This window comes from Paralichthys olivaceus, chromosome 13, assembly GCF_024713975.1.
Source record: "Paralichthys olivaceus isolate ysfri-2021 chromosome 13, ASM2471397v2, whole genome shotgun sequence".
In the NCBI taxonomy this organism is placed as follows: domain Eukaryota; kingdom Metazoa; phylum Chordata; class Actinopteri; order Pleuronectiformes; family Paralichthyidae; genus Paralichthys; species Paralichthys olivaceus.
In genome coordinates this window covers 15251300-15323388 of record NC_091105.1, presented here as the reverse complement: position 1 = coordinate 15323388, position 72089 = coordinate 15251300, and the positions used below count along the sequence as shown (strand labels likewise).

The 72089-nt window shown below is 39.2% G+C and overlaps 3 protein-coding genes and 1 long non-coding RNA gene across 4 annotated transcripts; 3 read left to right on the top strand and 1 right to left on the bottom strand.

Annotated features, from left to right (window-relative positions):
* The first annotated feature begins 28768 nt into the window (after nucleotides 1-28768).
* On the top strand, nucleotides 28769-50209 carry LOC109632043 (lysophosphatidylcholine acyltransferase 1). The gene is made up of 14 exons (XM_069537418.1): nucleotides 28769-29268; nucleotides 35756-35895; nucleotides 37170-37384; nucleotides 40198-40310; nucleotides 40766-40826; nucleotides 41077-41135; nucleotides 41558-41592; nucleotides 42401-42455; nucleotides 42766-42848; nucleotides 43997-44122; nucleotides 44599-44752; nucleotides 45114-45212; nucleotides 45634-45775; nucleotides 46000-50209. Exons 1-14 carry the CDS (start codon nucleotides 29146-29148, stop codon nucleotides 46221-46223), a joined length of 1629 nt encoding a protein of 542 aa, XP_069393519.1. The 5' UTR covers nucleotides 28769-29145; the 3' UTR covers nucleotides 46224-50209.
* Nucleotides 50210-50428: 219 nt separating this feature from the next.
* LOC109632044 (transcription factor 7-like) lies at nucleotides 50429-53637 on the bottom strand. Its single transcript, XM_020091138.2, has 6 exons — nucleotides 53300-53637; nucleotides 52193-52260; nucleotides 52001-52084; nucleotides 51697-51856; nucleotides 51467-51574; nucleotides 50429-51352 (listed from the first exon to the last, which is right to left on the bottom strand). The coding sequence occupies exons 1-6, from the start codon at nucleotides 53624-53626 to the stop codon at nucleotides 51305-51307; spliced, it is 795 nt and encodes a 264-aa protein (XP_019946697.2). The 5' UTR covers nucleotides 53627-53637; the 3' UTR covers nucleotides 50429-51304.
* A 254-nt stretch (nucleotides 53638-53891) lies between these two features.
* Nucleotides 53892-54490, top strand: LOC138413524 (uncharacterized). The gene is made up of 3 exons (XR_011245880.1): nucleotides 53892-54005; nucleotides 54163-54235; nucleotides 54366-54490. It is a non-coding gene; the product is annotated as an uncharacterized lncRNA (long non-coding RNA).
* Nucleotides 54491-56476: 1986 nt separating this feature from the next.
* On the top strand, nucleotides 56477-70866 carry slc6a3 (solute carrier family 6 member 3). Its single transcript, XM_020091194.2, has 16 exons — nucleotides 56477-56830; nucleotides 57681-57834; nucleotides 58070-58280; nucleotides 59193-59324; nucleotides 61007-61223; nucleotides 62787-62925; nucleotides 63152-63286; nucleotides 64003-64106; nucleotides 65168-65292; nucleotides 65833-65945; nucleotides 66212-66340; nucleotides 66545-66644; nucleotides 68093-68193; nucleotides 68803-68970; nucleotides 69117-69188; nucleotides 69336-70866. The coding sequence occupies exons 2-16, from the start codon at nucleotides 57748-57750 to the stop codon at nucleotides 69357-69359; spliced, it is 1857 nt and encodes a 618-aa protein (XP_019946753.1). The 5' UTR covers nucleotides 56477-56830; nucleotides 57681-57747; the 3' UTR covers nucleotides 69360-70866.
* Nucleotides 70867-72089: the final 1223 nt, after the last annotated feature.

The following is a 72089-nucleotide window of genomic DNA, read 5'->3' as shown; positions in this document are numbered from 1 at the left end:
CTGTCACTTGACTCATACTCATCTGTCACCTGATCAGTCCAGTCCCTGAGTTTACCTCCAAGAAACCCTGTACATACCACACTTCGTCTTTCATTGATGCCAGATTGTCCTCCTCCTCCGACACAACCTCTGTAGAGTGTGTTTTGAGTTCAGGACTTTTTTACCTGCACTCTCATTTTTCCACCTTTCCCTTTTGGATTCATTTTCTTGGTCATTGCCTGCAGTATCTCCATGTAAGTCGTCTCCCTGTTGTTTCATCTGCATGTGGGTCCATCCCTTGAATTCAATGTAAGGCGAAACAGTTAACAAACAACACAAGATTCCTCCTCATTCACTAAATGAAAATAAAATCGAATGTTTTCAACTTCTCCAATCCAACCGGTGAAACTTTCCAAAGAGTGGCCGCGATGCACATGTTGGGTTTTAGATTTTTAAACATTGTCTTAAAAAATGTGGGGGCAGGAATATATAACCCTGGTGGTTGAAGTGAGGTCTGCACACAATGAAGCAGTTAACCTTTTCTGTTTTTAAGAGCTGTGGAAAAGAGACAGGGAAGTCTCTGTCTGTCACCTCTGGCATTCAGGAGAGAGGAGGAGAGGGTGAGTTAAAGAGGAAAAGAGAGGGGAACAGAAAGAAATAAGGGGGAGGGGATCTTATGAATATTATAATGACACTGGTTGTTGTTTTTTTCTGAAATAGAGCCAGACCTTGATATGTTCCATGATATGAGAGTGGCATGATCCTGCATATTGTATTTCTTCTGTCTTAAAGGCTCAGTGGGTAAGATTTAGGTGAAAGGGATGTATTGGCTGAAATTGAATATCAAATAATCCTAGTGATGTTTTTTTTTTTCTTTACCCTAGAATGGGCCCTTTATATTCAAATACTTTATATATACCTCTGGAGACGCTCCTCTCTACAGAGGCTGCCATGCTGTTTACAGTAGTCCAGACTGGACAAACTATATCCATTTTAGTTTTTCTAAAAACTGAAGGCTACCACAGGTTCTCCTTCGTGTTTGGAAGTGGAGGTGAGGTGAGGGGTATTCAGCTGCAACATGAAAATTTACCACTAGATATCCCCAAATTCTACACACTGAGTGAGTTGAGGACGTGTTTGACCTGTTTTTGTTGTTAAGATCAGTTATATTTAGTTGAGGGTTGTGTAGACATATAAGTATCATGTTTGAGGATCTCTTTGCCATGGTTAGCCATCAAATTTAACTATTGTCAAATGAAAAAATATACCACTAACCAGGCTCCATACTTCAATTCATTAGAAAAAAAAGAATCCATGAGTCCAAGATGTGTTAAAGCAAAATGTGACGGTCAACAGAAAATATCTGAGCCCCACTTCCATTTTTGTGTATAACCCATCAACAGATTGAACAGGTAAAAAGGAAATGAGAAACCACGCCCCTTCCCCCTTTTACCCAGAAGTTATAATAAAGCAAATATTTTCAGCTTAAATAAAAACTGGTTAAATATGAACTACAATATTCATGCACCCATGAATGTATTTTAAAATGTTTGTTGATCCCCTAACTCTTTCTGAAGTGCTACCATCAGGTTAAAATGTGTATGTATATATTTTGGTTTATAATGAAATAGCTCCAAAACCAATGACATTTGTTTGATATTTATGACATAATATATATTCAACTGAACCTTGCTTTAGTGCTAATGGGCAAATATTGGCAAAGACTGACAAGTTAAACAAAGACTGTGAACACTGTAAATATTATACCTGCTAGAACAGAATCATGTTAGCATTGTCATAGCGAGCATTTAGCATGCTGTTAGCTCAGTCAAGTGGCACAGAGGCACTGGTACAACTGTTTATCAGAAAGAGAGAATGTTTATCCCTGAACTCATATGATGAGTACAGTATCTAATTGTTTCATCCTTAGTTAATTTTTTTCTGATGCGAAGACAACCATCTCGTCTGTTTTATTGTTTTAAGTGGTTTAGTTGTTGTATAATCATATAAATAATAACTTTATTTATATAGCACCTTTCAAAATAGCCGTTTTGACAATTAAAAACAAGAACACATCAAAGCAATTTACTACAATGTCATTTAAAATCAAATACAGCAAATTACATAATATCAAATCTAAAATCAAAGACCGCAGATAAAATAATAGAACATCATTTATAAGTAATAGCAATAAACAATCAAGTAAAAGGTGTATGGGAACATATTGGAGTCATACACTGTACTTGACATAGTTGAGGTCAAGGTTTAAGGTCAATGTCTGAGCCGGAAGTGGCAATGCTAGGCTACATAATTAAAATAAATAAATGTAAAAATGAACTTGTACTCAAAGAATCACTGCTCTATTAAATGTCTGTGGGTTTTTATGAGAATTTAGTGAGATGGAGAAGCAAATACGTTTGTGTGAATCTCACCTGTGTAGTTCTTAGAGAGCACCTTTCATTGCCTTGATTGTTAAACGTCATTGATATGCTCTTGGTCGGGGAAGATCTTTTAAAATACATAAATTCAGCAGTAAAATTGAATTTATATTAATATTTTCAAAGGCAAAGAAAAAAATCCGCTGTGAAGAGCACTGAGGTGATGCCTATTAATCCCCTTCTATCCGACAGCAGCGTCAGAAAAGGTAGAATTGTGAAATGACAAGCCCCTAAAAAAAAAAAAGTGAACGAGCACACTTGAGCGATTTCGACTACAGCTCCCCTCAACCATGCCTGTGGTTTTGAAAAGGAGGCGAATATGGTGAATTCTGTCTCTCGACTGACGTAAAGCCAAGTGGACAGGCAGGTAATAGGAGGGTGAGGTGGGGAGTGAGACAGGCATGGAGCAATCATGAAAACGAATGCAAATGGAGGCAAGGGCAGCCATGGGAGGTCCAGGAGCATGAAGAAGAGTGTACTTAAAAAAGGATCTGTTCAGCGAGCACAGAGGGCCTTGCCCTTACTAAACAAATGGTTTTAAAATTATTGATAACTTGAAATAAGAATACAACCCAAGGCGACCAAGACCCAACAGTCCCCTTTGGACCCACATGTAAATTAATTTATTATCTGCATCAAATTGCATAAACCCATAAATATCAGTTGCTTCAATGTGCCCAATTTTTTTCATCCCAATCCATGAATGATTCTCTGAGAAATCAACTATGGTGTAATTTTAAAGAAAGTGAAAAGTGATTCTGGATCCGCCCACTGATCCAGATCCACATCAAAATCTTCCTCAAGTTGTGCTTCAAAAAATCTATGGAAAGATTTTAATGAAACGTGGTGGAATGGTTGGATATGGGCCAAGAAGGATCCTGTTAATGTTTTGATCAGGTCAAAGGTGGTTCACTTTCTTCAATGTTGTAAAATCAGAATTTTTTTTAATTTTTACTGATTTCCCAGGATTTTCATCACTTTCTAGGAGAAAAATCAGCCATACTAAGGAGACTGACAAATATAAGTGTCGATACAAATCCAAATAAAATTTAAATTTGAACTGTTGGGCCTTAGTGCAGGAATGCACTGTGCCATATAAAGCAAAATAGTTTTTTTCAGATTCACCCTACATCCCACATCTGGCCCACATAGCACTCGGAATGATGGCACTTGGGCGGTCTGCTTCTGTTTGCCAGATCTCGGCCACAATTAGCCATAGCCATACAACTAAAAGTGCCAAAGGTGGCCTAAATTTGTTTTTGGGCTATATTCACCATTTACCAGATGGGCTGCTTTAGATCCACATCCAGATTACACCTTGCCAAGAGCATCACATGTTTGCCAAAAGTGACCCACATTTGTTTTGGGATATTTTCACAAGAGGGCAACTTTGGGCTAACATCAATTTTGTGTGAGCCACAAGAAGGCCAGAAGAGTTGCATCATTGCCTGAAGTATGCCATGTAAACTTGATTTGAACTTACTTGCTTCTTTGTCGTTTACATAAACAGCAAGTGTTTAACTATCATGGGCCTGATCTCTCCCATAGCATAATAAAACTTGTGTTATTATTCATTTTCTTACTTCTCTCAGATTTGTTTTCATGTCTCAAACTTCCTTCCCCTCCTGCTTTGTTTCTCTATCCTCAATGCATAATTTCATCTCTACATTCCCTTCCTCCTCACCCTCTGTTTGACCTTGCACCTGGCTCCCACCTTTGCCTTGATCACCTTGCTTTCTGCGACCCCTTCACCTCCCACTCTCCAACCATACCAACTGCTTCTCCCAGTTCCCTATATCCCTGTCAGTCCCTCTCCACTTTAGCCTCCTATTTCACTTGGCTTTTCACTCCCTTCTGCACCCCTCCTCCCCAGCACTTCATTTACCATACGGTGTGGATGCAGGGATAGCAGCTTTCCTGCTCAGTCGTCCCAGACTGACAAGTACCTTTTAAGAACCCCTGCCAGTTTAAAAACATGACGTCCCGTGACCTTCCCATGGCCAATAATTGAATGCAAATATACAACAAAACTGTGAGGGAGGGAGTGTATGTATATACAGTATATATATATATATATATATATATATATATATATATATGTGTATGTATATGTGTGGTTGGGTTAAGTTCCACACATGCAAATGAAAAAGAAGTCAATAAATTAATGTATATGAATAAAACAAGAGTGACTAATACATTTTTATGATCAAAAACTTGAATGGAAGAAGAAATAACCTTTCCAACCTGCTCATGAAAATAGGAACACAGACAATTAGCAGTTGACTAGTTCTTAGAGTTTGGTGACTTTCCAGATAACTTTGAATCAGTGACTGTAGGAGCTCATGATAAAGTGTTGGCAAACATGCATACATAATTCCTCTGTCTCTCGTACGTATCTGCCCTCTTTCCCCGCACCACAGGTTCTGGTCTTCCTGCAGCTTTGAACATCTCAGCTTGTGGTTGCAGATTAATAAAACAGGAAATTAATGAATTTTGGATGAAATCTCCCCAGTTGGGGGCAGCTTGCGCCTCATTAAGGCCTGTATTATTGATCAGATTGAAAACCTCCACTACCTCTGGAACCAAACCGTTAGAACCAGGCGCCTGCGTCCCCCTCGTCCATGAAGAATTCTAATTGCAAGGAGGTAAAGGATTAATAGCTAATTGAGCATATTTTCAGACAAATCATCGTCATGGCTTGACACTAAAATGAACGTCTTTAATATGCATGCGGCGTGTCACACACAGTTAGCATGGTAATGTTGTGGAGAAGATTAAGGAAGGTCTTGCAAAATCAAGAGAGCTGTACTGTTCTGAACTTGAGGGAAATGACTGCATGAGGTAAAGACAGTAATTGCTACGTTTTAAAATTGCAGACCATCAAATATGAACCTTCTAATGTTCTTTAGAAGAATTTAAAAGGTAGTTCTCTATTATTGGTTTGCATTCTCATTTGTAGCATCACTTATAATGTCCGGCTTCTTCGATAAGCATTCAGTACTTCAGTAGGAAAATATGACTTTGACACTTTACCGGAGATTTAACTTTTTGCGAGTAAATCTCAACTGCTAAATTTTAAACTCTGTCCTGTACATTAATGTAGATTTTTTTTTTTCCTGCTCTTCTCTGCTTTGTTTAAATCTCACAGTAATCTTAGAGCTTGTGCTCTTCTTTCCAATATACATCCCCCCCCCCCAACAGTGTGACAACTATACGCAGTTGCATCTTCCATGGCTCCATTTTGTTGTTTTTCTCTTTGGTGACCATATTTTTTTTTCTTCCACAGCAGCTTGCCATGAAAAATTAAATGGATGCTAAGTGACTAATGCATTTTCTCAGTCATATGTTGAGACAATAAAAAATTAACAATAGAAATAATTAATTTTGATTGGTGCCACAGTACCAGAAAACTTGTGCACTTATAACTTATTCATATCTCATGCAAATTCTCCTCTTCTCTTACATGCAAAATAATGTTGCATCCATGTTATATAAATTCTGAAAGACTTTTAACTTATGTTCCGGCATGTTGTGATTTCAACATGCCCCCGTGCACTTTGGTGGGGCACTCAAATTTTATTTGCTTTTATTTTGAAGTTCCACCCAGTCATTTAATATGCATTTAACCAGAGGTAAACATGCATCCCGAGCAAGATTTCACTTTGTAACTATTAATTCTTACCTTTCTCCCTGGCATGGCTCATTGTCGCACTATTGTAAACATCTCTCCTTTGTTTTGCTGTCTGTTGTTTGCCGTATCACTACCAGCCCTGCACGCCTTGGATTTAACTGTCATTTAGCCTAATGCGGCATCCAGTTCTCCTTGTTTACATGATGTTAGCCTGACTAGTACCACTGCTGTAACGTTAGTTTGTCTGTTTCCTAAAGCGATTTAACAAATAGGTCCAATGTTACCGGGATACCTACAGCACAAGTGTGAGTCACCATCTCCACAAGAAGAACAGAGCTTCTACTTAACTCTTGTGAATCTGATTGTAAGAGTCATTGTTTGACATGTGGGCAACAATTAATAGATGTATTCTTTCACATTTGATTACAACAGTATAAGTTGGAAGGATTTTCTTATTTATTTGATTTGGGTTTAACACACTTGCAAAGTGAATGGAGCAATAGCTGCATGAGAACGTCAAGTACTTTATGCACTGTGGTATTGTAGGGATTGCAGATGTTTCACCTGTATGTTGTGATCTAGATAGTCTGAACATTAGTCACAGAAGTTCAGCTGCCAACATTGAATCTATCTATTAACCCTTTTTATACAGGAATAACAATGCAGTACAATGAAAATGAAGCCGATTCACGATCCGTTTTTGAGACAATAGTTTTTTAGTATTATTTTCTTATATTGCAAGATACTGAAGGATGTCTCTGTAATCTAATGTACTGCATGCTCTGTAGTTGAAGTGAACAAAGGTAGCTTTTATGGCAGGTGACAGATGTTTCACCTGTATGTTGCGATCAGCAGCAAACATTTTATCTATTTATCAACCCTATTTGTACAGGAATAACAAATAACACACCATATAAATAACCAATATGAACGTATAAATATTATACGATCTGGTGTTTAGTTAATAAAACCTGATGGAAAGTCCAGGACAAAAGACAATACAAAGGATACAGTGAAAAATATGGTACAAAAAATATTTGAAAACATATTGTTCAAAATTGCCTTAAGCTGCAAGATTCACACTCACAAAGATGAGTAGAGTTCTCCCTATAAACACTGCCGAGCACACACACAAACACACACAAACACACACACACACACACACACTCCTCTCTGCCCCTCATGATCCCCTTGTTATCCCCGTATGGCATCTTGCTGAATGAGTGAATCCATCCTGACAACAAATGGGATATAAGACAAAGAATATGTTTCCCTTCACTCTCTCATATTACTAATAGATAGACTGTTGGGTTGCATAGCATAAATACTTTAACCACGTCGTCTCCATTTGTAACTGTGTGGCCCAAACTGATTCAAACAGGAACATATGAAATATGAATTGATATTTTATAATGGCACTTTGTGTGTGTGTGTCAGTGTGTGTGTTGCATTGTAGTGACGCTCTGCAGGGACTCTGCAGCCCTTGTAGACAAAGTAAATTGAGAAAGAAGAGAGACCAAGCTTTTCTGTGGGGATTTGAGTTGAGATGGCAGGCAGCTGTAGCAGGTCAGTGCAGGGAAGATGTATCCAGCAACATTTCTGCCCTAATTACCCCCTCAAACTTACACACAACCTCATAAGACACACACACACACACACCTAAAACCACAGTCACATGCAAAACCATGGATGTTTTTTTCAGTGAATGAAGGGGATAGATTAATAAAAATATAATAACATTACAGGCGAATATGACAGATTTGAACTATGGAACAAACACCACATTCTATTGTAATATCATAAAGTTTAATATAATGCATAAACAGGCCAGTGTTCGATTTTGTTTAGGAGTTTATTCAGAATGCATTTTGAGACCATAATAATTTTAACATATTTTTTTATTATATTTTCATTATGACCTTTATATTGCATGGTACTGTTGGATGCTGTTTTAATTTTGTGCATGCATTATACCTGTTTGTGCATGACCTTTTAAAACTGTCGGAAAGCAAAACTGAATTTAATATTAAAATCAAACTAAAACATGAAAAAAACGTAAAAGCAAGGGTCAAATAAAAGACTTGAGGGAGGAGGGATGCTGGAGGAGTGAAAGCTGCCCAGGGGTGGAAAACGGTGGTTGCTTACCACAAGAGGGAACCTAGTTAGCTGAGCAAATGCACAGAGCATGTAGACCAGAAGCAACATGGTTTCTCGGAGCTTGTACTACACTCCTGTTGGACATCATGTCAACCCAGGGCTGATCCATCACACTCAGCAACACCATACACTCTAGTTGTGCATCTCCGACCGCAGATCTGTCATTGTAAAGGCTGTAGAACATCTTGTCTGTCTAACACACACACACTGAGCTAAACTGCTGTACTACATCTTAAATCACGGGTCCATCATTGCGCTGGGTGAAGAACATCTAGTCTGTCTTGTTGCGAATTTAGGACTGCGGATTGGAGCAATTACGGCTTCATGGGTTTTTACACATACAGCACACGCACACATACATACCAAGAATATTTGGCTTTAGCTTGATTATGTCTGTGTAATACATTTCACACATCATTACACACTGAGTTAATTAACAGAATATTAATAACACAAATAAATACATGCATAAATGAGCTGTGTGGCCCTAAAGCACCTCAAAGAAATAGAAATACATAAAGACAAGCATACGCCTTGATCACACATTAAGATATGGATAAACATGAATTTGGGAGCATTTAAGCACACAGGCTGCAAGTTTTTCTCTAGATAAAGTTGACCATTTGCTGTCAAATACAGTCCTGTGGGCAAGTAGAAATATAATGCCTCTGCAAATAATTTACAACCCAGCATACATTCAACTACTAGAGCTTCAAGTTAACTCTAAATGTTTCATTATATTGTCATTAAAGTCAAATAAAGGGCTTTTTGGTCATAGGTGAGACAATTTAGATTGTGTCTGAAATCCCTGATTCTTTCACTCCTCCCTACTCACTGTAGCCAGTTGAATGTAGAGGATAATGTAATAAGCTCATCCCAAAAATAAAAATGTATATAGAGTAAAGTAAACTTACTTACAGAGTGACCATCACATCTCAAGAGGTTACTGAATCATTCAGTGTGAAAGTATTAATGTGAACATTCAAAATCTAAACTAGATTCAATTTCAGGAAAAATTATGCAATGACTAAATATTAAAAGACTCAAACACTCTGAGCTGGGACACAAATGGTGCTTTCATCCATTCTGCCCACTCAGTGTTGGAAACACACATTACTCATGTCCTGCAGATTTCTCTTGTTGCCGTTTCTCCTGCAGACGTAAATTCAGTCAGTGGTTTGCTCTGCTTGTTTTGTTTCAAAGTTCTGAAATTCCTCCACTGGCTTCACACTTTCATCAGGTGATAAGTTGCTGATTCTCTCTTTAATTCCATGTGAGTTTTGAGAGACTGTAGGAGTCACAGCAGAGACACAAAGACAGAGAGGCAGAGACAGGCTGTCCATCCGGCTCAGAGAGATACCAGCTCAGATACAAACATCAACCTCTGATTTCGAGATAATCACTTAATTCTCTCCTTTGTTATAAGTGGACACTGAATCTATCAGAGTTGTGTCTTTGGAGATGGAGTGTGTCTTCCACTAATCGGAAGGTCACCAGTTCGATCCCCAGCTCCTCCAGTCTGCCTGGTGAGGAGACATTGGGCCATACACACATGCACTCATACACACGATGTCTGACCATACACAACTGCATATGCACAGAGCCCCATGCATATGCAGGAACAATGTCAGGTCACACACACTCTAAGTTTTCAGCATCAGTGGACACACACTCATCCGAGCTTCTGACAGAGCACCCCAGGGATGGATAGGATCACATTTAAACACTTAACAGAGCAACTGGCTGTCTCAATGTATCTCCGACTCTTCCTCTCAATCCTACAGCTGCTGTGAGAGATAGACAGATACTGCAGATGTTCCTGCTAATGGATCAAAAGACAAATGGGGCTTTAAAAGGGAGAGCCGCCCCACAGGAGTGGTGTGTCCCGAAGAGATAATTATGTGACATATTCTTTGTCTGGTGATTTTTATCATAAGCTCAGATGAAAATGTATTCCGCGACTGCAGCGGTGTAATGTATCATATTGTATGCTACATATATTACTATGTTCTCTCTGCACAATGATTACAGTGATGAATAGCATTGATTTTTACATTGTTACATGTGTATGCACATTATTAAATACACTAGATCCAGATTTGTATTTGGATCTGCAACAAATTGCAAAAAGCATAATATATATCAGTCCCCTCAATCCGCACGCTGGCCCGGATCTTTACCGCAATTTAATGGGTTCTTCCCTGACCCAGACCACATCCTTCCAAAAAGTTTCTTTTATCATCAAATACATTATGATGCATAGTGACTGACATTCCGGCCTGGTCTTTCAGTTTTTGTGGTCTACTCTAGAAAGAACCTAACTTTTAGCATCTCATTCATAGGACACAATCACGTACCGATAAAATCTAAAACAGAGTCAGTAAAATAATTTTATTTAAAAAGTTAGAAGCTGATAATTGGTGAAACTGACAGAGATCAACATTAAGAGAAAACAAATCACGCAAGGTCGGACAGTGGGTGTGAGGGCAGGGGGGTGAGCAGTTACATCACAAAGTTACAGAAGTTCTAACGACTGATTTTAAAGCATAGTTTCAAAGAACAAACTGGTTTATAATAAATAAATTAGGGAAATTCACAGTCTACAATATACAAACTCACTTGGGTCATACTAGATTAGCTAGCTACTGACTTAACCCTGCAGTAGCATAGAGAAATGCTCAGTTATTCTTATGAACTCACACTGAGTTTAGAGAACTGGCCTTGCATGATGAACAGACTGGAGGAAAATGTCTGTTTATTTCTTTTATTTTTGTTCTGTTTACTTTGTACGAATAGAATGATACACTAAGACACAGCCTTGACAGATCTGATAACTGAAGCGTTTTAAGTTATAGACTGTTGGATCAAAGACTTAAAGGTTCAGTGTGTAAGATTTAGGTGAAAGGGAACTATTGGCAGAAATTAAATGTAGAATAATCCTCATGATGTTTTCACTAGTTTGTTTCATCTAAACTGTGTGAATTGTAGTTTTCTTTACCCCAGAAAAGGCCCTTTATATTGAAATACTTTATATTTACATAGAGGGGACCCTCTCTATGGAGGCCGCCATGGTTTTTACATTAGTCCAGACTGGACAAACTAAACAACTTTGAGTTTTTATGACAACTGAAGCTACCACAGGTTCTTTTGTCATGTTTGGAAGGAGGGGGTGGGGTGAGGGGTGTTCAGCTGCAACATGCAACTTCAACATTAGATCACTAAATTCTACACACTGTACCTTTAGATGTAAAAATATCAATAATATTGTTTCATCTGTTTAAGAGGGACGAATGTGAAAAAGAGGTACAGAGAGAATGGCACTGAGAGAGAAAATGGGAGAGAATTAAACCGTTAGTCAAATGTTATTAATGACTCGCCCATATGCATGCGCCGGACAATTAACCATTCACAGGTGAATGTAACCGATAGGCAATGTGCTTTCTCTGTGGCAAATCAAATGAACTTCGATAACATCAATGGCATCCCTCTCTTATTCCTGCACTCATTCATTCTGCCCGTTTTTTTAATGCATTGTCGTCGGCGCGCTGGTGTCCTTTTGGTTATCAAACTATCGCCAAAATTTGCCCGCCCCATCTATCGAGGCAGAGAGAGGGAAGGAGGGCGGCGGAGGAGGAGAGAGGGAAGAGCCTAATTACTTTAGCCTGTTCCTCTGTCAGGTCATTAATAAAACCTAGTTATCTTCCCGTGACACCCAGCCAGGAGCCTCCCTCCACCATATCTTCACCTTATCTACCATAAAATATTTGGGAATTTTTTTTCTCTGAAAATAATTCAAGATTTTTGTCTGGGTTAGATATTAAGAAAGTTGCGTGCCAGAGATATTCATGGCATAATGGAAAAATCCTGCTAAGTGTGCGAGCTTGTGTCTGCTTCCATGTGCATGTCTACACACGTGTGTGTTCCAGCTGGATAAATGTGCTAGAATTACACTGGCCTCGGCTTCATAAACATTGATGGATCTGGGCAACCTGCAAATGCAGATAAGGACTGTGGAAAAATCACTGGGGCAGTTTTTTACTTCTTGGCCAATGTATATTTAAAAAGGTGTATATATAGGTTACATATGCATTACTTATTCCTTTGCCCACATACATCAATGACAAGCGGGGGGAAATGAATAGTCAATAATAGCATGGCGGGGGTTGTCCTGCGGAGTCCAGCCTTGCATATTTTACAACTGCCTCTATCAAAAAGAAATAGTAGCACGATATTGAGTTCATTTCCTGTAGTCTAACCTGTTTGGCCTGTTTGCTCGGGAGTCTGGTAGATAGAAAACAGAGTGCAGACTCTGTAAATCAGCTAGAAAACATGGGCCAGCACAGGTTTTTTTTTTTACCTGCTATCATTTGTCTAGCTGCAAGCCTGGAACCAAGTTTCCATTTTTAATCCACGACCAGCTGTATCAAATCGGACAAACTGCTGACTGGGCCTGTGAGGGCTGGATATCACCACAGTGTAGTAAAGTGATCATTCATGGATATTCTGCTAAGGTCACTTGGGTAATTTGTCTTTTGGTTTGTGTTAACGAAGTGAAATTGTACCATTTCCGCTGTGTGGCTCAGGTTGTTCAGGTATTACAATGAAACACACAACATGAGCGTGCATGTGTTAGTGTTTGATGTCCGCATAAGCCTCCAGATACAATCCATATAATACCCATCCATTTCCCTCTCATGTCCCTCGCAGCTGATGACAGATCTTTTCCAGCTGCTTTGAAACAGTAGCGCCCTCAGCTGTGTACAGGTCTCTGATCACACAAGAGCCGTATTCAGTGGGAAATGGAGTCACTCGATAACTTGGATATGGATCATAAAATATGCTGTTCGCTCAGAATGTCCCTTCCAAAGCATTCCAGAGGAACTTAACCCGACAGACGAGGGAGGAGGCGCGGAGAGCTCAAAGTGTCTGGAGAAAACATGAACAGGTGTCTCCTCGTGTTCACCGGTCAAAGACAATGAAAAACTATATTCGGCCAATTTCAGCTCATTATGTTAATATAGTATGTTGTATCTAAGAGCAGCAACATAGGCAAAATATCCTGTAATTCTCAAGAATTGAAGTTTTCTCATAGATATAACTATTGTAATATTTGTATATATGTATAATATATTGTCTTATTGTATTTGACTGAATTTTCTATTGGAAAACATTGTAAAGGAGATATTTCTTTCTTTCCTTTCGTCTAAAAATTACCATATTCTAGTTGTCTAATCCCACCCATACCCTAACCATGACCTTTACCACCATGGTTTCTATGAACAAGCAAATCAGAATTGAAAATTAAAATTAAAAAATGAAATTTGATGTTTTTTTTAAAGATACAAAATTGTTTGAACCTACACAGACACACCAATGGGACACTCTGACCTTGGTAACACAATTTTATTTTTTTTCACTGAAATCATTCTCCACGCAACCTTGATAGAATACACATTGTCTGAAAGCTCCATGTTTACTGGGTCTATCCGTGCAAAGCATTTTCAGATGTTATTGCAGCATGTTGGCATACAAGACTGACAAAGCTCCTCTTACAAAGACACACGTCAAAGTGGTAAAACCTTCACGTAATTGATACCACAACATTCCAATGAACCAAATGTTTATTTGTGTAGTCAAATAACATTTTGACATTGGGGAAGAAGTCCAAAAACCTGACCAGTCTTGTTTGTGCAACTATTGAATATTGGTGACTGACTGGGGGCCACTGAAATGACCATGAACAAAATTATTGAAGAATATCACTAACCAGTTGAGTTTAACGAGTCAGTTCTCATTGAATTACATATTTTAATTTTATCAGTCCCAACAATAACAGACCTGACAGGTCAAATTCCATAATAAAATCTAACTTTTATGTAAAATACATGTGATTTGTTGATAATAGGCTAAAACATGCATAACCACCAGTTGGATAAAGATTTGGGGATCAGATTTTTCCATAAATGTGTGTGAAATTGTAGTGTATCAAGAGAGCTAATCAGAGTTGACTATATCCTTAAAGTACCCCTGCAGGAGCACACGCTCCACACTCCCCCTGCTTTACTCTCTACCCGCACTGTCAAAACTTGGAGTGCGTGGGCACGACGAAAGAACATGTTTTATAAATAAAGATTGCATATGCTCTTTGTTTATCTTCGATGGCCCTGAAGATAAAGTCAACATCGCAGCTGGCGCACCAAGTTTGATTCAATCACACAGCTTTCATCTAATATCCCCCAACACACACACACACACACACAGAGCCCACCCCCATGATTCAGGGTCAGCCATGCCCATCTCCTCTACTCTGCATTTAGGACTCATGAATAAGTAATGACGTCTCTCATCACCTCAGAGCACTGACAGTCAGGCCAAGAGCTTTCATCTGCTCCAGCCCATGTTCAATGTTAATGTTTTTTCTTCCTTCCTGATCATGTGACAGACAAGCAGCTGACCCGAAACCACCATAAACAGCAGCAACCTGTAAGTGCATGACGGTGAGGAAATGGAAATATCTCACCAGATCATTTGATTTTCATTTAAAGTCATTACTCAGGCAGGGTCAGCCCTCAAGTTTGCAAAGTTTTGTCACACCCCAGTGCAGAAATGTATGGGTGCTAAAATGAATTTGTGAAATATACCAGAGAAAAAAAAGGAATTGAATTTGTAATGTGACCGTCTGAGTTGCTTGAAAGTGATATAGAATACAGCCCATCATCGGCCGGGAACTAGATTGAAACAATGTAAACCCCAGAAATAACAAAAAGGATGATCGAATTATGAAATATCTTTGTCAAGGAAGCAAAAATGGGCATAAAGTAAATGTTAGTGGATTTATTACCTCAAAGGATGTTATATTTTCACCTGTTGTTTGATTGTCAGCAGGATTTGCAAAAAGGTATTGAGCAGATTATTGTTTTCTTAATAGGAACCTGATTATGCTAAAAGTGTGAATAATAGTATTTTCTGATGACCTCAACATGAATAAGGCCATACTCTCAATAAGCAAGATTCAAATTAATACATTGAGTATTCCAACCTTAGTTGCATGTATACTAAATCACATTGTAAAGTCCTATTTTCACAGAATTTTTCAACATCGACATATGGCAGTTACCATATGCTTCCAAACACATCTTGGGTGTAAATAATAATAACTTTATTTATAGAGCACTTTTAAGAATCTTAGTTACAAAGTGCTTTATGAGGGCTGCAAATTAAAACAGCCTGGTCATTAAAATCTGAGCACAGAAAGACACGAACATAGAAAGGAGTGTTGGCTTTTACAAAATTAGAAAGAAAACACCCAAAATGGTGCATTGGCATCGTACATTAAACTATTTGGGGTTTGACTGGCAGAATATTATCAGACGCATTGGGGAAGTGGACACAACAATCATAATCAGACTAGGTCTTATCACTCATCACTGAGAGATCATTTTTATTCGTTTTTAAGAAATAACATACAAGAATTGATGTGAAAAATGTTTATGTTGTTAAGATTTTATGAGTTTGTACAACTTAATGAAGATTATCAAACATCCATTTATTTTTCTGTTGTAAGACCTGGACAGACGGGGAGGATTGTTAGGCCCAGGTAGAGGTATGACTCTGACCTCTACTGATTTCTACTTCTAAACATGTATCGCAGGTCACAGTATTGAAAGAATCACGTAATTCAACATGTGACCTTTTCATGATTTTGAGTCACCATGGAACCCAATAGTCAATCATGCATATTCTCAGATTTATAGACACATGCCTTCTACAGACATATCAAAGCATCATCATTAAAGTCCCTAAACAGGATTTTATTGGGTGATCAGACAGCTCTCGTCAATATAGGATTACATAATCAATACTCAAACCTTTCAGTTCAATACCAGACAAATCAAAGTCAGTGTACCACGATGTTTAATAACTGGTCTGTGTGAAGTAGCCTCATCATCCAACGTCACTGATGTATCGATCGTATCACCATCGATGCAGCTTCACATAAAATAATGTCACTAGATGATGACTCAAAGCTTTCACAAATATCTCTCTCTAACCTGCTGTCAGGTCGTTCTTACATAAATTTTCTCTTCTCTCTTCATGTGATGAGATTAGTTTCATGACGGGCCTGGAGGAATTCATAGTAGATCTGTCACTCTTTATTTGAAATCCAAACAATTATTCAAACGTGGGGGTTAAGTTGGTTTTCAAACTATAATGACAGGTTCAAATTTAAAATGTACTGTCTAGAAGCTCATCAGGCCTGTGACCAGTAAAGTGAGTCAGTAATGTTTCGTTATTGTGTTATGAAGATGAAGGACAATCATGACATTAAGGAAGTGGAAGTCTTTTGGATTCTGTTCCTGATAGCAAAGTAACAAGCAGGTGAGGCTTTTTGTCATCTTGGTACTGTGCAACTGCCTTACTCAACAAGTCTATGGGCTCACCTGTTAGCAGCAGCAGCAGGAGACGAGCGGAGCAGCATCTTGGGTTCAGTCTAACTGCGGGGGGGTTGTGGCAAATCTTGTAATGTCCAATTCATTCACACTTGGTTTTTGGAAAAAGTGACAGCCCCAATACATTAACCATAGAAATTAATGGGAATTGAGAGCCTGTCCCAGTTGATGACCAGTTCTAAATTGACCAAAACATCAGAATCATAAGCTTCCAGGCTTTGTAACATTTATACTGATGGATGCACATTCTAAAACAATTATGTCAAAGTGTCTACTCTGCTGGAGGCCATAGCAGAAAAGACAAAACTGTTCAAAATGTGGCTTCACTTCACAAAGAAGGATGTTTTAATTACAGGTAAATACAGGTGGTCCTGAATCACATAAGTTACAGGCCTACGATTAAAGATGGCTTATGGAGCTTTCTCTATAACACGGTTTCACTCACCTGTAGATGAAAGGAATAGTAGAAAAATGATTCCTCTACTTTTTAATGGTGGTTGACATTGTTCATCTACTAGTGGTCAAACTTTCCACAGAGTACCTTTACTATTTTATTCAGGTTGCAGTCCCCTCTCTTGCTTCAAGTCAGTGTTCATCTATCTGCTAATTCCAGAAACATATATATCGAGAACCAGAATCTTTTTTGGCATGTGTATCATTAAGGGCCCAAGGAAATGCGGTGTAGAATTTGGTGTAATCTGGACCCGCAAAACCTCATTAGTGTAAGTGACATTGTAGATCACAATGGGTGTGTTCAAGACAACGACAATTGTAACTTTATTATGACTATTGATTCCCCAGTTCGGGGTTTCGTGTACAGAGTCGAGCTTCACTGAACTTTGAACAAACAGGTGAACAGCTCTTTGTGCAGAAAAAAAGCTGCAATCAGCATCTCCACGGGTCAAGCAAACCGTCCATTCCAAACAGACGGGTGTAGTATGGCCCCTGCACTGGTTCAACCAAACCCACAATCTTTCACCAACGTACCCCGCAGCGTACCTGGACCTTGTTCCAGAGTTGTCCTACATGTATTCAAAGCATTGTGAGTGTTGTCCTTACAGGTCTGTTGATTCATCTTGAACAATGTTCCGAAGCTGATGTCTTCTCATTAGGTGATTTATTGATGCGTGCGACAATGAGTTGTGACCGTGATTTTGGCTCCAGCGTGTCTTATCTGTCATGTTGAAATATGGTGCAAAAACAAAACATCTGGTGATGGATTCGCCTTGAAGATGAGAGTGTATGGGGTTTTTTTTGTAGGTGGTAACTAATAATACAAACCCATCCCCATCCATTACGTTCTCTTTCTTTCCTTCTTTCTCTATCCTTTCATTTATTCGCCGTTCTCTTTTGTCACTGTTGAAGAGGTTGTCCTCCCTCCCCCGACAACACCCCTCCCACCATTGCCACTTTTGCTTCTGCATATTCATTTCATGTTAAATTGATGGATTAAGTTATCCCTGGCTCAAAATCAATCGTGGCTCGCCGTTCCGTATTCCCTTACACTGGACCACAATCCCAGAGAGGGAGAGGGAGAGGGACAGTGAGAGAGACTGGGAGAGAGAGAGAGAATGCATTGAGACACTGATAAGGCTCACTCCCATTATATGTCATTTTAAACAAAGAAGCAAAGCAGCCTGTGGAGACTCCCTATCAGCTATTAAACAGAGACGTAGCATGCAGCCTGAGATTGATGATTAGCATTTTCTCCTGGTAGAATAAAGATGCCGGCCTGGACCAGCGATAACCGCAGCGAGTGGAAAGCTCCCCCTTTTTCTCCCCCTCTTCTTCTCCTCTTTCTTCTAATATTTTATCCTTTCTCTTGCTCTTAATTCCATAAATATTCATATCTGCAAATAACTATTTCTTACTCTTTTTTTTATTTCTTACACACTCTTTTTCTCACCCTCTTAACCCCCTCTGCTCTCCCCCCTCCTCTCTTTACCAAGGCAAATAAATGCACAGGCCTTGTTGCCGTCCTTTTGTCTTCTGTCCTTGTGTAATCTGTTAGGAGTGGACAACATGGAATCCCTTATGTCACAGCCGGAGACTTGTAAGTCCTGGCCAGATACAAGGCGGAATGACACAGAATGAAAGCAGGGTAAAAGGGGGGATTTCAGCGAGAGTTTGATAGCAGCGTGTCGGCCCATTGTTTTCTTTGCTGCAAGACCAGTGTCGACCATTGTGCCGGGACAGTTTTAACAGCGTGTAAGGGCTACAAGACAGCCGGCTTTTAGATGTGAAGAAAGGATGGTGCTGCTTGATAATCTGTCTGCTGTTGAATGTCATTGTATTTAGCCACATTGGGAAAATTACATATGCTCTTCAAAACTATTGTAGAATCCTATATTTTCCCTCTGGAGTCCTGCTTTTTTAGAACTTTTTCCTTTACAGAAAAGTGTCACTTTGACCTTCACATCTTATTTTCCTCTATTTTTAAAACAACTGCCTGGGTCATGGAATTATTTTATGATGGGCATCTCTCATATGTTAATGGATGGCACATATTATTTGAGCCTTAAATCATGATGCCAATTCCTCATAAATTTCCCTTCTTCTATCAGGTTTATGAAATGAAAAAGATTTAGATTTATTTTACATGTTTTATTTTGACTTGATTTAACTTTCGAAAAACATGTACTGTATGTTGTGGTCCTTAGATCCTCGTCCGCATGTGAAAACTTTGATTTAATAATGCAGTGTAATATGACAGTTTATAAATTTTATAGGCTTATTATAGCTCATCTGTATTATTCATCTTGGCCCGTGCTTCTTCTTCTTCTTCTTTTTTCCTTGTTTTTGCTATTGTATGGTTTTGCACATTGTTTTACACCATTAGTCCTTAAAAAGCCATCTTTCAAACTATTTTTTCTTCACCTTGTCTTTTGTTCTCATTTGAAATAAACTCAAAAAAACTAAAGCCATTGATATAAAACTGCAGCTTAACTTAACCTATGGTTTCACCATATGACTTCTCAAGCAGTATACATTTCCTGTTGTTCTACATGTGACACCTTAAGTCCAAATACAAACTTGTGGTAAAGCAGTGCTGCTATGGCTCTTTGACACTTTCAGTTGCCTGTTATGATCACCATTGTTACTTACATGAGACTTTTTTTTACTTTAATCAGGAGACATGCTTGTGATTTTTTATCAACATTGTACAATCTAGTAAAAACTCTTGGTCAGGATATTTTTAGTGTGACTGGCACAACCAAGCAAATTATACACTTTGTTTTCATTTTGAATTAAAAGAGCAACATTTAACTTGTGACTAAGGCACCAGCCATTCTAGTAATTATTTGTTGCATCGCAGAACAGCATTGTTTTTATTTGATGTGCTAGAATTCACGTTATCGCCCATGCATAAACAAAATTCACATTGGGACATGCATGTATTAAACACGAGTAGGCATATACATAAAACCACACTCCCAAAACAAAATCATGTGCGCTAATGCATTTGTGCTGTAGTATCCACACATAATGTACATGCAGTAGTAGCTCGTAAACACATGCAGGGAGGAGGCTTGAACACACGTTCATGCAAATTTAGATGTTCACAGACACACAGAGATGCAACATTTGTCTTTTGGTCAACCCAGTGGCCCTCCCCAATGGGTCCAAAGAACATCACTAGAGCTCCTCCTTTTGCTCACAGCTAGTACTGCAACAAAGAAAAGAAAATCCTTTATTTCACCTTTTTGCAGTCAATAACTGTAGTATCTATTTTATATACATTTCTGTAGAAATATAGATTAACTTATTGTGTATAACATTGTGACAGGGGATTTTTTAAAACACCTGCAAGTATTAAATAGTGCATTATCCCATGTGGTACATAAGATTGATTGTCAGTCACATGATTCTTTTATACTATAAAAAAATTATTAATATAATTAATATTGGTACATATGTGATTATGGACTTTGCCATACAGATGTCCTACAAGAACTTACATATTTATTTTGTATAGGATATAATAGTCTTGTAACACAAGCCTAGATGTCATGTACGATGTTTTAAACTTTATGTTGCCTTTTTACATATGTCATACACTATGTACATTGTAGCTTAAAAAACAACCTGGTCTAAAATATGCAATGTGAATGCAAAGTATAAGCAAATGCAAAACATTTAGTCATCAAAGAAAATAACTCAAAGTTATATTTGGATTATGTATTTGATCAATTTCCACAAAAATGAACCTATTTGAAACTTTACCTGTTGTTTTTTTCTATCAAAATCTGCACACATATTTTTCCAGGTCTCAGAATTCAACTGTCTTCCCTATAATAACAAAGTTTAACTTCAAGCTTGTCACCGCTAGGGATTTTCGCTAGATGTCAGAAAATGAGGAGGTGACCGAGAGAAGGGGAAAGTCCAACAGGAAACAAGAGCGTGGAATTAAAATCCCAGTGCTTTGATACCTTTGTCATCACCATAGAAGGTTGAATTAGACAAAACAGAACAGAACAGGACACGATGACAAGAGAGTCTGAGAGAAGGGAAGGGAGAGAAAAAAGAAACATCTGTTGCAGTGTTGACAGATGTGGGGACACATAAGGACATTTCCCCCCAGAAAAAGTATCAGCCTTTCATCAATCTGACTGAAAATACATCCTCCCACTTGTTTCTATCAAAGGGGAGTAATTTTGTTTTTGTCGACATTTTTCTGCTTGTCAAGAAAATAATTAACCCTCTGTCTCTCTCTCCTTCTCTGTCCAGCCCTGTCTGCTTGATATCTGCTCTGAGTGGTGATGTGATGTTGGTGTCCGTCCTGTAATGTGTCATCTAATTGAGACAAAGCTTTCTTTTGAATGACTGGTGATGTGCTGCATGTTACTACAGATGTAGGGTACATTACTCCGAGAGAGTCCAGCGTAGACAGAGAGAGGAACTGACAACAGCCAAGAAGGAAAGCAGGAAGAGAAGGACTCAATCACTTTACAAAAGAGTCTTGGCAATCGCACATAACAAGGGCCTGTGGCCACTATGAAACAGACTATAAAGTCTATAAAGTTGACGCCACATCTCCACTTTCTCCAACTATCCAGAAATGAAGCTAATACATCCAGGATACAAAAATAGCTATTTTACACATTTTTGGCCATTTTCTGTACATTGGGCTATGGAGCCTAAGTAGCGAGGTCCCGTTTATGCACGTGTTCGACCAATCGTGAGTTAGTCTCAGCTGTCAGTCATGACCCCAACTTTTATAGCATCAAATGACTAAATGAAACCAAACTTACCAGAAAAAACACTTATCAACGTCTTCTGTCCTTGTGTAATCAACAGCTTATCTTGCTATGTTAAAGACAGTGAAAAAAACATTCCCCAGGTCTGGATCTGCACCAAACTTTCATGGGTTCTTTCCTGAACCATAATGCATCATTCCATCAAGTTTCTGGTAATCCATCCAGTTGTTTTTGTGTAATCCTGCTCGATAACCGACAAAAACCAAAGTAATATAGCCTCCTTATTAGAGGTAACCACTCCTGTAACTTTAATACCTGCTTCACTGTCAACAGTCAAATCCCTTTGTGGGCACATGCATTGCAACTTTTGTTGTCAAATGAGAGACACAGGAATTTTATATTTGGCAAACTGCAGGTCATAAATGGAACATATTAGGATTCCAAATTTCAAACTCTTATATTACGGTCTTCAAGAGTAACAACAGGGAGGTGGATGTTTGTGCCTTTTAGTGAATATCATTCAAGCCAAATCATATACATAATGGATAATCCCTACTAAATTATGAAGCATAACACCTGCCACACTGTCATGTTTTCACTGTTGTTTTATACTTCAAAAGTCAGTGTGACACAAATCTAAAGATTTGGTTCTCAACCAGAGGATCACGGCCGTCTGGTGACAGTGTCAGGTTGTTCCTCGTATGGTAGAAAACGTGATTTTGTCACTTCTGTTACAACTAGAGAAACCCTTTAGTTTTCATGTGCATTTCTCTCTCACTACACAAATACAAACACACACAACTGCACAAATACACACACACAGACCGGTCACAGATGTCCGAGCGCCTTATCAAGGTTTTAGCACTGAGGCAGATCAGTGGTTTCTGTCAGCTAACACTCGACCCTTGATGATAGCACAACAGGGTACATGTATCTCTCTTCGTGTGTGTGTGTGTGTGTGTCCACGCACACAATGGCTGAATGCAGGAGTTTATCTGTTTCCTCTTCCTGCTCTCTATCACCCAGTCACATTCCAAAGCAATGACCCCTGCCATCATCCCCAAACATGTTTGTGTCTCTACTTATTGTCCTTCTTCTTTTTATTTAACATTTCTCTTTTCTTTTCTTTCTCAAGTGAGAGTGAAGCTTTACAAGGAGAAGATTAAATCAAATATCAGTCACTCAATGCACTCGTCAAAGGCCATCTCGTGAATATTCCAGCGACATCTTTTCAGTGTCAAGTGTCAAAAGTCACATTCATTTGATCAGTACATCAGTCTCACCTCCTGAGAGGCTGACTCTTTTGAGATGGAGGGTGATGAGGGTCAAACATTAGCCTTCCGAAGAGGGCACTCAACACCAGTTACTGAGTTCTTCACAGAAGAATCCTGGCACAAACACACGTCTGTGTATAATCCATCTTTACTCGCCTCCCCCCTGTGTTGCATGCCTGTGTTTTTGCTTGTGTAAAATTACAGTTGTACAGGTGTCCAGCCGGCAAAGCAGCGCCGACAGACAGGCATGCGAGAGGACAGCCAAGCACTGCTGTTCGCCACAAAGATCTTTTCTTGTCTTACAACTGGCCATCCTGCCCAACATGTGGCTTTGGTTACAAAAACCCGCTCTTGCAGCAGGAGCCCCCTTCATCTCTGCGACGAACACAGAGGACGATGGAAGGTGCTTTCCAGGATGAAGCGGCAAAGTGGCTTCCTCTTTCAAAGGGCCGCGGACGTACACGGCTCATGGATTCCTGTGTTAGCTGTGAGATAGCGCGGCACCTGGAGAGGCCAGACAGGAAGAAAGGACAAGAGGCGGGAGGAGGGAGATGAGAAGAAAGGGGGGAAAAAAACAAGAGAGAAGCCGCTTAGATTTGATGCCAGGGACGGGACTGGCAACTCTCTCAGATTTCACTTGTTCGTTGTGTGAAAATGTGGTTTCAAATGCGAACAATCTGATTGTCTTCCCGCCCTTATACTCCTCTCATCCTGCACTCATCATCCCCGTATCATGAAATGTGAAGATGCACCTCCAAAAAAAGACAATAAAAAAAGCATGCTGCACCGAGTTGAATGGCACTGTCACCTGTGGCTTTTGACAAAATCCCCTGTGCTTTGAGCTTTTTTCATCGCAGAAAAAAAAAGGTCTCTTTCACCTCAATCCAAATGCAAAATAAAAAATTCACATGTTTATATCCCAAACAAAGACAAAGGTAAATCGTCTTTGTTCTCAAAGCTTAGGACAGGGGTAAAAACAAAGGGCCGTTTGTGATTGACACGTCCAGAGAGTCCCCCTGCCAATCTTGCGCACAATCCATTTCCTCAAGCCAAAGTGTTCTCTTTGTGTGTTGAATATGTTTTGGAACATGCGGCCCATTGATTGACATGGGCGCAGGTGCTGGTAAAACATTACTGTGGTGTGAAGCAAACAACGGTCCGTCTGTCACTCTGCCTCAGATGTTTGGCCTGAGGGCTATAGTGGTATAATAGTGGTACAAAAATCTGGACAGTCTCTCTCTTGTTCTCATTCTCCCTCCTCTCTTTCCCCTTTCGCTCATTCCGGCCACTGTAAAATGATCATTCTCAGGTGTATTTTAAATTGGCCACTAATCTGCTGTAAGTCTTTCTCTGAGTGCCTCTGCTTCTGTTTCAGCTGGACACAGTTGGTCTTCCAATTTCCTATATGGCAACATTTCATGTGCAAGAAACTGTTCAGGTTTATTGAGTTCAAAGGTGCAATGCCAATTATACAGCAGTATTTTATGTTACTGAGTCCAATGCCGAGTTAATTTTGTATTATTTTATTCTTATAGTTATACAACATATTTGTACATAGTTATTAACTGGCATGTATGTAGGCCTGCATTGTTAATGTGGAACATTTGATAAAGTCCTGTACCCCTACATCCACTTTTGAGGGTCCTGCTACTTAGAGACATTTCAGTCATTCAAGTTTTTGTGCATGATCCTGAAAGCTTAATTATCCACTGACCTCTACTTTGTGAGAAAACATATGAAGTATAAAGACTATATTTAATGATGATCAATAATGTAAGGAAAACCACATACATTCATTCAAAACTGGCCCATTTTTGGTTAATCAGTATCCAGCACATACAGCTTTTGAGTAAATACTCTGTAGAACAAAAGATAATAACACATTTATATTCGTTTAGGATATTGAAACTTTATTTTTTTCTCTCTTCAAACAGTTGGAAGGCATAGCACTGACACCCAGTGTGAGTCACCACCTTACACCTTTTTGTTTCAAATGAAAACAATAGAAAAAAAATGCTGTCCATATAACGTCCTGGTACTTGTGTATTTCCAAAATGTCATATGGATTGATTCAACACTGGCATTACAATTTTAATCAGCAGTGTAGAACCAGGTGTTAAAACGCATGCGGCAGCCCTCCAGGCCATAAGAAATTGGACAAGGCAGCAGGAAATTGTGTCTCCTCCAGAAACAAGTGTTTTGTGATTGTTTACCCCATGTCTTTAAATTGCATTTCTTCCTTTTTAATTTAAGCACCTCAGCTATGGGATTGAAGGGGGGAAATAGAGAGGGAAGGGGGTGTGGGAGGAACAGGGGGAAACCTTTTCCACTATTTTTTCTTCTTTTTTTTCTATCCATCCACTCTCTCCAGTATTAACCCTGTCTGATGTGATTCCTGTCAAATGCAAATGTCACGACCCGATATGGTCAGCCCACAGGGCACTTTGACGACATGCTCCACACCCAAATTAAAATAAGAAGTCCAATGGTGTGTGTGTGTGTGTGTGTGTCCGCCCACAAAGTATGCAAGCCACAATTGTGCACGTGTGTGTTTGACTAGTTGATCTTGACATGGTTGCAATTACAAAAACCTAAGAAAAACATGATTGCCGTGAGAACAAAGAGAAATCAAGTGTGATAAATAAAGCCTCCAAAATTCAGCACTTTTTTCACACTATGCTTGAGTACCTATGAACATGTACTGCAGTCAATTGGTTTGCGAATGGGGAACTGCTGTGTGTGCACAATTCAGCTTCTACACACTGTGGTGCAGGTGAAGCTTTTATCTTACTCAACGTTATGTTCCTCTTGTTTCCAAAAAACATTTCTTTCAAAAAGGTTATTGCTCTGATTTTGACCAGCTTTAGTCTGAAACAAATGTGAAACTTAACTACTGCTCTCACATATCCTGCATACTCACATACTTTCACACATGCACACACACACACACACACACACACACACACACACACACACACACACACACACACACACACGCTTTCCTTTTACACCCCTGCACATGGTGTAAAAGTGTCAATGAGGATTTCATGATAGAGAACAAGAGTTCTTCAAAACAATGACGCGATAATGACAAATCACTGCTGACATCAATGGTACATCCAAATCAAAGACTGGTAAATTGTTGCTGGCACATACGTATATCTAGATCAGAATGTCAGCTTTTGGCTGGATGTTTTTCTGTAATATATTTCTGAATTTTCTGAATCATTGTATTCCACACTTCTTTGTCAGTGCAATATGTTTCTGTGTTGAGGATAGAAGTCCACCCATAATTATTTATTATTCACAATAAATTCAATAAGTTTGTTTAAAAGATTAACTTTCAATCCATCTCTATTGCGCAATAACAATAAGTTAGTTAGTTATTCCTCCTGGCCATGGCTGTTAGTAGGCAGTACCTCCTTCACCAATGAAAGGGTTTCAGAATTATAAAGGGACTATAATTACTCTCCAGCTCTTTTAAGGAGTGGTTGGAAATGTATTGGAACAGGCTTTGTATGATCCATGAGAACTAATGTGTGTTCACGTGTGTGAGGGAGCAGTGTGATCAAGAGGGTGGAACGATCCATCACTTTATTCTTAAATACAGCTCCTCTGGTTGTACTGTGAGATTTTTACCACTAGATGGAAGCAAATAATCAGTCACGAAGAGCCATTAAACTGAGACCAGTCACAAAACTGAACTTAAACAAAACTAAAAACATATCAAGCGTCCATATGAGAATGAAAATGATTGATTATACATCTGTAGAGCACTAATAATTAACCTTCCTTTTGAAAGAAAATTCCTTAATATTTATTTTCACTTTGAAACTTAAGAGCAATGTCAAGTGCTTGCACATCTGGACTTTTTTGTTTCTCATGTGGAAGTTAATTTTTTGTGGGTCATCATTCAAACATATTATATTTGACCATTTTTGCGTTATACTTTAAAATATGTTGGCTATTAACTTCTAGCTTCAGTTTGCAAATTATAATTCCCTCCAACTACATGTAAATCATCTATAAACAGAGATTATCTATGAACATAATATTAATGATGTCATGACATATGTGGCTGTTATGAGTCATTTCATAGAACCAACTGCACCCAGAGCATTACACCCACTCAATTACTCAATTGTGTGTGTGTGTGTGTGTGTGTGTGTGTGTGTGTGTGTGTGTGTGTCTGTGTGTGTGTGTCTGTGTGTCTGTGTGTGTATACACCCACGCAAAAGACATACAGCTCTCATGGCCCTTATAGTACATTTTCCTCTAGCTGTCCAATAATACAAACCAACTCTTATCGCCCATAGCTCCCACTCTAATGCTACATGAATACGCCAGTTCTAGTGTGCTTATAATACTGAGGAAAGCAGATGGTACTACCCCACATTAACAGTCCCACTTGCTGGAATACACATCATTAATCAGACATAATATTGATGGAAATATCAATAAACAATCCAGTGTATCTAATTCATAGAGGGTGCCAGGTAATCAAAGATGGAGTCAATCTACACCATTTTCAGCTGGTTGCATAAAGATATGTGGAGCTGCAGGTCTCTTTTTGGAGGACATCTATTTATTTCTACTTTGCATTCGTGCAGTCTACCCCTCCATCCACCCATAAGATGTAGCACATGGTGAAAATGCTTTGTTCATGTTTTCAATTGCTCAAGGTAGAGGACCTGTGCTATATTTCAGCATTTTGTGTGTACAATCTGTTTCAGCAACCTTCAATACTTTGTTCCAGTGGTCTGTTGTTATGACGTCTACAATTAATAAAGATGAACTATGTTCTTGCATAACTTTGCTCACAATTATTTGCAACAATGTGGGTTTATTCAAACTGTGAATAAAAGAAATGTACAAATGTTTAGACATTTGCATCATCCTTACATAAAAAGAGAACAGTGTTCAAACTTAGCAGGCAGTCAGTGGATATTTTAAGAGCTATTCAAACGGTGCATATCTGTCAGTGGACAGTCCAATCAAGAGTAGTTGTATTTCAGACTTGTTGGTCCATATCAGTATGAAAAATAAAATAAATACATAAATATAGGTAGTGAAGCATGAAGTTCAGTGAAGGTTACAACACAGTAAGAGTGAGGGTTATTTTTTTTTACTTTAAAAAAAGCAATCATTGCTTCATAAATGTCCTCATCTGTGACTGTTGTGCATAAACTTTCCATGGAAAATCAACTGCACATTGTACATACTTCAGTTGTAAATTTCTACTGCTCACATTGCTCATATCTTCATATGTTGTCTACTTGGCAAGAAACCCAGATTCCGACTCTGCATATGTTAAGATTTCAAGACTTTATTTGTCATGTGCACAACAATTACATGCAGCAGTGGCTGGCAATGCAAGTCTTGGATCACAGGCTGCCTCTAACCATGCTGAAAAATATTTAGAAAGAGGAGCACACAAGCATAAAAACTGAATATAAAAATAAAATGAATATATATAAAAATTAAATACAACTAAAGTAATAAAATACTGAAAGGTAGACCGATCCGAACAGATGTGATTTGAGTTGTGAGCGATTGAGAAACATCTGCTACAGATGTGAAATCACTGCGATCGCAGCATCGCACTGAGAGACTCACTGGCATTGGACGCGTTTCTCGCTCCTCTGCGCATGCGCCCTGTCAGAGCGGAGGAATCGTGGCTGCGCTAGCATCGGCTTAGCATTCGGAGCTAACACACTGGGAGCGCAGTGTGTGCGGAGGGAGGAAGGCGTCCTGCACACGGGGAGGCACTGAGACAACGGCGACTCCAAATACCCCCAGCTAATCCTCGAGCTAACCATTATCCCTCCATGCTGCCCGGGGAGGGAAGATAACGCTAATAACCCGGCGCTGCCACCTCAATTAGCAAGGCGGTGTGAGGCAGATACAGAGGAAGAGGAGGGGGGGACTGCGTTTTTTTTTTTTGAAAGCGTGAAGACGACCCTCTCTTCTCTGACGGAACCACAGGTTTCTTTTAATATTGAGGAATCCATCTTCAGCATGAGGCTGCCGAGTCACAGACAATGTCCGACGGAGGCAGACGGGAAGAAGATGGACCAAGCTCCGCCGTTCAGGAACCCTTTTGTGCACGTCTTGAAATTCACCCCCCTGGAGAAGGCGAAGGTAAATGTTGTGCCTGCGGACATGTTGCTTACACGCGCCCTGCTCTAGTTGTTTGTTGAGCCTTGTTGCTTCGGGGCCACACGGTGCACAGGAGGCTGTCACCGCAGGTTAACTTGCCCAGGGTTTTTTTCCCCCCTCCTGATTGCTAGTGTTAGCCATCCTGCTAACGTTAGCGACATACATGTTGCTCGCTGCATCCCTCGGAGTGCTGCTGTACATTTTAAAAATGGATGCTCGGCTGCAGCCGTGGTGTGTGCTTCACGTATGAGTGAATACAATGTGAAATCCAACGCGTCACCACCCGCTAAATTACAATGCAGGTATTTGAGCATGGCTGCTTGACCAGGACGGGCCTAGCTTGTTGCTCTTTAGCTGTTACCATAGTTGTTGTGCATCAACAGCACGTGTCTTTGCGGAGAAATTAGCATTTATTATCGTCATGGCACAGGACTCTAGCTTCCTTTGCATTCGCATCTATCCCGGTTGCCTTGAACGGGTCGTCCCAGTCAGCCAGCAGCCAACACGTGTGGATGTGCAGGCTGGAGGATGGGATGGGGAAACTGACAGTCATGTTCATTTCCCCCCCTTATCTGCAGCTCGGAAAGATTTCCCCTCCAGCTGTTCAAGTTCAGAACAATCCACTCCCCTGATTGAATTAAAATCAAAACTGTTTTGCAGACATGTAGCCCAGCTACCCGTCATTGCTGTTGATAATCAGATTTAGGGCTTTCAGGCTCCCCTGGAAGAGGTGGTCCCTTGCAGGCCACCTCCAGCCTGAAGCCACACGTTTTTTGTTTTTGAGCTTCGCTGGTCACAAACTATGAATAGATATCATTGGGATGCAGCTTGCACATACATTAAATACAGAGAATTGAAAGGCTCTGATTGATATAGTCCTGTCTTTCTTCCAAATATTTCAAAATGAGAGTTGAATTATGCGCAGATGATGCAACTCTAAACTCATCCTGTATACGCCTGAGTGTTGGAATATCCTTCTTTGTAACTGTAGCTGCTTATAGTTTGGAAACACGTATGGGCCCTTGAAGTTCACCTCAAATGAACCCAGTACAGCTTAAATAGTTAAGGAAGTGTGAATGTGTTGTCCTGATTCCTGGGTTGGCAATAATCGTACACTGAGTAGATCCTGATCTATACGTTTGGAGGGATTTAGATGATGTTAAGCTATGTCCCTGCTGAATACTATATACTACATCTTATCTTGTTCAGTTGCGTAGTTCAAGTGTAGTTAAAAAGTCAGTCTGTGTTCTAAAACAGTTTGAATGGTGAAATCTTAACTCTCACTCACAGCTCCAGGATAGGACACGTTTGCCTTTTAATTGTAAAGCTTCCAAAGCTGAAATTGGCAACAGCTCTAAGGTTGCCGTGTACTGACTTGATGTCCAACCATGATGACATTGTTACCTGTTAGCACAAAACAATAAAGCCTTTTCATTTCTTAGCATGTTAACTGCCAAAACTGTTACCATTAGGATTAGAGCATATAGCATTTACTGTGTTAGTGTTCGTAAACAGTGTGGAACTGGGGCGCAGGTGTGAGGTATTTCCAGTAACACACTAAAGTATATTGGGAGAGCCTCATTTTATGAATGGCGCTGCCCTGGCATATAAGGTGTGAGATCCTATTACAAGTAAGAATAGTCACTAGGGGAGGTTCACACGCATTTCTTTCCACTTGGCTATTCTGACAGAGGTTGATGGGAAAAGTTAGAACATTAGCTAGGTCAAAGCTGATGGGAAAAGAATGTTCTCTCCTAAGTATAACATAACGCCACAAACAGAGCATTACATGCACCTTATTTCTTTAGACTAATCACATACTGCTTGTTTGTTTTACCATGAGACTATATGTGCATATTACAATTTGCAGAAAGTTTTGACAACTGGGCCAAAAGTATATTTTCCCATTCTAACATAGGATTACATTTAATTGACATCTTCTTGGCAACAAACAAAGACATGTGTTTTAACATTGCATTAAGGACATCTAAGTAGCTCGGCACTTAAAACTGGTTTCTTGTAAACAGTAAGTGCTAAGCAAAAAATGGGTCACTGAATGATGGAACATGGATTCCTAGTAGTTCTGATGTTACAGCTGTTTACAGCATGTTGCACTGGTCTTGCTTTCACATCCACAGCTACATGAGGAAGAAGCAGTCAGAACTGAAATACGGAAAACCAGAGAAAAACATGACACTTCTGTGTGTGAGCTGACTAGACAGTACATTAACGAAACCACAAAATCTTTTTGTAGTTTGGAAGAGAAACTATTGAATGACACTGTCAGTCAATAGTTAAAAAAAAAAAATCAGTTGCTTCATTCCTTCAGCATGGAGGTAAATGTATAGCCTTGAAAGTTAGTGCAAACAATTCCTACAGGTTGCCCAACTACTGTCTATACAAAATGCAATGTCGGAACAAACTGTTACTACACCCTCTGATGCTGTATTAAGACAATACTGTACTGCAGGATGTAGTGCTGTATATTGTCATGAGAATGGTGAGAAAAAGACAAGTGGCAGAGCTGATGGTCAAAGGATCAACCGATAGCAACATAACGAGGCAAAACATGAAGGAAAGATCCAGATGATGGAAGAGTAGCTCAGTCACCAGACTTGAACCTCATAGAGCTGGTTTGTAATGATCTGGACAGAAGGTGAAAGAAAAGCAACCTGCGAGCGATACACAATCCCTGGAATTTTCATTAAAAAGTAAGATTCCATGATTCCTAGTTTTTAAAAATCTCCAGTTGTTTATTTGTTATGTGCTTTAAGTTCAGAAACACAGACATTAAAATATGTAAAAATGCAGCCTGAAAATGTCATGGTTTCTAAAACATTTGACAGTTAATGTATTTATTCATCACTTGTAGGTGACAGACTAACTGGATGATGCATGACTACTCTGTTTTTTTTGTATGCATGGTCTTATATGTTATTCTGATGTCACCATCTCCATGATCCAGTGGTTGGCCACAAACAGATATGATTGTCTCATAATTGTATTTTGGCAAATAAGTAATATTAAACCCTCCATATTCCTCATTAAGGGTGGTAACTGATGGTAATAGGAAGGAACAGATTAGTTGTTTTGGATTAGCCCAGGCCTTGAGTTTGCTCGATGCTGGACCATAAAACCATTGCACATAAATGCAGTAGCTAACAGGCTGCAGCTTGATGAAACATATTTTTGTAAAAAGTCGAATTGGTATCGTTGTTCACAGTGGGGGAGTCGGTTAAGTTCTTTTTGTAATCTATGATTCTGAGTCTTATCAAAAGGAACAGCTGTTGTGAAAAGGGGACGTAGTTAATAACATGGCAATTTCTGACTAATAGCCACATTAGTCAATCGCCTGAAATGTTGGATTCAGTGTGGTGACTTGCAGATGCTCATTAGCAGGCTCTACTGTAATTCAGTATCCTGACCTTTGAATCCACATAAAGATTTGCTTACAGTTTTTCCACTTTGATGAACTAATTAATGGATCTACAGAGATTGCCATAGCTGTTGCATGAAAACATTTTGCTGTGATTTTTTTTTTTTTTTTTTTTGTGATTTGTATCTGAAAACATTTCAGTCCTAAAACAGCCACAAACTCAAGAATGTTGTTGTAGTGTCAGATGGAAAGCCTCTGATGTCAAAGTAAATGTAATTGCCAGCTTAGCTTTGACGAGCCTAATTTATATTCCTGTGTGGTTTATTGGCGAAACCCAACAAAGACCTAAATCAGTTTTGATCCTGTAAGAATCAATAGTTTGTTCCCACACTATATAGATCAGTATTTCTGTCTATTTGTGCTTTAATTACATGAGCAGTCAGACAGAATTTGAAGGTAATGTTTTCTCTAAAGCCCTAGGTTAAAATGTCAGGTGTCAGTAACATGAAGTATTGCTTTCCATTAAGCCCAGAGGGTGTGGTTGACGTAAAGCCTATAAGGTCTCCACTATAAAATTGTCCTTTCCCCTGTTTTTATTTCACTGTGTTTTTCATCTTACAAGTCTTTCATCTCATGGGTTTATTGTTGTTTGCATATTCTCACTGAAACCTGAAGTAACACAAACCACACTAATACAAAAACCTGCTGTTGTGTCCACAAATTATGATCTTTCTAATATTCCAAACACTATCATTTTACTGTCATTATGTATACATGCAAATTCTAACAAAATAAATTAGTGTTAAATTGTTCTGCATGTCCCCCTAGCACACAGAGAAACCTTAATGACTTTGAGAAACTAAATCATCGCTGCATCTTCTCACTGACCATACTTTGCTCTGGCTTTCAAGTGTGCAACATCTGCACTTTGGAAACAGGAAGCTCGTACATGTGTCTACTAACAAAAAAGGGCTGTGGGCTTTCTTTTAGTGAGTATTTGGTCAACAAGTTAGACTCTGAAATGAAGCATGATCTGTAACCATGGTTGTGTGTCTGTCACTGAAAGCACATAGACACAGTTTATATGTTTTCAAATGGGTATCCGCTACATAAAGCCGGCACTGAATGCCTGAATTCAGGGTAGCTTCGAAGTGAACCTCTCTGCTTTTGTAGCATTGCCTGTATTTTAATTCTAAGTGACATTCATGCATTCTCATGCTTTGGGTCTTAATAAATCTTTTAACAAATGCATTATCCAGAGGCTCTCAAACATTTTTATAGAAAAAAAATACTTAAGTACTTGCAGTGGTTGTTCTTTTATTTGCAAAAGACATTGCACAGTATATGTGGTTGAAGCACATAATTCATGTGAGAATCTTGGTTAAGTAAACAGTTTGGAAGTCTAAACAGTGAAGCAAAACTAATGTGATGTGTAGCTGTGAAACAAGTGGTAGTATTGGTGCATAATGTCCTTAAAATCACATATTAATATAAGTATGGTTACGGTTATGTTTCGGGTTTACTCAACAACAACAACAGAAATTGTCTTGGTCCTCATTCTGTCAGTAGTTTAACAAGCAAATGCTCAGTTGATTGATGTGAATTGACAATACCACCAGACAAGAACTGTCTCTGGATAAGATAGACTTCATACTCATTTGTAGTGGTTGTTATCAAGACAAATATTGACATAAGATAAGCAGTGTTATCAGAGGGTCATAAAAAGAGCTTAAGTAAACAGCCACCATTTAATTCTAACAATGAAGCTCCAGGTTTTGTCACAGCCTTCGTGAACAAACACCATGTCCTGTATGTAACATTTAAATGTGCATGTTTGAAGTATTGTTTGTACAAAAGCTGTGTGTCACCGCAATTTCTTAAAATTGTCTAGTACATGTAACACACTCAGCTCTTCATGTAGTGTCGCTGGTGTTTCGTATTGCTGAGCTGTTGCTAGTAGCTGTGTGCAGAGGCCATGCTGCAGATCTATTGTCCTTGTATAGTGTATTGGACACATGAATGATGTAAAAAGTTTAGCGTCATTAGATGTTGGAAGTTCAACTATATGCAGCATTTTTTATCTTTACAACAGTTCTTATCCATAGATAATGCTCATTCTCTACTGTGCTCTCTTAAAATGTATGTACCATGACTACTGATTAAAGTAGTGTTAGTGGAGTTTTTTGGTTTGTTACGGGATTCTTGTCCAAAGTGTCCTTGGGCTAGATATTGAACCCCAAATGGCCCCTCATAGAAAAGAAGTGCTGCCCGCAGATGCACTGTATGAATGAGTGTGGGAATGACAAAAACTGTACTGTAAAGAGCTTTGTCATCAAGACTAGAAAAGAGCTATACAAATAGAACATTTACCATTTACAGTGAATTGTAACGGCTCTAAACCATGACTGACACATCTTAGAGGATATACTGCATTGACTAAAGTCAAACTGTGTCCGATATCACTCATCTTGCTTAAACTCCATTCACCTTCAATCTTCAAAAACTCCTCAGTGGAACAAAAGCAGTTCTACTGTGCCCATGGCATACTTAGTACTTACTTTACCATCGGCTCAGCATTGTACACAATCAAAGCAATTATAGGTGATTGTGTGCGATTAAGTGTGATTTAACAGTTCTTTTTGATGATGCAACATGCTGATAAGTGTGTATATAAAATCTCAATGCACTGCCCACTGTTTTGAGCATCTTTTTTGCTGTTGAATGATTGAATGGTGCAGTGATTTCTTTTTTCAGGCACAGCTTGTACCTGAAATCATTAAAGGTCCAGTTTGTAAGATTTAGGTGAAATGTATCTATTGGCAGAAGTTTCACTAGTGTGTTTCATCTAAATTGTACAAATTGTTGTTTTCTTTACCCTAGAATGGACCCTTTATCTTTGAATACTTTATATATACATCTGGAGAGGGTCCTCTCTAAGGAGGCTGTCACACTGTTTACAAACTGAAACTTTACCACTCTGTTCTACACACTGAAGTGTTTTTTAAAGGAAAACAGTTGCAATGACTTACAACAATTAGATTGATGTGGATCTATTTCTTTAACACTTTTTCTCATTTCTTCAATTTCTTACAGATTGCGTTGATGACAGTCACACTATTCCCCATCCGTCTCCTCATAGCTGCATTCATGATGCTGCTGGCTTGGCCTTTTGCCTTCCTGGCCTCAGTTGGGCGCTCAGAGACCGTCGTTGAACCCCAGTGCCTCTGGAGGAGGTGAGTGCTTCATATGTGTATTTGTTGTGTATATTTTATATTGCATAAAGCACAGTTACACTACAATATAAGCACCAGTGCTGCTTTCAGCATGATAGAAGAAAATCTGCTTCACATACAAGTCCAAACAACACGGTATTGTCGGGTTTTTTATTTTAATGATTAGAATTAGTTATTGATGCTTGATTAAAACTAGAAGAATCGTTGCTACTAGTTACCTCAGACTGCAAGTCAAAATGAAAAGATCTTTTATCTCGTTTTCAGTCAAAAAAGAAAAATCGGACAATGATTTGTTAGTGGTCTCATTTTATTCTGATTCATCCTTGAGCTTTGATCATTTTACAGTTTGACCCTCTACCTTGTGCTCCATACTCTGATTGTGTTATGGGCTGTGCAGGGAAGCACACAGCAGCCGCAGGCCTTCCTTTTTGAACGGTTGTCTCAAATAGAATACTAAAAATACAACCTGGAAGATTTATGAAAAGGCAGGTGAACAGTGTCATATTTCAATGGAGACTTAGGTGTAGCCAATAGTAGTATTTCAAACGTGCGGTTATGGCAAATAAATTTTTTTTTTTTTTAAACTGAGTAAGGGTCAAGCAGAGTAGGGAAAGCAACAAGTAAGTAAAATGCAGACAACGCCACAGGTGGGTAGCAATTGACATTGTCCTACCGTGATTCAGCATATAAAGGGATAGTTACTATTATGTGTTTTTCTATTGGAGCATCTTAATGACACCGACTGAGTTTTGTTTTGTTTTCTAATCTTGTATTTCGGTTTAATTATGAGGAATTGTGCCTTATGATTTTAAAACTTTTTTTATGATGTTTAGCTTTCAACTTATTAAATTTAAGATCCTGGTTAGATTCTAAGTTGATCTAGATGACGGTTAAATCGTAAACCTCAGTTTTGGGATCTCACCACTCTCACAGGGCAAAGGCAGATTACAGACTCAATGTGCTAAATTGCAGTAATGTCTGAATGTACACATTGTGGAGATGTGCCTCACAGGGAGTTAAGGTGTTAGTTCTTGGTGTTATAGTGGTGTTATCTTTCTTTTCATGGCACACTAACCTTGTTTATTTTCTGCAATAATTCATAACTTTAACTCTACTTAACCCTGTCATTGGAAATAAGCGTCTTTTATATTATACAGTATTTGTCATTAGAGCTTATTGGCAAATATTATAGCAAAGTCAATTATATCAATGTAAGTGTGTCTACAGGCTTTTTTTAAATGATATTACACATCATGTATGAATTTTGTTTCCAGACTGGTGGACATAATTCTGAAGATCATCATGCGGGTCATGTGGTTTGCGGGAGGTTTCCATTGGATTACTGTGAAAGGGCAAAAGGCGCTGCCAGCAGAGGCACCCATCCTCACCCTGGCACCCCACTCATCTTACTTTGATGCCATCCCTGTCACCATGACGATGGCCTCAATTGTCATGAAGGCAGAGAGCAAGGATATACCTCTCTGGGGCAGTAAGTAACACTACCTCTATGACGATAACCTTTATTGCAAAGAGAGGGAACAGATATATGAATCAAATCTGAAAACAACAAACTGATCTTATTCTTCTTGACAACATTAGAGTTTCTATTTGACCACAATCCAGAATCTCTATCCATAGGTAAACTTATTACCTGTGTTGGTTCACTCAAATGAATAGTAACTCATAGCATCCCTAAAACACTGAATGCTATGGATATATAAAATAAGCTTTAGATTTAAGGTTATCTCAACCACCTAATCCACCTGTTGCTATTGCTATTAACTGTTGAGACTTATATTGTGAAGAGGACTTTTTCCAGATATTTGTATTGTACCACCATCACTTTCAGTGGTGGATCCCACCAAGCAGAGGTGAAAGAAAACTAGATCCTACTAACCAGCTTGCAAGTTCATTTTCGCTTTGAGTTGCCAATTTAAGCATTTGTCCTTATACCCCCATGGTAATGGAAAGGCCTAGGCATGAACCATTATAGCCTTCTGTTCTCCTCCCTCTGCTCTGCCTACTAAGTCAGTAGTGGTGGGGAAATGTATTGAGTGAGTCGAAAATAACAGAGGAGCAGAATCTCTTGTTGACCAGCAGAGTAATGCGCCTCGATGCTGCCATGGGGGCTAATCTTTAGCCTAGATTTCAGAATTGAAGAGCTTTTATTGTAAATTACAGCACACCTGTAACAGTAACAGTGTAAAATACCTCTGAAGCAAAGGCTGGTGAAGACGCACACTCTAGTAGTCACACAGTGATAAAAACACTTATTCTTTGATGCAGCGATGATTGTTTAACAATCGAATATTAGCTCTCTGAATCATAAGGTGCCGAGAGATTTCCACCCCTATGAGTCAGTAATCCGCCACTTTTTTTTTTTTTTACCTCCGGTCTTAGTGAATCTTGCCAAGTCACTGCAGCCATATTTAAACACATTTGCACATTGATAAACTAATATTTTTCTAAACAACATGCAAATAATTATATTGTTGTATAGCATTATTCTGGTATGTCTGCCACCCAGTAATGTCTCTGTCTTAGTTAGTTTGACTACTCCTTTTGGCTTCGCAGAAGCAGGTACCAGTGCCTGGCCAAACAAGTGCAATCCAGAATAAGCATTAAGAGCTGATCAGCCACAGTGACGTGTGAAGTGTCTCTCAGGCTACTAGCTGGAGCCGTAATCCCTTCGTATAGGCAGACAGCTCACAGTTGGACTCAGTTTCTTCTTCTTTGTGGTGTCACCTGCTTCTTTCTTCATCTTGTGTTATCCTCACTGCCCTTAACCTTTTCTTCCTCATTCTTTTTCTTCTTTCCTCTCCCAGTCAGAGGGCTACCAGTAACATTGGTTTTGATCATTCTTCTATGTCTTAAGATTGGATGCACAATACAATGCCTTCAGTATCTACAAACGCCTGCAAATGTAATCTAAAGTCTTTCGACACAGTCTTTGTGTTTGCTGTTCCTTTTTCATTTCATTGTACATTTTCCTTTGTGGGTCAGCTAAGCTAATGGGTCTTGCATCGCTAGAGGAGAGGCACTCTCAATGTTTGCCCTGCAGATTATACACTATGCAAATATCATTGAGCCGAGTGCTCTTAATAATTCATCAACTTTTTCGTCATTGCATTACATCTGAGGAGTTTCTCAGTCTGACACTAACAAGTGGCTGTGCTGTGGGAAATGAAATTGGCAAGGTGTGTGTGTGTGTGTGTGTGTGTGTGTGTGTGTGTGTGTGTGTGTGTGTGTGTGTGTGTGTGTGTGTGTGTGTGTGTGTGTGTGTGTGTGTGTGTAAACTTTACCGTCATGCCCTTCTTAATACAGTTTATTAATGAGATGAGTTCTCAGCTTGCTACAATCACATGAGCACACTTAACAGCATAGAGATTTTGTTTGTTGATGCTCGGGAATGTTTGAATTGAGGGTGATGGGATGTGGGAAATACAAACATCAGTCTGCAGTTTGAAACTCTGACAGGATTATCTAGGATGTCGTTGAAACTACTTCATCCTCATTCCTAGCCTCTTTTTAAGAAGAGGGAAGCCAAACACTTGTTGGATTTTTGATAGACATGTGACTCATCTGACTCATACAACCAGCATTAAGGAAAATATCAACTTGACTTAATACAGAAGAATGTAGCTTCTAAAAATGACAGCGTTGATTAATTTTTTTCCATAACTAAGGTTAGGTTGGCTGCTTCCACTCTCAGTGTGAATAGTCTAATAGCCCGTTAGCAAGGCACATAAACTCTGTAATAGCGTGATACAGATCAGTAAACATTAATGGATACTTTTGTGCCTTTATTAACGGGGGGTTCTAACAAGATTCTTATTTTGTGTGTTTACTGTTATATGAATGTCACATTCAGCACAGCTACTTTCTTCCACTCTTCACCCCTGTGCAACTTTGTTAGATTGATTAGGATTATAGGGTTTTGTTAAGCGATGCCATTAGAGTGGTGGCTGACGTAAAGCTGATCAGCTGACGCTTTTCATTCCTATTCAATACAGTGAATTGTTTGTACAACAGAATTTATCTGATTATTTAACACTTATGATCTTAATATTTAATGCAGAAATATTTTAGTTTGATCCCATTCAGCTGTGACATTTATGGAACGCATATAAAGGTCTTATTATTCATTATTCTTATTGTGTTATTAATTTTCCAGAGCTCACTCTTGCTCAACTAAAGCCTGACATTCAGATGATGAAAAGAAGCTTAAGTTGCGTAGCTGTGGAAGGATATTCTTTTGTACATTTATATTTTCTCTATTCTCTGTTTGATTTTTGCTTCTAGCTTTGATCAAGTTCATCAGGCCAGTGTTTGTATCACGGTCAGATCAGGACTCCAGAAAGAAGACTGTTGAGGAGATCAAACGCAGAGCTCACTCAGGGGGGGAATGGCCTCAGGTAAGTGAACGGATCTCTTACAGATGCAAAATTACCAAATCCATGTAACACAACACCTGATTTTTAACATTAACCCTCAGCAGATAATCTTCATTGAGGCACATTTAATGAAGAGAAGTCCGAAATTATGAAATAAACACTAACTCTAGTGACTCTATGGCAAGAAATAAAAACAAAAGGTTATCTGCTACTTTTTATGACAGCAAAATGGAACACAATTCTCAAATAGCATTCTTATACAAAAACCAGGGTTTAAACACAAACCGCAATTTTAATTCTACATGAGAACGCTGCTGAAAACTCAAATCCAGCATTACTGACAACAGTGTTGGACTAATAGCTCGTCTGACTTAGTTTAACTTGCATTATGTTGCAAATTAATGAAACTATACATACAACTTGCTGCCCAAACTTTATTTTCCAATGTATAACCCCTTGTCCTCTCTTTCCAACAGATAATGATCTTTCCAGAGGGAACATGCACCAATAGATCCTGTCTAATCACCTTTAAGCCAGGTAGCTACTCTACGATCTCTTCTGTCCTCTTTGAACTGTCTTCTCCTCTTTTGAAGCCGGATGTTTCTGTCGAATATGATGTGAAAATTTAAAACTAAGTAACCTGTAATTTTCCATAAGACAAAGACCTTGAATATACACATTGAAAAATTGGTATCAAACAGAAATGTGACTTTTATTCAACTTTCAACCCAACCCAGTTTATTTTTTATACAGACATGTTGAATTGAAATATTATTTACTCTTATAGGGGCTTTCATCCCAGCTGTTCCAGTGCAGCCTGTGGTGATCCGTTACCCTAATAAACTGGTAAGATTCATAATTGCACAGTTATTTGTATAAAATTCCAATTCACATGTAGTTTTGAGGCGAATAGTTCAATAATCTGAAGTAACACTTATGACGCTGATAGTTTAGCCCATGCCAATAATTATATAAAGGTTGAATAATCATATAAGGTTTTTATTAGGAAAGCATTAAATTACCCTGTTCAAGGTTCAGCAACTTAATGCAACCCACTTTATGACCAACTGATTTTCTGCCTCAACCTGATTGCACAGTAATCTGGAAATTGGTTTGTAAATATGTGTAGTGTCGCCTTTTATTTAGTCCAAGGACAGCTGCCGTTTATGTGAAGACCACTACCAATGAAATAAATGTTATATAAATGAATTAATAAATTTATATTCCATTCTGTTTATTACCGTATTGACATTATCTGCTTTCTGCAGGACACAATCACATGGACATGGCAAGGACCCGGAGCGTGAGTCCACAATGTCTTTTCCTATTTGTAGTTCACATGTAGTATTTATCATGTAGTGTTTATCAGATTGTGTTAAGATAGAAAAAAAAAAATGTGTTCATTTTGTACTCTTCTCAAATTGATCCATAAATAAATCCCTGTGGAAGCATTGTTAAATGAGAATCTCCACTGTGAGACCTCAAATTAAAGTAGATTATTTTAATGAGAGAATAAGAGAAACACCATCTTTTTTTTTTTTTTTTTAAATCTCTGTTGTGTTCTCACAATACTATGTCAGTTGATTCCATCTTTATGGTGCCTCTCTGGAAGCAGTTGGCTGTCTCCTCAGCTCAGTTTAACAGAACTATACACCACTCAACTAAATGTCTAACGTCTGAGCCACACTGGCTGGGCCACATAGCGCTGGCTGCATGGCCAGTGTGGCCCTGAGGCAAAACTTGTTCCCACACAATATAAAAGTACTTTTTTTTTTAAGCATGACTCAAAAAAGATTCAATAGTAAGAACTCACAGATTGGCTCTCACAATAATTGAACTGAAAAGTTTTAAAACACGTGCAGGTCTGTGTCCAGATCCATTTAAACTTTTGAAAGGAATCTACTAGTAAATTGGTACCTGTACAGTTTGGCTGTAAACAAACTGAATGAATTCAATTAAGAAAACTCTTATTTTCTTGTGGTGTCTTGTGGACAGAGAAAAGCAGGTTATCAACTGTAAAATAATTTGCCCTGTTAGACATAGATCCTGTTTTAGGCTCTTTGTGTCTATAAGTATTTATTTATTGTTGTTTGTGTGTTTTTATTATCCAGGTTTGAAATCCTGTGGCTGACACTCTGCCAGCTGCACAACGAGTTTGTGATTGAGGTGAGCATCACATTGCTTCTCCATACTGTATAAATTAACAAGAATAAAGATCGTGTCCTGTTTACCCATGATGACCTCTGCAATGAATTCCAAAATAATAAAAGATTGTTTTCATTATATTCTATTTATTTCTTAAATATGTTGTTTTGTAATTGTATGGCCCTTCTTTTTTCTTTTTTTTTTCTATTTTCTATCAGTCCTGTGTTTGTACATTTTTAATTCAAAAATAGAGTGTATACTTTTGCCAATACATTTCATAATATGTCCATACTACATAAAGTTTAATAATTATAAACTTCTCACTCTATAGTTCCTTCCAATCTACACACCTTCAGAGGAGGAAAAGAAGAACCCTGCTCTGTTTGCTATCAATGTGAGACGCATCATGGCAAAGTAAGTTGATTGTGTTATATTGTGTTTTTTTTAATTATATATTTTATAAACAACAAAGCAAGTAATGCCGTATAAACAAATCTGTGGCAACTGGTGTTTCACTGACGACCCAGATAGTGTGAAGGACATTGCATTAAGTCACCGTTCAAGAATACAAACATTAATTATTGCTACATAAAACGGAGCCTGATGAGTGTTGGCTGCACTGTGTGGTTGAGTGAAACAATAATAGATGTGTTACAGCCCGGTCCAGCATTTTTGACACGCTCATAACATTTTTAACATTGGGTTAATGTGGTTTCATGAGCACAGAAGGTGTAGTGGAGAGGACATTTATAGATGACGTTATAAAAATAAATTGTGTCCTCAAATACTGAAAGAATAGATGACTTTCCAGCATGACGATGATCCCAAACACAAAAATCTCGCAAGAGCTTTTATAGAAGAAAAAGTATTACCTGATTTCAATCCAACAAAATCTAACAAAATCTTATATACTTATACCAAAGACTGTAAACATCAATGATCAGGAAGATCAAATGAGTTGTCAAAACTTAAAAAGCAACTAAAATAATGTAATTGTTGTTGTTATTTGGTTCTTTAACATGGGCCTTTTATTATAAAATAAACCCTCACGTTTTTCAAATTAGTTAAAAAAAGTTAAAATGACATTTTTGTGATATTGACTGATGGTGTGTTTTGTGAGTTCCTTTTGTGTGTCTCAGCAGTTAGAAAGAACAGAGACATGTTCAATTCCTCTTTCTCACAGAGCAAGTGAGAACAGGTCCACCACTGCACAGACTCGGTCTGAACAGTGTTCATGAAGGCCCTCAACCACAAGTTTATAAATGATATCCTGCTTTGAGTATAGCACCTTTATTATTCACACGATAATGATAATACAGATCCTCCCTGCTTTCAAACAAACTCATTAAAGCAGTGCTTATTTTAAAGGCTACACTAACTACCTGTTCTCTCATACACCCCCGCACACTGTGCTTCACTGCTGTGGCCCTGGGATTGGAAACTTTATGCATATAAAATATATGTATTTTTCTAAACATCAATGTTGTTATATCAGCCTGAAGCAAGATTTGCATGGTTTTGCACAAAGTGTTTATTTATTGTCTCCTCTGTGCTCTGCCCAGAGCCCTGGGTGTACCCATCACAGACTATTCATTTGAAGACTGCCAGCTGGCCATGGCAGAGGGCCAGCTCAGACTGCCAGTCGACACCTGTCTGCTGGAGTTTGCCAAGCTCGTCAGGAGACTGGGGTGAGTCACTCAAACCTTCCAATAAGATGCACCCATGGGTGAGAACTAAGTGAGGGGAACAAGGGTGAGGCAATGTGAGAAAATACTCACAGAACACTGTGGGCCATCCAGACTAAGTCCCTGTCAGTGGCATCTGTGGGTGGTGAGGACTTTTGGGATCCATGTCCCCTACATTAGGGATTCCCAGTAGATGGTGAGCTGCCAGCACAGGATGGGATCTGGAGGGGGTACCGTTATCTCCACTCATGCACAGTTTCAATGACTGTCCACTCCCTCTTTGGTCTGATGGTGGAGGTGGCATTGAAGTGGACCAATGCAGGGGGGAAAACAGGGGTGGGGAAAAATGTCGATATCAAGTCAAGTCATTATTGTGTTTGAGCCTTTTCTGATCTGACTGTCATTTTTCTTTTTCTCCTTGTCCACATTGTGACCAGAGTTAATAATTAACATAACTTATCCTCCCCTCACTCTTCCAGGCTTAAACCACGGAACACCGAGAAGGTTCTGCAGGAGTATGGGAACCGAGCCAGGAAGCTGGAAGGGCAGAAGCTGGACTTGGATGACTTTGCTCAGTTCCTCGATGTGCCAGTTTCAGACATGCTGCGAGACATGTTTGCTCTTTTTGATGAGGTAAAGTTTGAGGAGATGTTTAACTTTTAATCTTGATAGCGCCCCAGTCCTCCTCAGTAGCCAGTATTAATTAAAGTGTGTATGTAGGATGTGAGCAGTATGTGCTGTACCTCTGGGCATGATACAACTCTTGGCAGTCGACAAAGTGCTGTGAAAACGCTGCAAAGCAAAGAAAGTGCATTTAATACAAAATGCATTCATAACACTAATCACAGTACCTTGTTTTTCAGTGGAGTGGGGGGGGGTGTACATGTGCATTGTAGTACACAAACACTCAAGGTTTTATTGCTCTGTGTAGTGGTCTTTTTCACATGCTCTGTCTCCATCTTTAATAATGTGATCTTCTCTCTCTGTTTTCCAGCATGAAGATAATTGCATGGATATCAGAGAGTATGTGATAGCCTTATCTGTCGTGTGCAGACCTGCCAAAACTCTGGAAACGATGAAATTAGCCTTCAAGGTTTGTTCTGTTTGAAGCTTCTCTAATCGCCCGGCGGAATATCATTTTCTGTGCCTGCTCAGGGTCAATGTGATATTTGCTACATTCAAATACCACATTGTGTTGGTTGTCTCAGATTTTGCAAGCAGAGTATATTATTGCAGCCAACCTGTTGTGGTTGCATGAAAATCAAAATTGCTCAAGTTTGAGTCACTTCCCTGTTTCAACTTGAATTGCTTTGTATAATTCTTAAGCAAGTTCTTTGACCTTAGTTCTCACAATGCCTCTGAGAGCAGATTCATTGTTTATAATAGCTGGTGTTGTTTTAGACAAAGGGGCGTCCCTTTAAAGACTGATTTCCCTGGCATGTAATCTCACAACCCAGTCAGAGGGACAAGCCACAAGGTAACTACTGCACTTCCTCCCTTTTAATCTTCTCCAGATGTTTGAGGCAGAGGAGGATGGTGCCATCACAGAGATGGAGCTGGCAGTTATACTGAAGACAGCTTTAGGAGTGACTCACCTCAGCGTGTCATGTCTCTTTGCTGCCATCGACTCTGAAGACACAGGGAAGATTACATTTGGTAAGAGAACAAATCAAATAATAAACCATCCCTTGTTATTGATTGACCTAAATATTTCTTCAGTAAATCTCTGTCCCAAACTTGGCTTTGTCATCAAATTAGTTGTCATCTTTTCTGTCTCATTCCACTTACATTAGAAGCAGCAGACTTAAGAACCTGGTGATTTATTTAATTTAAATCTTGTTTTTCTCTGTCTCTGGTGCCCTCTTGTGGTCTTTTCACAGACAAGTTCAGATGCTTCTTGGAGCAGCACCCAGACTTTGCTGAGGAGTACCTGCACACAGATAACACAGGTCTTTACAGCGGCCCCTGCCACGGTCACCAAATAAAGCCCAGCCTGTCTTCCCTTAACCTGCGAGGCACTGCCACCACAAAAACGTCCAACGGTATCTGCCCTGATTTTACCCACAACGACACAATAGACGGACTCCTCAAGAAACACATCTGAAAAGGTTAAAAATGTAGTGGGAGAAAACGTACTCCTCTCCTGGTGAGAGGGTGTTTATAAGGGGCAAAGGGTTGTTGGTTACATGTTATTAACTTGTTTGAACAGTAAGGGACTTCATTTCGGTAACCATGATGACACAAATGAAGAAGGTTACCTCACCCTTTTTTATTAATATTGTCCATGAAGTTTTCTGAGGTTATTTTCAGCCTGGCTACAGTTTATTTTGTTATAAATTCCTTTTTTTTAATTTTTCCATAGCAAGGCTCATCAAAATGCCAAACACTGGTTGTTTTCGATGCTTGAATACTTGAAGGGCAAGCACTTCTAAAGATTCCTGGGGCAAATGTTTATTTTTTTTCTTCTCTCTCCAACATAGTACTGACTGTGCATGTTTTTAACAAGTGGGAGGCAAGAAAAAAAATCGAGCCCCCAGAGAGTGAAGTGAACTAACTTTTAGTGAAATCAGTGTTCGATTCTCATTTTATTTGAAACTTTTGATGGTTTCTTTTCTTTAATGGTAGCTGCCTTTTGAAAGTGCAGAATGCATGGGCTCATATTATTTTGAGCGGTATTGAGGATTATTTATCTTAAGATGGGAGGCCCGAGGGTACCAGTGACCATTGTTTGACCACTACAAGCGTTCAGCTTTAGTCGTCACATTTGAGGTGAACTCAGGTCTCTACGAGTTGATGGTCATAATTGCTATGAGCCTGATATATATATGTATAAACATATATATATACATATAATTATATATTTGATTTAGCTCAGGGTTCAGTGACAAAAATGAAAATTTAAACTTGTATGATGTCATCATTTTTGATGCTCACTGGGTTACGTGCATGTTTTTTTTCTGCCCAGTCATTCCTCATTCCCATAAACATCCCTGATGTTTTCTCTTTCAGGGCAGATTCAAGTGTCTTTTATTTTTTTAAATTACACAATGTGGACCAAAAATGTATTGGGTGATTTAATGTCACCTGTAAATGTCCTTATTTTTCCGTCAGTGGTGTAATGGCTTTAAAGGAGAAAATTCACAATGTGTGACCATTGAAAGCACATTCTGTTGGGTGGTGAAGTTTGGTTTTCCAAAGGCAAGGTCATACTATTTCCCTTTTCTGCATTACACTGCTATACACTTCAAGTAAGTCCTCCACTTTTCACAGCATACGATTCCTCAGTCTGTCTGAAATCTCCAATGTTCCAGCATATTGTCACTAAACATTGGCTCCTTTGTCACCTGTAAATTTTCGATATTTCAGATGTGCATGTTCTTCACTAACTGACGCTTGTTTTCAAAGTGAAACAAACACCTTTGCTGTTAAATCACATGTTAGGGACCAGTCTGGAGATATCCATCTGTGGTAATGTTTATGCCTCAGTTTTTTAGTTTTTTTAAATGATGGTGGTATTGGCATGAAAACATTTGTCACAAATATAATTCAAGGACTTTAATAAGCTCTCACTAAACTGACATGCATACTCTGGCTATAAAATGTATTAATTATTATATAACTGGTGGTCCTATGATTTCCAGTTGAATTATCGTGAAGGAATATTTAAGATTACCAATTTATTTAACTTAGTTTAAAAGTAGAACTCTTAATTTGTCGCTAATAGTCTTTAAATTATTGATTTAAGAATAAAGTAACTGGGAATTCATACTGGGAAGAATGTTTGCAATTCTCCTGACATTTTTAAATTGTCCAGTACTCGTCGTTCTTTTTGTCTGATTTTTAATTCAAGAAACGTAATCTGAAATTACAATCAAGTGACAAAGTGATGAAAAAAAACAAACAAAAAAAACTTTTACAGTAATGCTTATTCCAATCATTTCATAGATATATTAATTGTTTTTTTTGGGCCTTAATGTCTCTGGAAACAAACAAAATTACCTAAAACTATAAGAAAACACTCAAAATGAAATGTAACTTATTTAGAAATGTACGTACCGTGCTTTATATAATGTTTTATAGGAAAATGGTTTGTTAAAGGGAATACTTCTCCTGAGCAAGTTAAAATATGTTTGCTGCCACTTTTATTTGGGATCTACTAAATTTTGCTCACTGGCAATTCAGTAAGTTTGTCATGTCGGTGAGCATCACATCCCGTCACATTCATGACCATGCGTGCTGTACACGTTTCCCTGTTATGGCTTTTAGTGAAGCAATATTTCACATCTCTTAAGCCTTCTCAAGACGTTTGCTTTTGAAGAGTTCTGATATGTATTTTGAATATTCCAAATGCAGGACATTTTGTGAATTTTTGATATACGTATATGAATGATTTTTATTTTCACTGCCATGACAGAGATCTGTGATCTTCTCTCCTCTGCAGATTGTATTGATGGTGAAAATTGAGCCACATGTTTTTGTTTTTTTTTCCTTTGTATAATACTGCAGTTGTTTTGTGCTCTAATCCTCCTACACAGTGTAAAGTTTTATTGTTGTTATATTATTACTATTATTGCTGAGTTGACTGCTTAAAAACAAAATGCAGATTTCATATGGAAACCGATAGCCTTGAATCTATAGAATTTTTATGCTAAAAAAACAGAATGTATAGACAATCCTGTCACGATCAGAAGCTACTCAAAGCGCTGATCTCCAGTGGACGTTTTCCTAACATGTCACGGTTTTCAAATGTACACTTTTTATCCCATCTCATTTCTCCTTTTTCGTTACTTTTAATGCGTACAGGTTGAACTAAGCAAAGCGTGAGTGTGTTCAGTGTGTCAGGCCTTGAGGTAACGTCTGCCGACCACATGACGGGCCGCACAAACACTCCAGACTGTACGCACACATAAGAACTAACATTTGATATGTTCAATCACAATCGTTTAGTTCTGCTTTGTCCTTTTGAACTCTCTGTATTTGTGCTTGCACTTTAGATTGTTTTCTTTATTTTATTTTGAGGAAATGTCACATTGCGGTAAAGCATGGGTTACAGAATGGTAGCTCACTCCTGTTATAGTTTTGGATTCATGTATTTGCAAAGGGAGCATAGACAAAATTAGGGATCAGAAATAACAGAAGCTGTCCTATCTTCCACAGTTTGTTTTACTGTGTATTAGGGTTGAGTTACTTTAAATCACCTTCTAGACCGACTGGTCTGCTTTGTTTCTGGATTGTGGAAAGTCGATAGCTTAAAAATAGAACTCTTAAACGTACAGAACTCAACAACATCGAACAGATTTAAACGACTACAAATTATTTGCACTGTGGAATGGACTAAGTATTTAATGTACTCCTGAGTGATGTGATTTTTACAACAGGATGTTAAATGTTCAATTCACCCGTTATGGGGAAATCCCGCTGTTTTTGTACATAAGTGGAGGAATTCTGATTGTGAATTATGACACAATGATATGAATCAATATTTTAATGCTGAAATGTTCTGAGCCACAGTAAACCCCTTCATGCAGTTTTGTAATTTATTTTTATTTAAACAGAAAACTCCAGTTAAAGGTTGATATCACAGTTCATAGGCAAGTCAAATAAACATTTATATATTAAATATTTTCAAATAATTCTGCACTAGGGTTGTATGAAAATACTGGGTCCATTTCTGTTCACACTTGTTTTACTTCCCTTTATTTCGAATACCTCAGTAGAGGAGAATCTCAGTTTCTACTTGCTGAGGAAAATGTAAACCTGCGAGAGATAAACTTGTATTTATGCTACTGCTGCCTGCTCACCACAGTTTGTCCTGCAGTGAGCCTAAGACGAAAGACTTGTGTACTCTGATGGAGCGATATTGTCTTTCTGATGGCTCTCTGTGTGCGGACAGAGAAACTGAACTCGTTTTCTCTGTAGCTTTACTTCCTGTCTTTTTCTATACTCTACAGGTTTTATTTTATTAATGCATTTTGATGATGAAGAGTCATTACTGCAAGCTACTTTGAATTTGTCTGTTCAGGACTGCTATGATATAACTTGTTAATGTGACTCTTGGATTGAATTAAAAAAAGAAAAATTAACGCACAAGTTGTGTCACTGTGGAAATGGTGATTTTATAATGTGTGTGTCTGGTTGCATAATGTAGAGCTAGAGTGGGTTGATGTGCAAGTGTGAGGAGTTACACCACAACAGTACAAAAACATGACTCACTAAAATACACCTCACACTAAGCAGGTCAACAGTAACCAAATTCCTTTTTCTCCACAGGAGCTGACATGCAAATTCAAGAAAATGGTGAAACTCATGTCATCACTATTAGTTGAATGATCTTTTAATGCATTTTAACAGAAATGTCTATGACACTAAATGAGTAACTGACTTTATCAAAGCCATTATCAAAGTTGCCACACTCAAACTTTTTGCTTGTCTGAAGAATGACTAGAAATACTCCACGTCTCCTCCCATGTTTAGACTCGGACCATCGACAGTCCAGAGCCAAATATCTCAACAACAGTTTAGTCGGTTTGTCGGGGAATTTGTATACAAACATTCCTGGTAGCCAGAGGACGGATCCTTACAATGTCACTGGTCACTTTTTACTTTTCCTCAAGGGCCATCAGCTGGTCAAAGTTACTCCGCAGCTCCTGGATGGATTTTCACATTATTTAGCAGGAACGTTCATGGATCCCAGACTTGAAGTCATCGCCTGACGTCTAGCGTAAGTATGCATGTTCATGTTTGCAACTTTTTCACGGCAGCCATTTTGACATGAAACAGTAGGTAAAAGCAGTTCCATAGGAGTGAAAATGATTTTTCACTCTGTCACCTACTGATGAGTTTTCATCATACTCATCATAAGCAATTCTTGTTCTTTTCCATCCTGTATTGATTTGTTTTCTATATATGTGACCAAAGATGACTGCGTTCTGAGTTAAGACAAACTGATAATGTTCCAAGATGCTTTAACTTCATCCACAGGTCATAATCGAGAGAAATTTGAAAACACAAGTTGCTTTTGTACTTGATGAATGACCTGACATGGATAAGAATCTCACTGGAGGAAATAATTTAGTTTTTTAGATTTTTTGAAAAAGGTTCACTTAGTGGACATAATATATAAAAGGAGCACAGTTGGAGGTCTCAGATGATTAACACTCCCTGGAGAGTTCAAATAACAGAATCCTAAATCACAGCTGGACCCTTCCTCCTTATCCTCTTCTTCTTTTGGCCCTGTACACAAAGACAAACATGTCAGACACATCTGATAGCAGCTGCAGTGACCGTGTTGCATTATTGAGTGTAAAATTGTATGAGTTGTATGTGAGCATAGTACACAGTACATACGTAATTGTCACCGGCTGACCACTCAGGGAAGAGCTGAGAGTGGAGCTGCTTCTCCCACTGTGCAGATTCATAGTATTTTTTCTGCTCCTCTTGGGTCATCGACCTCCACTGTGGACAAACACAAGCATAAGTACACACACATCCACATGAACAGGTGTAGGTTCTGCAATGTTTCAAACTAGTGAAGTTTGAAACCAAGAGTTTCGAACATTCAGAGCAAAGACACCTACTCTTTTTCCGATGAGTCTGTTGACTGCCGCACAATCTGTGTTTTGGAGCTCTGCCACAACGTTTGGCCTCTGTTCCATGCGGTATATCATAAAAGCGTTTGGGGGCTTCTTGACATACGGCTTGCTCGCATCCTTTGTCTTTTTGAAAAACTTTCTCTTCCTATGGGAAACCAGTAAAACAGAGGGAAAGAATGAATTTCCGCTGTGTAAAACTCTGAGGAAAGAAACTAGCCGTTGACAAGGATCAAGGTTAATAAATTAAAATTGAGTCTCAGCCACAGATGATGAAGTCAGGTGGACATACCGACTGTTGGCCTGAACCACAGGGACATCAGAAGTGACAGGAGGAGCTGTATAGGTCGGAAGCCCATAAACCACCTGTCCATTTCTATAGAGACACATTCAGGCAGACACATTAGATGACAGAAGCAGTGGGTTGGAAGAACAGAGAATAAACAGTTGTGTGTTGGTTTGCATTTACGTGAGAGATACATACATGATTCCGAGAGGAGTCAGGTTGGTCCCCTGGCCCTGAGGGAGAGTCATATATTGCACGTTGTTCACCTGGAGACACAAACACAAGTTTCACTAACTGCTGGAATGAACTTCCGTGGACTCAAAACACAGTCTGTACATACTTATACCTATCGCAGACCTAATAATCCCTGTCCTGATGCTTATACTGTCATCCCAACAATGACAACCCACAGATTGATAATCCATCATAGCTGCTCTGTGGTATATCCCAGAACTCCATCAGGATCACTACTCTTAGGCCCAATCCCATTTCACCCCTTCTTTTTTTACTTACTTTTTTAGGTGTATTTTTATTATATTTTATTTGAATACATTAGGGTTAATGTTATTTTATATATTCTATATCTTTTTTTTTTATATTAAATTGTTTTTTTCTCCTTGTGTAATTTTCAGAGCATGGCTAGAGGGGAGCCTGTGACTCAAGCGTTTCACTGCCAGCGACTGCTGAATGTAATTGTTGTGCATATGACAAGAAACCCTTGAATCTTGAGTAACAAGGGATAGTGGTTTAATTCCCCCCCTATGAATTGGGACAGCGCAAGAAGCCGTTACGTCATCATTCGTCGTCGATGTAAACAGACGCGACAAAAAGTTTTGCAATTGACATTTGAAATTGAAATGCTTGGATACCCGTTACTCGCATTATTTCAAATATAAATACGAAACACATTGCTCCAGCCTACTGCCAGGATGCATTATTAATGGAGCCGTTAAATTAAGTAACCTCGCTGCTAAACTAAAAAAAAATAAAAAAAAATAGATCGCTGGCATGCTAACGTCAGCGTGCATTTTATTTTGAAGGTTGTTGTGCAAAAAAGGACCATAAAACATTGAAACGATATTAAACTAAGATAACACATTATAAAGCATCGTCATCTTTAAATCCTTATTAATGTAGAAAGCACTACATGTGTGAGTCTCTCTCTCCCAGCTTGGGGTGAAATGGGATTGGGTTTAGGATCCATGAATTATTAATTAATTAGTGAATAATTATAATTGAGAAAATGTATTTTCTCGGTATTATTAAGTTGCGATGAATCGATAGATCGACCTGTGAATCTCTTACCTGGCTGTGGCTGAAAGGCGCCGCCTGGCTGAACATCTGGAAGTAGTTCGGCTGCGGGGCAGCAGGTGGCTGGTACACGGGGGGAGCGGCTGCAGGTGCGGGCAGGGCGGGCTGCTGCAGGCTGAACCAGGCCGCTCCCTGGGGCATGTTGTATTCTGTCTGAGGCTGCTGCGGGACAGCCGCTTCCCCCGCAGGGGTATCATCGGGAGGAAGAGAAGAGTTGTCAAACTCCAGACTCTCCATTATAAGGTCCAAAAAACTAGTACCGTCGATCGTGGCCTCTATCTCCTTTCCACTTTGTTCCGTATCAGTGATTGGGTGCCTCATCTTTGCAGATAATCGTAATAAATGCGAGTAAAGCTAAATGCAGTTCAATTGTCAAAGCACGTCTGTCTCCGAGGTGAACAGGGATATGACGAGCAAATATCTCAACTGTGTGCGATTTATCTCATTTTAACATTCTAAAATGACTTTAATGTGCACACGCAGAGATCAATGGCACTCTGCTCACGTGTGCACGTGATTATATTCACAGGATTCATAAAATAACAAGCATCTTTCTAATACAGGTAGAGAATACATGTTTGTTTGAGGGATTTAAACTGAGGACTGTGTGTTTGACATGAACACAAGGACTTTTATCAGCAATCAAATAATAACAATAGGGTCCTGCACTGTCAGTGCTGGGGCCCTAATAAAAGTGGTAGTAAGTCATTTATATAGCTATAGCTACTGATTCAATTTGTAAAGTTTAACAATTACAAATATTCCCTGGCAGTATTCCCTACCATGTGTAAAGAACTTACTGGAAACTTTATTTAAGTGTTTTCTTTTTTACCAAGAACTGTATCTGTCTCTTGCAGGTTTTATTATACATGACATTTTCATTTGTTGATGACGGACATCATGAAGAGTCCCCACTGTGTTGCTCAGCAGGTAAGATGGCGTTTTCTGTTTTTGGGGCAAAGTCCCAATTGTCTGGACTCAGTGGTCATGGTCATTACTTAATATGCAAAGAATTTGTCCTCATTCCTCTTTTGTGTCATTTTTCTGTCCCTCCCCACAGGAGTAAAAGAACACTGAGCTCATGACGAAGCAAGACAAGAGTAAGGAAAGTGTGTGATGGCCCATTTATTCTCAAAATGTTTTGAGTTTTAATTTTTTAATAAAATATGTTAGTTGTGGCCATAATTTCTTGAATTTCTCCCTTCAACCCCTTTCCCCTTATGCACCCATCTCCCCTCCCTCCTCCTCTTCCTCTCTCTGGGTCTCAGCTGTTACATTTATGACAACAAGACACTCGATTATGTTCACCTCATTGTTGCCCGAGCTCTGTCAGGAACCTCGTACATCCAGCACGGCTTACATTGACCCAACGATTTCTGTTGGGAGGCCGGAGGCTTGATGGATGATTGCACTTTATAGATGTGTGCGCAGCGGCAGTGTTAGTGTAGGGGATTAGTGGCCCGATTGATCACAATGATTGGCTTGCAAACAATAAGCCGTCGTTCTGGATGCGACAGTCATAAATCTGTCCGTGGGGAGCAGGCTGATTGGGTTATTTGATGCCCTGGCCCTGTTTTGGTTGAGTTTGAAATGGGAGAGGTCTGGGTGTCAGGGCTGATTGTATTTAGGCCTGTCGGACATTTACAGGTAATGAGATTTCTGCCAATTGACAGGGTGGGTAGGTGGGTCATCAGGGTCTATTGAGGCAGAGGAAGAAGAGAGGAACAGAGAAAAGAAAAGTGTTTGAAGGACTTTTTTAAAATAATATCAAGCAGATGAAAATAGATTTTATATCCACTCACATGTTGCTAAAAACTAATTTTCACAACTTTTGTCCGTGAGTTTTGTGGTCTTACAAAAATGATTTCCTTGAGTTCAAACTGTTTTTGATATTTTTAGTGAGAGATTTCCTTAAATGTGTGTGTGCTTTTCCTACTGGTTTTAGTAAAAACTAGTTGGAAAGTTGGAAAACAATGAACCAATCAGGATTCAGCAGTATTCTGATCTGATTGTTGGGTCAGTTGTGTTGTCAGAGAATATGTGCACACAATCCTGATCATACTCATTTTTTTTGTTCTTAAACAATAATGCTTTGCTAATTATTTCTTATTATTGCCTGTATTTATTAATACATCTTAAATGTTATCATAAAAACCTAAAGATGTCAAACCAAGTATGCAAGATCTTAAAATGACTAGTTTCGATTTCTTTTCTTGCACCATTTGCAACTGAAGACATAATGTTTGTTTTTCAGACAAATCTTTATTGACAGTCATTGATTTTTGGATTATAATTTTAAGAGGATGAGAACAATTGTTTGTGAAGAAAAACACCAGGTAACAAATTAGAATGGAATAGAACGTCATTGTCCAAAATGGAAGATTGTCTTTAGCTCACCAATCAATGAGCAACAATATAAAGGCAGACATTCATTAAAAACAATGTAACGACTCTATACACATACAGGTGCAAACCAACAGAGGTTCCATGCCTGAAACCACCCATTAGTCAGTTAGCACTGAAGAAGCCATGTGAAACGTCTTCAAAGAAACACAGGCAAGTCCAGTTGTGTGTGTGTTTTCTGCTTCTGAAGACAACAAAATCATTTTTTTATCATTTCTATTTCCAAACATTTGAACTCTCGAGAGACTAAATCTACAGGAGTTGTATAAAAGTATCCTCTGGCACATTTTCACACTATACATCTTCCACTGCACTTCTTTTTATGAATGTGAATCCACAACCCAGTGATGATGGAGCCATAACATAACATAACATAACATAATGTCTACTAACTTTAAGCAACCACAGTCATATCCTCAAACTAAGAAAGAACCATGCTTAACATGTTATCTTATCTTATAATAAAACATCTGGATCAGGTGGATGATGGCGAGGATGAAAGTGACCCTATAGGAAAAAACATTATTACAGGCGCATAAAGTGTTAATCAATGTGGGTTGATTTATTTTTTAAATATCATTCATTTATTTTGGTTTATTTTAACCACACAGAAAGACAAGTCATCCAGTAAATATGCAACGATATAGGAGAGAGAGCAGCAGGAGCAGAAGGAGCTTGGGTAAGGAGGGGGGAAGGGAGGGAGGAGAGTGATGGTGATGTGGAGGGGAGGGGGGGGGGTGTTGTTGATTGTTTCTCATATTTGAAGAGTGGTCCCGCAGACAGATCTCCACACCAGACCACAGGGTACTCTGGGCTCTGTGTGTCTGTCACCGAAGCCAAAGAGGGTGGGAGGGCTTTTCCACAACTCATCATAGATATACCAGTTCCTCTCTATCTTTTTTTCTGTCTTCTTCTTCTCCTCATGCTGTGAGTCTGTCTCTCACTGCATCTTTCTTGTCTTTTGGGTATTTTTTACCGACATCTTTGCCTTAATCTGAGTCTAACTTCTCAAGGACGCTCTGCGTAAATATGGTCAGCATCAGTTTGCAGCACACGGATGAACACCAGCACAAGTGGAATTAAATTAATTCAAACTTGAGGAGTGCCTATCATTTTCGAAAGGTGAGTGTAACATTTCTGGAAAAAAAAATTGTATTGTATAGGTGACTATTTTTACTATGTCCAACAAAACAGAATCAGGATGCAGCATTCGATGTTAGTTGAAATTCCAAAAATTTACCAAATTAATCATTGAATTTCAAAACATTTTAGTTATTAAGTGGAGCAACAAAGGTTTAAATCAAAATGTGATCGCTTGAGAAATTTAGTTATTGCAATTTTTAATGCTGAAAAAATGTTCCCTAAAGCAGTGATTCAGTTTTCAACAACAAAATTTGCTGCGTAAAGATATAAGAAAACCATGAAATCTATTGCAGATAATGCACATTATCATTTATTTCAGAAAAGAAAATGGGCTAAATATGATCCCATTCTTATATTTGATGCATAATCCTGGATCTATTACTGATTCTTAACCTTATAAATATCATTTTAAAGAATAAAAAGAATCTAAACTGAATACGTGTTGTGGTTAGATGGGGATTGCAGACACTGGGACAAATCTGTGAGCAAAATGGCGATCAACAAGTGTGAAATGAAATGAGCACACTGTGGTGGCCTTGTAGAGACACTCCCCCACCCCTTGTTACCCTTATCCCAGATCCCATCACCATGTTTTCGCTTTCCTCTTCCAACTGTGAAGCTGGATATTCAATTCAGTGTATGAATTAGATTTGTCATATAATATCATGATTAAAAGGGTTTTCTTTTTTTCCAAACTTTATTGTTGAATTCTTGTTGCACTGTTGTGTTGAGTTCCTGTTTTTTTTAAATATTTGCAGCAATTATTTGCCTTAAAGGGAAGGATAAAGTTCCCTTCCTGTGTTTTTTCTCTTTCATTCCACACATTCAGCTGCTTCTACCTTACGTCCTCTTCCACAACCACTGGCATTTCGCTGCTGAAAGCTGTGCACCCCTCCATGCTGACGGAGAGAGTCGCTGTCGGCCTCATGTCCTCGGTTGTAGCCCCAGAAAAAGCCCCCTCCAACACCATGGGCCCCAAAGAGGTCAGTGCAGATACGACTCATTAATGTGGATTAATGGCATGCAAATCAGCCTGATTGTGAAAACCTCATTGAATCACTGCATGATGCAAGTCTCCTAATTAAGTACATTTCTCAGTTTATGCTTGATTTAAAAAGTGTTGGGCAGCAGATGATTATTATGCACAACAAATATTAGTGCAAGATTAAAAGAAAATACAGATTTCTGATAACTTCTATGTTGTGTCTGACCCTGCAGGTGGAGCTGATACTCGTAAAGGAGCAGAATGGGGTCCAGGTCACCTCAACCACCTTAGTGGCGCCCACTCCTCCTCAGACCAACCTCAGCGGGGAGGAGGAGAGGGAGACCTGGGGGAAGAAAATTGACTTCCTCCTCTCGGTCATCGGATTCGCTGTGGACCTCGCCAACGTCTGGAGATTCCCTTACCTCTGCTACAAGAATGGAGGAGGTGAGAAGGAGGAAAGGAGTTGAGGGTAGGAAGCTAGCCTGAGGGTCTAAAGAGTCAATTAGTCTGTGACAGAGAGTCCAGAAGAAAGGAAGCAGAGGAGGGAGGGTAGGTGGTGGAGTTTATGTGCAGGGTTATTTGAAAAGAAATAAGATGGAGTAATCAAGGACGACACACATTTGCACTTGCAATTCACACGTGCACGTACAGGTGTGTAAATTTGCATGTGTCCTTCAGGCCCTTGGGTTTGTTAGTCACCATTTGTGATACGTCCAAACCCTTTACAGGGATCAAAATAGAGGAGAAACCACCACAGCTGCTCTGAATAGATTAGCTCTAACAGTCAGTGCCGCTAATTATGGCTGTTTAACATAGAGCTCTCATTGTGTTTAAGAGCTGGAAATGATACTGTGGCCGTGACCGAGGGTGACACCCTGCTCTGGGGACACTGTGCAACCCCTAATCCAACATGATGTCTTTAACAGAACAATATTCCTGGGTTTCAAACTATGTTCACATTTTGCATAATTAGGCCCCAAAACTAAATCAAAAGTCTGGCTGGAATTTTTTTTAATATTAAATCTCATTCAAATATTCATGACTGATATTTTTTTAAACTCACAATCTTCTTCTTTTTATTAAAATATGTTTGCATCAGGGGTGGATCCAGGGGTGGGGCCAGAGGGGCTCTGGCCCCAGCTGAAATCTGATTTGCCCCTGAAGTGCCCCTGTCCTGTCAGTGGTAATTTTTTAAGGAATAACTTAAATGTTCACCCCTCTGAATCAGGAATTGTGCATGGAGGCTGGACATATGATTGGCCCCCCTGTGTAATTTGTGGCCCCTCTATGGCCCCTGGTAAGGAAAAATCTGCCATTGGTTTGTAGCATTTGAATTTTGTGTGTATGTGTTTGCAGGTGCATTCCTGGTGCCATACATGTTCTTCATGGTGATAGCAGGCATGCCCCTGTTCTACATGGAGCTGGCTCTGGGACAGTACAATAGAGAGGGGGCTGCAGGGGTGTGGAAGATCTGTCCTATATTTAAAGGTAGGAAGTGACACATTACATGAGACATAATCATACACACAAACAGTGCCCACACATTAGAGGATGTACACCTGCAACATGTTACAAGAGTCCCTGTACATGTATATTAAATCTGTCCTTTGCACCATGACTTGCATTCTCTCCATCAGTCCATCCGCCTGCACGCTCTTCTGTCCTTCTGATAATATACTTCCTTTAATATCCACGTGTCTGTTCTGTCTGCTTGTCTGCCCACGTGCCTGCCCGTCTACATGCCATTCTCTTTTGTCTGCTCGTCTCCGTGTTGAGCGGCGACAGGCATTATTTATCCTCCCTGGAACATCAGGTTCTGTTGGCACTCAGATGGAAAGCAAATGAAAATTGGGCTTTTAGACTCAAGTCCTGATCGTCCAAATCCTACTGTCAAACAGTGGCGCGGAGCAGCTGCTGACACTCTCTCCGGGTACTTTTCAACACATCGATAAGCAAAGCGCAGTTTAGGAGAATGTCATCCAGACACAGGACAAATGCACCTAAAGACCAATCCACTCTTCTGAGCAAAGTCACCGGGTGAAAATATAATGAAAAAACATTTCTTGGTGTTACAACAGTTACTTGTGTGCATTCATTTAAATCCACATTTAACACATTTCTATGAATTAAAAGATGCATCAGAAATGCATCATAAAACCCTGTTATTAGCAGCAGACCATCTGTTGCTTCACAGTATGAAGCACACCCTTTTTGTTGATTATGTCCTCGCTGGTCTGAAGGTGGCCCACAGTGTGTACATGTGTGTCTGTGTGTGTGTGTCTCTGATCCTCCTGTGTGTGAACATGTGCCGTCTGTCAGGGACCACACTGAGTACGTTGACGTTCTAATCACACGCTTCACACTCTCCCTGTCTCTCAGCAGGGGGATAACAGTAATTATTCAAACACACACATACACATGCCCATATCGACAGTAATTATTCTGATCAACAAGCTGGTTTCCTCTCAGGATCAATGCATCTGAAGAAAAGGGCTGAGGAGGGTTGATGGAGAGAGACGGAGAGATAGCCCGGCCACATGTGGTGCTAATAAGAGGCATCGTTGCCTTTGACAAATATCACATCCAAATAACAAAGGAATCAATAAGGCACAGTCGCGGTCAAGCCTCTTAGCAAAGGTTAACAATTAAATTCAGCCTTAAAAGATTGGACATAGTTTCAGGTTTATATAAAGGGTAGATGTGCTGATAATTAAAGCATGAAAAGGCAAACTTGCTGCTGTATCATAGACTACTGTACTGTTTGCTTTGTGCAGGGATCTGTCAGGATGTAGTCACTGTTCAGCCCAGCCGTGCCTAATTTTGAACTGTATGAGGAATATATGTTTCTACAGATCCTTAATGGTTTGTGAAGACCACATGATCAATACAGAAAAGATTAGCACTAATACTGTCAAGGGTTTGGATATCATCCGGTTCACTTTATCTTGCGAAACATGCTAAAAGGTGTGTGTTGCAAGAAATTGTGGAAATGGGACTCTGTAGTCAACATTTTGACAATGAATGACTTCCTGGTCACTTAAGATTCACTACTATGAGACAAAAAATACTACCTGTTAGTCCTTTTAATATTAGGTTTTTGTGGGCATCACCCTACTGGGACATCAGTCAAGGAAAAGGAACTCAAATCCTTTGTCATTTGTGTTTGACAGGTGTCGGCTTCACAGTGATCCTCATTTCCCTCTACGTTGGCTTCTACTATAATGTCATCATCTCCTGGGCCCTGTTTTACCTCTTCTCCTCATTCACTGGCGAGCTACCCTGGGTCCACTGCAACAACACCTGGAACAGTCCGAACTGCTCCGACTGGGCCGACAACAGTTCAGTCATCGACATTTACAAGGCCACTCCTGCTCAGGAGTATTTTGAGTGAGTTGGTCCAAACTTCAGAAGCTTGAAACTGAAACTTTCCCTCAGATTCTCAGTATTTGTTCATGTTTTTTCACTCTACATACAAAAACCGCAATTAGAGGCAGACATACTTTATGTATTCGTCCATCTTCTAAAACCTTTTACTTTGACTGAGCTGAACTTAGGCTTAAAGGTTCATTGTGTAGGATTTAGTGACATCTAGAGGTGAAGTTGCATGTTGCAGCTGAATACCCCTCACCTCATCCTCCCATTCCCAACATGAAAGAGAACTTGTGGTCGCCTTCAGTTGTCATAAAAACTCAAAAGGTTTTAGTTTGTCCAGTTTGGACGACAGTAAAAAAAACATGGTGGCCCCCGCAGAGAGGCCCCCCTCCATGTAAATAGAACGTTTTTAAATATAAAGGTATAAATATAAAATATAAATTCATACAATTTAGATGAAATATACCAGTGAAAACATCACCAGGATTATTTTATATTCAATTTCTCCCAGAAATCCCCTTTCAACTAAATCTTAAACACTGGACTTTAAACTGTACTAAAGTCCACAGGAAAAAATTTGGTACAATGTAGTAATGCGATATTGTGATAAGTTTGGCCCGAAACTCTAAATCTAAAGCTGAGATTACTGAAGTTGCTGTCTTTAAATATATAATTTCTTTCTTTATATTAAAGAAACTTTAATGATATATTTGGCTCAAAATGGAACTGGCGTTTGGCAGCATTCTGCTTTTCGTGGCTTCCTCCCTGTGACCAGGTGTCTCCTTTTCCAACAAGTGAGGGGCTGGTCTATTGTGACAGTTGAGTCATTTCATCCATACTGGTTGAAATGGCAGTGTGCTATTTGCACAGAACCACCTGCAGATGATTCTATCATTGGCTGATCTTATTCAGATCACCTCTGAAATTATCTGAGTCAAGGCGTCAAAAATGTTCACTGACTTTACAGGTGACAAATTAGATATATTTATATATGTGCACTTCCAAATCCCTTGCCATTTATTGCTCGTGCAATTTTCTTTAGATATTTTTATTTTAGTATAATGCAACATTTTGCATTTGCAACACAGGTGCCAGTACTTCCCAATATACCATCGATTTGATAAGATTTCTTGGGGGTCTTACATGTCACTGATGAACTCCAAAGATATTGATTGTTTATCCAGTTTTATGCTTGATCTGGATGCCGTAAATAGTAATATCATCTTACGGGTTCACTCTGTACAGAAGACATTGCCTTTTGCTGGAACCGAGATATATGAATTTCATGAGTTCCATGTACATGTCAAGCGTAACTGTGGCCAGAAAACATGAATCGTGTTCCATGACTTTGCAATTAGATTGGTCACTGTAGATCTTACACTTTCCTACTGGAGGTACTTATTTCAACAACAGGCAACCTCAGGTTGTGAGGCTAGGTGTTGGGGTACAGTGTATAGTTCTTTGGAATCTCTTAGTTTTAAATGGTGAGAAGGTGCTAAGCATAAGACCTCCAGACTAACTGTAAATGTTCTGTAACTCATTATTTTTTGTCAACCAGAGTTTCTTCCTTATCCTTAGTCGAGGCGTGCTCCACATCCAGGACAGTAATGGCATCGATGACCTGGGTCGTCCACGCTGGCAGCTGACTTCCTGTCTTGCTGTGGTGATTGTTCTGCTGTATTTCAGTCTTTGGAAGGGAGTCAAGACATCTGGCAAGGTATGATGTGACATAGTAGCCCAGAGAAGTACCATATAATCATCAAGGGATTGACTTTAAGTGACTTACTTTGAGGTATTATGTGATAAGGAAATGCTGTCACTTACACCACTGTATGTGTGTATACAGCAAAAATGTGTTCTTTCACCCTAACTTGCTTCTGAATGTGTGTGTGCATGGCTTTATTTCTTCTTGTGCTGGAATTATATGTATGTGTGTGTCTCAGGTTGTGTGGATCACAGCTACCATGCCCTATGTGGTCCTGACTGTGCTGCTGCTCCGCGGAGTCACCCTGCCTGGAGCCATCGATGGCATTAAGGCCTACCTCTCCGTGGACTTCCTGAGGCTCTGCGATGCCAAGGTGAGGGGGGGGGGAGCACAGGTGAGGTGAGAGTGGTGGTGCTGTAGAGCAAGAAGAAGAAGTGATATGAGGGGAGGATGGAAACAGGGACTAAAAGGCACATTTTTATATGTCTTTATGTAACATTATCAATTGTATCGTTAACTGTGCCCCACACCAGTAACAACAGCAAATTTATTTAGAATTGGTAGTAGTTACAAATAAGTATGTACAGTGGTGGAAATAAGTTTAAACAACTGTGGGGTTAATTCACAACATCTGAGAGATGATACTAAAATCAATAAAACACACTGGGTTACAATGTACCATTAAAGAGGGATTCCCTCAAGAGGACAAGCAAATGTGAGGAAACTGTTGCCATAACTGGTTTCTAATATTTTTCTTATCTGTGACACTCACTAACATAACACAAACCTTTTTACCTTAATAGCAGGCACTAAGGAGCTCAATAAGTAAGCATGCAGGACTCAGTTATGGACAAAAAGAGACAAAGCAAGAAGGAGATAGATTGAGAGATGCACGGCAGCAATTGGAGAATTAGATTAGATAGATGCATGGAGCAGTAATTTGCAAAATTACCCCCCGTATTCACAAGCGTCTTTCATCTACTGCCGTTGAATGAGTTTCCTGCAATTATCCCTAATAATGGCTTTTTTCCTCTCCTGTGCCTTTTGTTTGCCGCTTCACACAAGTGTGCTTGTTCTGTCGCTCCCCAGGTCTGGATTGAGGCAGCGACACAGATCTGTTTCTCGCTGGGAGTGGGGTTTGGTGTGCTAATTGCCTTTTCCAGCTACAACAAATTCAGCAACAACTGTTACAGGTAAAGACGCATGGGGGGGAGCACTGGTCTCTACACACACACACACACACGGCATAAGCAGGTGAATTACAATAACCTTTGAAGCTCCTTGAAACCCGCTATGTCTTTGACAGCATGCTGTGCAACAGACAGCCGTAACACCTATCAAAACTGTCGCACTCTTTGAAAATCATCTGCATCCCACAGGAGGCTTTTATCTCCCTTTGTTAATGTTTCTGATAACTGACACATGACACCGTCCGCCTTGAGGATTCCTCCTTCAGCTAATTTTATCATAGGACACTTTTTTTGTAAATTTTATGTACTGGACTCCTCAGTCCCTTTGTATTTTCTCCTTAGGAGGTGCTTGTGATGAACGCAAATGTCAGAGTGAGATGCTCCGCAGTTTCTACAGACTTTATCTGCCTGACCTCCTAGTATAATTTCGGTAGAATTCCAGGAGTAGTCGATGTGTGAACACAGCAGGGGATCTCCCTCTGGAATCACAAGCGAGTGGAGGGGTTGATGACGGATTCTAATGTTAACTTGAACTCTCCATGCAATCACACTGTACATACATCAAATATCCATCGTTCATATTTAACATATCTTTTTTTCTAGTCTTTATGAAGCTTTTATACTTTTCCTAATATTTATATTTTTGTTTGCACAATCACGCCTCAGCTAATTCCTTGTATGTGTAAACCTTCCTGGTAATAAACACAGATTCTCACAGATCAAGTTAGACAGGGGGGTTTCAGTATTGGGGGGGCAAATCAGACAATTGTTTGGGGCATAGAGATGAGAGGGAGCAATAGCAGTTGTGTAGGAAACCCCTTAATTTCCAAGTTTGGCCATGTACAGGAGACTGAAACAACACCATGGTCCTTAACCCCATAATGAGAACATCTGAATGTGTGCCTATGATGTGTCTGCCATGGTTGTGGGTGTTCTGCACTTAAACTTTACAACTATACTGTTAACTATACTGTGTATATGTTGATATTGACTGTGTGGTGACTAATAACTGACCAATGAATGTTTTCTTTTGTTCCCCATTTTATTTAATGTTATTGATCCAGAGACGCCATCATCACCACCTCCATCAACTCTTTAACCAGCTTCTTCTCCGGCTTTGTGGTCTTCTCCTTCCTCGGCTACATGTCTTATAAACACAACGTGGCCCTGGACAAAGTTGCCAGAGATGGTGTGGTGTTATACGTCTCTGTCTCTGTTGTGGTGTTTGTATTTGTGTTACATAAAATTAAAAATATCTGAGAAAAATGACAAAATGAAACCACGCCAGCTTGCTTCATTATATTTATTAATTTGGGGAACTTCAGCTAATTTTCTCATAGCTTTTTGTTGAACCTGATTGGGTAGCTTCTCGACACATATCAGTTATATGTTGTGGGAAAGAAGAATGGAGAAGTTAGATTATGCTCCATGATGGGTGCTATTAAATGACTCTACAAACATCTCACAGTGGAATAGTTGATGTTGGAAGAGTAGAACCAGTTTAACATGCATTTGTTAATTACGCTGAGTGATATTTCAGCGAAATTAACATGGGCTGCTTTTAGTTTCCAGCTCTGTAATCAATGAAGGAAACCCACAGGGAACTCAATAACTGACTTTCTTTACATCGATGGCATGTCCTCTATAACTGTAGGTTTACATTTTTAGAAACTTATGTTGGAAGCAGCTTTAGATCTTTTTTTTTTTAATGTTGAATTTCTTGTTCTAGGGGCTGGGTTGGTGTTTGTCATTTACCCAGAAGCCATTGCAACATTACCTGGGTCATCAGTGTGGGCAGTCATCTTTTTCATCATGTTGCTGACACTGGGCATTGACAGTGCTGTGAGTGTGTGCCCGCCCGCCCACACACACACACACACACACACACACACACACACACACACAAACACAAACACACACACCTGATAACATGCGCTTTTTTTATGTGTAATGTTCTAGATTGATTTGGACAGAGTGTGGAACAAGTTGGGTTGTTTTGTAGCTACAACTGAGTTATTACACAATAAACAGAGATGTCTCATGTGACTTAGCAGCTCATCTCTCACTGACATCTGTGTTTTTTCCTCTGACGGTGTGTGTTGTTGTAGATGGGTGGGATGGAGTCGGTGATCACTGGGCTGATTGATGAATTCAAATTCCTCCACAAGCACAGAGAGCTGTTCACCCTCTTCATTGTCGTCGGCACCTTTCTCATATCCCTCTTCTGTGTAACAAATGTAAGTATCCAGCCGAGATGTCTGCTTGCAGCTTGTTTGTTCAATCATCGTTCGTTATTGGTTCACTTCACAGATTTTATTATTTCCATCAACTCTGGTTGTAACCCTGTCCCAATAATTAAAGGTGGCTGGATGTCTTTAAATGCTGTGACCTGAATAATGAGTATTTATTTGATTGTAATCTTCCCTCTGTGTCTCTTGCAGGGTGGGATGTATGTGTTTACTCTGCTGGACCACTTCGCAGCTGGAACATCAATTCTCTTTGGAGTGCTTATTGAAGCCATCGGCATCGCGTGGTTCTATGGTGAGAGAGATGGACATGTGAAAAGAGGAGGGAAACAGATGATTCATCGTTTCCATGGCCGGCAAAGCTGATGCTATATTAAGAGCTTGATGAGAAATCAGTTGGTCTATAGATGTTCTCTGACTCTGTGCCTCCGTGCCACATGTTTCTATTAGACAAAAGGATACCTCAGCTACATGGTCTGATTCCCACTAATGGCTCTGGCCTCTTCAGTCTCCAGCAAGGTTTCTGTGCATGTGTTGTTCAGGTACATCGATGCACTGTGGCCGTGATGATGGTAAGAGGTCAGTGTCACAAGCTTTTACCCCTGCAACCGTTACTTTTGGTGTTAATTCAGCAGTGGTGAAGGGCCACATAAAGAAACTGCAGCTGTGGAAACTGTTGTGGGTGGAAACAATTTCATTTTCTCTGCAGATCAGATTCTTCTGATGCTGTATTTTACATCCATTTGTCATCACCTCCACAATGCTTTAAGTTTTTAGGTTCAATTCCTTTCAAACGCTGTATATTTTGTTTATTTCTTTATTTCTCCATGAAATCAGATATCTTTCTGGCATGAACGGCTGTTTTGTTTTTCTTTACACCTCACAGACTGAATCTACAACCCTGTCTATGCTATGCAGATTAGTGACCTCTTATGGTCACCAAACAACACATTGCAGTTGTTGAAGCTGTTTGTATTTGTCCTCAGGGGCTGTAGATTTCTGTAAGCTTCTCTCAGTCTGTTCGGTTTTGAAAGCTAATGAATGAAGACTAACATCTTTTCTCATGAATATGTATCTCTCCATATATTCTCCTTTTTTCCCCTCCAGCAGAGAAACTGATGAAAAAAATGTGAAAACCTGACCTCCATTTTGAAACCTCAGTAGACATAAAGTAATAAAACAATCTAAAAAGGTCAGGGAAAACATTTGACCTGAACTTCTGTATAAGGTTCCTTCTCATGTCTCCTGAACCTGCCTGTGGTTGGACCCATAAAGGGCTAAATACTAACCAGGCCCCAGGTGGTGGAGGTCAGCGTACTGGCCCGCTCTGGTGGGTCGCAACCTTGGCAAGCCAGATAAATCAAGCCTGAGGCTTCACAGGGCCTTTTTCCCCCTTCCCCTTAACTGCTGACAGGGAACCTTGACCCCTGGCCACTGTGGTCTTTCCCTCGTCCTTCTGCTGTCCACTACATGAGAACGTTTAGCTGTGCTGAGTACCTGGTCGTCAGTCTGGATCTGTTCCCCTGCAGTGAGAGATGCCTTCTGGGCAGGAAGGCACAAGCGGAAATGTAGAGCTAGTTTCATGAGAGAAAGAAAATTGTGTTATGGTAAAAAAAAAACTTGTACAGAAGCTTATTACAGTTGTATATATATATATATATATCGAAGTATATGATATTCTCTACCTGAAACATTTTAGAGATGTTGAGCATACCCCAAACCTGCTGTGAATGTGTTTTTCAGGAGTGGATCGTTTCAGCGACGACATCGAGGAGATGATTGGCCAGCGACCAGGCATTTACTGGAGGCTTTGCTGGAAGTTTGTCAGCCCCTGCTTCCTCCTGGTGAGTTGTATATTTGAAACCTTACAGGGGAGAATTGACATAGAAAGAAAAATTGTGTTGAATCAAGACTGCAAGTTTATCCTCACAAATCTTCTTTGGGCTCATTCCATTCCATTCATTTCCATGCACAGTGACACTGGAATCACTGATTTTCTCACTTTGACACTAAAACCAACTTTCTGTCTGACAGTCCAGCTGCTTATTCAGCTCAAGTACACCGGCTGCTTTAGGTTTTTCCCTCCAACAAAACCTCCTCCTCATCCTTAGCACTGCTCAAATCCCTCCACCCCTCTAGTGTCGCCTGAGATTTACCTGTAGCAGGTTGAGCCGTGTCAATGATCTTAACCTGTACTTCTCTGACCTGTAGCTCCATCTCCACCTGTAGATACATAAAGAAAAACACTCCTCATCCACAATAAACAATCCTGAATGGGGTAAAAAGAGTTTTAAATGAATACAGGGCTGGGTATCCAGCCCATGCTTCACCCCACCCTGCTCATATAATTGTAACCGCTTGACCACAGGGATATTAACACATCCATCATCCTCCTGTGACATCTGGCCGATGGGTTTTCAATTCTTTTGCTTTGATACCATCTTCTCCCATAGTTTATGGTAGTGGTGAGCTTTGCCACGTTCAACCCTCCAAACTACGGCAGCTACACGTTCCCTCAGTGGGCCAACACGGTGGGCTGGTGTCTGGCCATGTCTTCAATGACCATGGTGCCGCTCTATGCCATCTACAAACTCTGCACCCTGCCTGGAAAGTTTTGCGATGTAAGTCTGAGTCTTGCCCTAAAAATGAGTTGAAATAAGTCATATAAATGTTAATCTTTTATCTTGAGTTTTCTCAGTAAAGATAAATTGCAGTGTTCTGCTACAGCAGATGCTCTAAATATCCTTCTCTCCCTCTGTTGTAACAGAGACTGGCTTATGCCATCACCCCAGAGACAGAGCACCATTTGGTCGACAACGGGGAGGTTCGGCAGTTCACTGTGAGTGTTGACTATATCGTGATCATGCACATAAATGTCACACCTATGCATGCTTTATATAACTGTACATATTCCATATCAATTTAACTCAACCATTCCGTCCACCATTTGTTTTAATCCATGGGCATATCTCAATTTTTCCCACAGCTGCAACACTGGTTGGTGGTCTGAGTACTACCAAGAGAGAGCGATACAGAGAGTGAGAGAGAGAAAATGAGAGTATGGACGTTGGGTGGATGAATGTGTGCACAGCAAAGGCCTGGGGAGCAAAGAAAAAGAGAGAAATAGCCATTTAAATCTATCATGATTGCGGCGGCGGGGGTGGGAGCTGTTTAAAAGTGCCGAAAAAAACAACCCATAGAAAATAGTGTTTTTTTCCATAAATACAAAAAAAACCCCATAGTCAAAACATTTCTTAAGTTTGCACGTAGATTACAATATTGTTAACATACCAGGGGTTATGACTTTTTTGCTAATGACATTAGCAGTACACAGCTTTTTATTTTTATTAGTGTTATTCAAGAATGTAGCAGTCGGGTATGTGATAAATGTCAGGTTTCACTGAATTTATGTGATTATTTATTGACTTGTTCTTAAAAAGACTGTTATCATGTTATGTCACAGGTTTTTTGTCGGCTTTGGAAAGGTCAAAAAGAGACGTACTTTTGTTTACATAAAAATAACTTACGGAACGGCTGCTACATCAACAGACCAAAACAACAAGATTTGCAGAAGATAAAACCTGAGCTCTCTCTCTGTTATTTATTTGTTTCCATAAGCACAATAGACTTCCATTAACAAAATCAATAGTAACACAAAATATCAGAAAAACAATCTGACACAATCCATTGTTTATTTGTTTTGTAATATTCCTTTTAAATTATAATCATGTAAATTACATAAAATCCTACAATTGAAACTATGGAAAGGTGGAAATAATGGGACTTGAATCATATTTAACAGCTTTCCAGTGGTAATAAAAGAACAATAACTCCAAATCACTGAGGGAGGAAAACAAAATATATCTTTAATTTGCCACGTTGTTATTTGTCTCCATTTCTCCTCAGTTTCAGGTGATTACTACTTTCAGAAGCTTTAAATTAAACCGTTTACAGAATCTCACTCCGAATCTCAAGACTGTTTAAAACGCTGCTTTTTATTAAACTGCAAATGAATAGTGTGTCATGTAACATATAAAGTAATTAAAGTTATACACTATATCTGTGTAAGTAAATGTAATGTAGAGGGGCTTGTATCGTATTGTATTGTATGATATTCTATAACAAGACCAACAAGATTACATATATTATATAGAATCCTATATATGATCTAAGATTATATATATCTGAGACCACTTTCCTGTTCACATGAACAGGAATGTTGTATCAGACTTTTGTATATAATATATAATATTATTGCTTTGTTTACTGTGAAGTTGATATTAGCCTTAAGGACCTTACATGGAGAATCCATAGAAAGTCTTTCTGTTGAATCAGAAACCATGGAACCCTTTTCAAACGGGTCAGCAGTGACTCGTTCTCACCTCGTGCTACATGTAACACACCGAAGGGTTAATTATGTCCAAAATTGTATGCCTGTGCTGCTGTACTGTGGTGTTCCTGACTGTATGACTTTGTTTTGTACTGTCAAATAAAGTATAATTAATTCAGTTATTACATTTAAAATGTTTGTCTTCTTCTTTTGTCTCTATCTTAGTAATTTGACCCAAAAAAGCCAAAGTAACTACTTGTTCCTGTATATTTTATCTGTGTAAGAACTTTAAATATTCATTTCTACATGATATTATAATTCACGTTGCTGAGTCACTGTGCACTTCTCCTTGATGGACCTATTTAATAAACAAAGCTACTATTGTGAGATTAAATGACATATCTCTTCATTCTACCAGTGCACACAGGCGCTTCAACACTTTCTAAGGTACCTGTATAAATGTCAGGGCTCCTCTTTATTACTTGTACTAAACAACATGAATAATAATGACCCATCATAATGTTGTGTGCAATATTCTATTTACAGATCTATATCCACATGTTCATCTAATCACAGTCCTAACACAACGAAGTAGCTGTAATTGTTGTAGACCTTTTTTGAGATTGGTCAGCATGAGCCTGAATCAACAGTGTTTATTACAGTAACCATGAGTGAAAACACACCGTCTCAGGGACAATCCACACAGACAGAGAAACCAATATCTACAACAGACGACATCAGAGAATGATTAGCGTCTAAAAGGCTTTGGGATATATTGACATGTTTTCTAATCAGTGTGTGCCCTGGTTTTTTCACTTGAATTAGATATTTTTAAAATGTTTATACACCATTGACCTATTGCAACAAAAAAAAAAGCAAAGTGTCACATTTATTTTGGACAGGCTAGCCTACCATGTTGCTCGTGGGTGTATTGTTCAGTAGTTATTATAGGCTACATAAAACAGAAAGAACTTTGTGTACCAAATGTGCATGGCACCGTTTCCCTCCATTTCATCCCTGACCAAGCACAAAACATTTGTCCCTGTGAAACTAAAAGTGGCTGAAATACAGTAGAGATATGACCCTGGAAAAGGGAAGTTTGATTATTATGTCCCTCCAAACAGGAAGTCTTTGATATTCATATTAGTGTTGTTTTCCATCACATCTGTATTCCATTATAATCTGCACACACCAATCTCTAATGTTGTCACACTCTACAGAAAGAGATTAGCTGTAGCATTAAGCTACATGCATAGAGGACACATCTGTAAAATAGAGACGTGATTTAATATCTTACAATACAGATTCATCTAAGACCATTGTCCACATGTGGCAGTAAACGTGTTGATGTCACTCATACCATCATCTGTTATCCATGTGTGTGGTCCAGGTATTACTCATATTGGTGGG

Bases quoted from the DNA above. Each gene is read 5' to 3' on its own strand.
- slc6a3 (XM_020091194.2), top strand. From the start codon at position 57,748: ATGCTGACGGAGAGAGTCGCTGTCGGCCTCATGTCCTCGGTTGTAGCC. The intron at 58,281-59,192 runs GTGAGAAGGAGG...ATGTGTTTGCAG, and splicing joins CTGCTACAAGAATGGAGGAG to GTGCATTCCTGGTGCCATAC. The intron at 65,293-65,832 runs GTGTGGTGTTAT...TTCTTGTTCTAG, and splicing joins GGACAAAGTTGCCAGAGATG to GGGCTGGGTTGGTGTTTGTC.
- LOC109632043 (XM_069537418.1), top strand. From the start codon at position 29,146: ATGAGGCTGCCGAGTCACAGACAATGTCCGACGGAGGCAGACGGGAAG. The intron at 37,385-40,197 runs GTAAGTAACACT...TTTTGCTTCTAG, and splicing joins GGATATACCTCTCTGGGGCA to CTTTGATCAAGTTCATCAGG. The intron at 45,776-45,999 runs GTAAGAGAACAA...GTCTTTTCACAG, and splicing joins CACAGGGAAGATTACATTTG to ACAAGTTCAGATGCTTCTTG.
- LOC109632044 (XM_020091138.2), bottom strand. From the start codon at position 53,626: ATGAGGCACCCAATCACTGATACGGAACAAAGTGGAAAGGAGATAGAG. The intron at 51,575-51,696 runs GTAGGTGTCTTT...GTTTGTCCACAG, and splicing joins ACAGACTCATCGGAAAAAGA to TGGAGGTCGATGACCCAAGA. The intron at 51,353-51,466 runs GTATGTACTGTG...CTTTGTGTACAG, and splicing joins GGTCAGCCGGTGACAATTAC to GGCCAAAAGAAGAAGAGGAT.